Source organism: Dipteris shenzhenensis, chromosome 1, assembly GCF_047967505.1.
Source record: "Dipteris shenzhenensis isolate YYH24624 ecotype China chromosome 1, Dip_SZ_1.0, whole genome shotgun sequence".
Taxonomy (NCBI): Eukaryota; Viridiplantae; Streptophyta; class Polypodiopsida; order Gleicheniales; family Dipteridaceae; genus Dipteris; species Dipteris shenzhenensis.
Window position 1 is genome coordinate 25,534,826 of NC_141596.1, and position 72,089 is coordinate 25,606,914.

At 41.3% G+C, this 72,089-nt stretch overlaps 3 protein-coding genes across 3 annotated transcripts; all 3 read left to right on the forward strand.

The window, feature by feature from the left end:
* Nucleotides 1-13,306: 13,306 nt before the first annotated feature.
* Nucleotides 13,307-15,599, forward strand: LOC147905596 (uncharacterized). Its single transcript, XM_087373583.1, has one exon. The coding sequence runs from the start codon at nt 13,657-13,659 to the stop codon at nt 15,160-15,162; it is 1,506 nt and encodes a 501-aa protein (XP_087229709.1). The 5' UTR covers nt 13,307-13,656; the 3' UTR covers nt 15,163-15,599.
* A 10,967-nt stretch (nt 15,600-26,566) lies between these two features.
* Nucleotides 26,567-33,266, forward strand: LOC147905597 (uncharacterized). The gene is made up of 6 exons (XM_087401797.1): nt 26,567-26,668; nt 30,718-30,753; nt 31,534-31,980; nt 32,090-32,465; nt 32,631-32,730; nt 32,906-33,266. The coding sequence occupies exons 1-6, from the start codon at nt 26,567-26,569 to the stop codon at nt 33,264-33,266; spliced, it is 1,422 nt and encodes a 473-aa protein (XP_087257923.1).
* Nucleotides 33,267-55,609: 22,343 nt separating this feature from the next.
* Nucleotides 55,610-57,562, forward strand: LOC147905598 (12-oxophytodienoate reductase 3-like). Its single transcript, XM_087380819.1, has 5 exons — nt 55,610-55,792; nt 55,888-56,028; nt 56,117-56,247; nt 56,360-56,542; nt 56,641-57,562. Exons 1-5 carry the CDS (start codon nt 55,698-55,700, stop codon nt 57,345-57,347), a joined length of 1,257 nt encoding a protein of 418 aa, XP_087236945.1. The 5' UTR covers nt 55,610-55,697; the 3' UTR covers nt 57,348-57,562.
* Nucleotides 57,563-72,089: the final 14,527 nt, after the last annotated feature.

The following is a 72,089-nucleotide window of genomic DNA, read 5'->3' on the forward strand; positions in this document are numbered from 1 at the left end:
AGTCCGACGCATGTTGGATAAGTACAAGGCTCGGCTCATGGCAAAAGGATTCGGACAGGTACATGGTTTTGATTATCAAGATACTTTTGCTCCCACAGCTCGACTAACCATAATTTGCAGTGTTTTGGCTTTAGCTGCCGAGGGAAGTTGGCCCATGTTTCAGATGGATGTAAAATCCACCTTTTTAAATGGAGATCTCAAGGAGGAGGTATACGTGGAACAACCACCAGGTTTTGAGATCCCCGATTCAGAAGGTAAAGTCTACAAACTGAAGAAGGCACTTTACGGGCTGAAACAGGCCCCACGAGCATGGTACCAGTGAATTGATGCCTACTTTCTGCAAAACGGGTTCAGGAGGAGCCCATCTGATGCAAACTTATATATCTTCAGAGAAGGAGGCAAGTGTATGATCGTGGTCCTTTATGTGGACAACCTTGTCATAACAGGGAACCATGAAGAGAAGATCTCGCAGACAAAGAAGTTGCTAGGAAGAGAGTTTGAAATGACAGACCTCGGACTGATGCATTTTTGTTTGGGGATTGAAGTTTGGCAAGAGCCGAATCAGATCTTCATTTCATAGCTAAAGTATGCTGGAGAGATACTGAAGGCATTTGGCATGGCTGAGTGCAAGACAGTTGGTACCCCTATGGAGGTTGACGCGAAGCTCTCAAATGAGGATTCATCACTAGTGGCGGACGAAGCGAAGTACAGAAGGCTTGTGGGTAGCTTGATTTACTTGTGCAACACGCAGCCAGACATCAGTTTTGCGACTAGTGTACTAAGCAGGTTTTCCAATAAGCCTCGAGAGAACCATTGGTGGAGGGCAGGGATGTGGGTGCTGAAATACATCAAAGGCACACTTGATTATGGCATCACCTATACCAAGGGCAACATCTTGACTGGATTTTGTGACTCGTATTGGGCAAGAGATGTGGACAGCAGGAGATCAGTGACAGGTTACTGTTTCTCACTTGGATCTAGAGCTATGTCATGGGTCAACAAGAAGCAACCCATAGTTGCTCTTTCTTCTATCGAGGCTGAGTACAAATCAGCATGCTTTGCTTCTTGCGAGGTAGTGTGGTTGAGGAGGATTTTGGGGGACATGGGTGTAGTGCAGAACAAGCCTACGCAGTTATCATGTGATAATCAGAGTTGCATGGCGATTGCAAAGAACCTTGTGTTCCACGCTCGCACAAAACACATTGAGATTCAATATCACTTTGTACGCGAGCTCATCATGGATGGAGAGGTCGACTTAGTGTATTGTCTGACTACAGAGAATGCTGCGGACATCTTCATGAAGGCTCTTGGAAGAGACTTGGAGAGGCATCTTCATCGACTTGGCATTGGGCCAAAAAAGTAAGTTCACTTGCGGGTGGACATTGAGGGGGGGTGTTAGATATTGCATTGTGTTTGTATTTCAACAAGGAAGGTTGATAGATCCAAAATCCCTTTCTCCAAGAAGGCTTCTTTTCATCATAGCCACCGAGTTGTGGATAGTTAGTGAATTTCTTTATTTATGCAAAATATGGGCATGACATGAAATGTTTGTTCATCTAGGGATTATGAGCTAGGCCATATTTCAAAAATGAGGAAGAGATGAACTTGAGGCATAGAGAGGATGTAGAGAAGCCTACTTTCCATGATACTCTAGAAATACTCGTAAGCTCACCATGAAAAAGCTTGGTGTAAAGTAAACTCCAGCTTCAAACAAGGGAGTCAGGGACTTATGTTCTAATTGAATTTGGAGTGTCTACCTTTATGTGTCTCTGTATTATAATGGGTGGAAATATAGTATGATTTGGAAGAGGTAACACATAACGAACATTTGCAATGGGCTAATGCATGTTTGATCAACACATTTGCAAGCTCTACCCTATCATGTTTTTGGCCCATGGACTTTGATTGTTTGTCCTATGTTTAATTTTTTGAGATCAAAGAATACTTCGGATTGATGAGCAACTCTTGGTAAAAGGACTAATAGATGAGCCTTAAAGTTTTGCAAAACCTTTTTCTTTTTACGTTATACTTTCTGCTGCATTCGATGGTGCTTGGGTGGAGAGTATGGGCAATTAGATCTATGGAGGTAGAATAAAAACATCAAATTCCAAGAGTTACAATAGTCCCAGTTAAAGATCATATAATGAGACTCTAATGCAAATTTCATTTTCATCCAAAGTTAGAGCAAATTTTATGAGATACATGGTCATAAAAGAGTCCTATTTTTTTAAAAAAATATCTAAATCCAACCCTATTTACCATAACTCAAAGTCTCAAAACTATAATGTCGAAACTGATAAATGCATAAGCAAAGGTAGAAATGTCTAAAATATACTCCCTCGTGTTAACAATTATGTCAAGATAGAGGTTATATATCTCTTCTTATATCCTCAAGCATCTATAATGGTTTCAAGTATACAAACCCTTGAGAGCAAAGAGGAACCATTAAGGTAGATACTGACTTCATCATTTAAGGGCTAGTGCAATGTCATGCTTATGCAATGGAGGAATGGCACTATTGACATTCTCCACAATCTTACAATTGTGACATTAAGATGGGGGAAATTTTGAAGAATGGAAATAGTGCCATTTTTTGGAGGCGATGGATAGATACATCCAAACCTTAGATTTGGTATTCTAGTATTTTGATGCTATATGTTTCTGATCCAAGTTACAAGTTCTAGTGTCCTCGATTTAAGTTTTAGATTCCACATTCCAAGCTTCATATTCTACAAGCTCGGGGTTCAATTTTTGGGATCTGGATCCAATGTTTAGGTCTATGCTAGGTTTATGAGCTTTGGGTTTTAGTGTTCTAAATTGTGATCTCAAATATCAAATTTTGGGTTACGATCTGTCTTGAATACTACGATACTAGGTCCTAGGTTCAAGTTTTGAAGTTGCCAACTTTGGTATGGGTCTAAGGTTTCAAGATTTAGATCCTAGCTATATGCTTCCAGTAGGTCCAGGTTTAGCATCTTAGGCCCCAGGGGTTCTAGCTCAAGGTGACAATGCAATAGTATTTTGACAGCTTTCAATCTCAAGTTTTAGACCACCAATCGTCCTTGAGTCTTGGATTTTGAATTTAAAAAAATATCTCAAGCAACTAGATCCGTGGGTTTTGAATCTGGCCAAGGGTCTAGATGTTGTCCAAATCATTCTAGATTTTATGTGTCAAGATTTTAGGGTTTAGGGGATGATAGCATAAGTGAAGATCTTTATTGAGCCCCATGGTTTAGATTTGGAACTAAGTGGGGTAAAATTTTGGTTGTCGAAGACCTAGAAAAGATTCTTGGTTTCACATTTAGGGAGTAGAGTGTAGGTTTGGATGTCGGAGTCCCAAAATAGATTCTTGGTTTCATGTCTTAGGGGTTCCAAGGTTTGGGATTTTTGTACTAGGTTCAATTTTTGGGTCCTAGTTGTAATGTTTCTATCGTGAGTCCCACATTTTGGACTTTGGGCCCAATGCTACCACAAATGTGTAAATGCCACGGACAAGTCTATGATGCTAGATAATGTATCGCACAAATGGATCCCATAGATCATATTTTTGTCTCTTGATTCCAATAGAATCTCTCTCTCTCTCTCTCTCTCTCTCTCTCTCTCTTTCTCTCTCTATGCATGCACCATTTATTGCCCTCTCTCCTCTTCGTTCCACCTCATCTCTCTCTCTCTCTCTCTCTCTCTCTCTCTCTCTCCCTCTCCCTCTCCCTCTGCATGCACCATTTATTGCCCTCTCTCCTCTTTGTTCCCCCTCATCTTTCTTACTCTCTATCTTTACTCCCTCACCAATACCCCCACAGCCTCCACATTTACTCCTCTACCCCTAGATCCTCCCACGAATTGGTTTTCCCGTTCCACTCTAGCCTTCAATCTCCTCCATCTTCAGGCCCTGCTCGGTCATAGAGAATATAATATTTAAGATTTTTGCATATGATTCTAGGGTGATAAAAAAGGAAGAGCAAGCAACACACACACACACACACACACACACACACACACACACTCACTATCCCTTTCCCAATATACATTCAATTTACTTTTTATCCCTTCCCCCTATTTTATTTCCATGTTTAATCATCCCCCCCCCCCCCCCCCCCCCCGGCCTTTTTCCCTTCCTTCCCCCACCCCCTCTCTAATTTTCCCCTAGTTTTCTCCTTTATTTCCCCCTAATTCTGCTTAAATTTCCCTTAATTTTTTCTTATATATTTTTTCTAATTTTCCTAGACCCTCCCCTCTTTTTCCCCTCAATTTTCACCTAGTTTTTCTCTCGATTTCCCCCTATTTTAACCCCCCTAAAGTCCCCCTAAATTTTCCCAATTTCTTCCTTAACTAAACCTATAACCCCCTCTCCCCCTAACCTCCCCTCCCTAATTAAACCTCTACCCAACCACCTAGTTTACTCCCTCCAAAAGAAACCCCTTGTCTTCCCTGACCCTTCTTTTCCCCGCCTGATAGTCGCTTCCAACTACCGACTGGCCTCACAAGCTACTTAACCCCCTCCACTCTCAGTAAGTCTCCTATGCTCTAAATTCTGCAACCTACTTTAAGCCCCTTGCCTTTTGCTCCCACCATTGTCCTATCACCTCTTGTGCCTCTCGTATGTGGACCTCTCACCTTTAGCTGCTGCCCTTCCTTGTGGTTCCCTAGTAGTCTCTACCCTGTAGCTGTCTCTACGTCTCTTTACGACAGTCCCCAAATCTTGTGCCCCCTCTACACTACCTCTCGACTCCTTTCTAGTTGTGCATGGTCCTCTGATCACATGGCACTCCATCATTGTACCTTGTTGTACCTGCACCTATCATTACGACTTGGACATTAAGGTCCTCTCTTTTCAATCCCCCCCCCCCCAAATCCTTTACTTTTCCCCATCCTTTATTTCCCTTAAAACTCTATCTCTTAATTGATCATTTAGGGATCTAAGGCTTCATTTATTTAAGTTTTATGCTCTTAGTCTTTCTTAAGTCTTTCCAAGTGCTTATTTTTTTAGAAAAAACCATGTCTTTCTTTTAAAATTTTGCATTTTATGCTCTAAATATTAATTTATGCTCCTCTTTCTTATAAAATTTCCCCCTTCTTTGCTCTAAATCTTAGTTTGACATTTAATGCTCTATGTATTTATTTATTATCTCCTCATTCCCCCCTTTTTTTGTTCTCAACACAAATGCATTAACATTTTTCTTCATTGCATAACAATAAAATTGCCTTTCCTTCAGCACAACCCAACTAATTTTACACATATATCATTGTGTCAAAATTTAGCTTTATGAGTTTGTAGCATGAGCAACTATTTTTATTGTGATCCCAATAAAAAGGGAGGGGTGTTTATGACACTTGTCTTCCCAACTAAATTCAAATATGGTTCTTATCAATTTGTTTATTGGATGGTGGTAGGTATGCAGACTCCCCTCTTAAATAAAAGTGATGCTTGCTACGACTTATCAAAGCACAACCTTTCGAACAATTGTGCATTCTACCCCCAAAAAAAAAAAAAGCCCACCTCTCATTGAGCTTTTTGACAAAACATTAGCGTTTAATATTTTTCATTAATGACAATTACTCTCTCTTTTGAGCTACATTATTTTCATTTCACTATGGAAAGGGGTCTTGTCAAGTCTAAAACACACACATAATGTTTCCCCTGCAACTTTGGACGGTTACACATAGTACACATAAGTCATTAAGGCCTTCTTGCCTCTTCACTCACTTCTTTGTTCACTGAGCAATTCTCTCTTCCCCACTTACCCTTTTGATCTTGCTCTTCTAGCCCAAACAATTCCCATAGTAGCCCCAAAATAAATCTTCTATCCTAAATAATTCCTAGGTATTGCTTAACTTTCTACCTACCATAGACCTCTTCTTAAACAATTACCTTCGCTTGTCGAATTTCAAACTCACCATAATCTAATACATCCTTTCCACTCCTTAAACAACACTTCTATTCCTCTTTGGGTAGACACTAGGTCATCACACTAGGTGATGACCTACTGTCTCACCTAGTGTGTTGTATCCTAATGGGGTTAAGTTGGGTACACACACACACACACACACACACTTACTATCCCTTTCCCACTTTACATTCAATTTACTTTTTATCCCTTCCCCCTATTTTATTTCCATGTTTAATTCTCACTGTACCTTGTTGTACCTGCATTTATCATTACAACTTGGACATTAAGGTCCTCTCTTTTCAATCCCCCCCCCCCTAAATCCTTTACTTTTCCCCATCCTTTATTTCCCTTAAAACTCTCTCTCTTAATTGATCATTTAGGGCTATAAGGCTTCATTTATTTAAGTTTTATGCTCTTAGCCTTTCTTAAGTCTTTCCAAGCCCTTAAAAAAAAAAACCTGTCTTTCTTTTAAAATTTTACATTTTATGCTCTAAATATTAATTTATGCTCCTCTTTCTTATAAAATTTCCCCTTCTTTGCTCTAAATCTTAGTTCTACATTTAATGCTCTATGTATTTATTTATTATCTCCTCTTTCCCCCTTTTTTTTGTTCTCAGCATGAATGCATTACCATTTTTCTTCATTGCATAACAATAAAATTGCCTTTCCTTCAGCACAACGCAACTAATTTTACACGTATATCATTGTGTCAAAGTTTAGCTTCATGAGCTTGTAGCATGAGCAACTATTTTTATTGTGATCCCGATAACAAGGGAGGGGTGTTTATGACACCTGTCTTCCCAACTAAATTCAAATATGGTTGTTATCAATTTGTTTGTTGGATGGTGGTAGGTATGTAGACTCCCCTCTTCAATAAAAGTGATGCTTGCTAAGACTTATCAAAGCACAACCTTTTGAACAATTGTGCATTCTACAATTTTTTAAAATTGACCTTTTTGACAAAACACTAGTGTTCAATATTTTTCATTAATGACAATTGCTCTCTCTTTTGAGCTACATTGTTTTCATTTCACTATGGAAAGGGGTCTTGAGGGGGTCTTGTCTAGTCTATAAAACACACACACACACACACACACACACACACACACACACACACACACACACACACACACACACGCACGCACGCACGCACGCACGCACGCACGCACGCACGCATGCACGCACGCACGCACGCACACACACACACACACACACACACACATGCAAATTTTATCTCCAATCGAATGATCAAAGAAAGCTTGCTAAATGGGAGACCCGATGTCGGCAAAGGGCTTTTTTGGATAAAGGTTGCTCTTCCAAGAAATTCTTTAAAAGTTTTCATGATAAAAGATAGGCTGCTAATATTTGTGGCATCCGGATGCCTCATGGTTCTTGGTCCTCATCTCGCTCAAAGCTTGCTGCTTTTTGTATGTAGCACTTTTCATCTCATTTTGGGCATGTGGACATTCTTTCTCCTCAAGTTGTGTTTGCCCGCCAACTTCTTTTGTAGCATGTCCATCCCATTCTCTCTGATGCTTAGGCTTTGGAATTAGAAATTCCTTTCACTTAAAGAGAATTGTCAGATGCTGTTAAATCCTGTGGCAGATGGAAGTCTATAGGATGGGATGGTTTCACAATGGAATATTTTCTTGCCTTCTGGGATATCGTCAAGCCTACTTTTCTGCAAATGGTTAATTCAGCATGGGAAAATCAGCAAATGCCTATGTCATGGAAAAAAGGATTTGTTAAGCTCCTTCCAAAAAAGTAGCTATGTGATTCGCTCTGATTGGAGACTAATAATGCTCATGCCAGTCATTTACAAGATCATAGCCAAAATGGTTGTTGATCATATTAAAGCTTATTTGCATGATGGGCTGCATTCTTTGCAATATGGCTTTGTTCCCCGTAGGCATATCACAGATAATATTGCCAATGCTTATATTGGGATTGAATATGCCAAATACACACAATAGCATGTTCTGCTCTTACAGGTGGATATTTCAAAATCCTTTGATACAATTCAATGGGAATTCATCTCGCAAACAATGCGAGCTTTGGGGTTTGGAACAAAAATGCAACAGATTATTTATTAGCTATATAGGGATAGCAATGTAGCCTACATTCTTTCTGGTGATCTCTCTGATGAGTGGACTCTTCGTTGTTCAGCCCGTCAGGGATGTCCCCTTAGTACTTTATTGTATGCCATTGCTACCCATCCTATTCTGCAATATATTGATCATCTTGTGGCTACAGGCTCCCTTCATGGTTTGGAATTGGATGAAAATTGCAGCATGGTTGCTCAAGCCTATGCTGATGCTTCTTTCTTTACCCCAAATAATGCGCAGAATGATATTTTTGTTTTGATGCAGGCTCTCTCTGTTTTATGGTTTGGCAGCTGGTCTTCATGTAAAATTTCAAAGGTCTAAGCTACTCCCATTGCATTTTAAAGACTGGCATAGTCTTTTGTGGACCGAGGAAATCATTCCACCCACTCTGATTGTTCATCATCTTGGTTACCCTTTGGGGTGGGGTCTCACTCGTCGTCAACAGACTGATTGGGTGATGGTCAAGCTTTGAAAAAAGCTACAGTATTGGAAATTAGCAAACTGGCCTTTGCATGTTCAGCTTCAGATATTATAGTCCATCCTTGTGGCTTATATTCAATTTTATTTGCCATTGATCCTGTTCACCAAGGCAGATCTTGCTTCTTTCATGTCTGCCATTATGGAAATCTTTTGGTATTCCAAACATGGCAAAAAGAGTCTCAGGATGCTTTCAGTGCCTCAACTTTGTTCTCCTAAGATGTATGGTGGTTTGAACATCACGAATATCCAGGTGCACATCCTTGCTCACAAGGGAAAAATGTTGCTGCAATTTCTGCAAGGTGATCAGCCTTGGGCTCTTATGATTAGATCTCTAGTCACACATATCAATACTTTTAACTTTGCTTTCTAGCAAATCAATTACTGGGATTTCTTATTTGGTCGCATCAATGGATATCTTCGCTAGGTAATTCTTTGCGAGCTGAAAACATTCACTTGTCGATAGTTTTTCATTCTCCAGTGGCTTTACAGAAACCTCTCTATTCCTGCTTTGTTTCTTTTAAGGGCATCACTTCTGTTGCTGATGTTATTCATGATGGTAGCTCTATGCTACCTTTTTCTCTGGCAGCTACACGGTATGGCTTGGGCTCTCATTAATGAGGTTTGTGGCAACAAATTGCTTGTGTGCTTTCACATTTTGTTCCAATTCCTCCTTTGGAAATTCAAGACATATTGGAGGATTGGACTTTGACTTCCTTAGGGTCCTCTTATTGTCCTTTGAGGCTATCTCAGATTACGGTACTTGCATTGTATAAAATCCTTTTGCCTCAACCTTGGGTTTCAGAGAAAGGCAATTCTACTTGGCGAATGCATCGCCCAGCCAAGTGGTGGAGAAAGAGATTACGATAGCTTTGGGCCTACAAAACTCCTCTTAGGCAACATGTTTTCTTCTGGCGAGTGCTTCTGGGCATTTTTTCCATCTGGATAGATGTTGGCTTGTAGACACATTGCTCCTGCTCGTTGCTACAGACGCTTGAGTTCTCGGGAGACTGTGCCTCATTTATTCTAGTTCTGTCCATGTTCTCATGAGTTCATTGATTTTCTTCGGTAGCTTTCGAGCAAGATTCCTGGCAACACCATTTGGGAAGTCTTTCTGGCTCTTTGGTTTTCATCCACCCAGACTGGAGTTTCATCTTTTCTTTGTTTGGGTTCGCTATTGGGCACTGTAGACTTTATGGACAGACAGGAACTGTAAAGTCTTTAGTGATCCTATATTTTCCTTGTTTGGCTTTTTAAAGCGTTCTCTGCAACAATCCTTCTTTGATTGCTTGCAGACGCGCTGCATAGATCATGATGTATGTCTCACATACACTGAGATTTTCAGCTACCTGCTAATGTAAGCACGCACGTGCATGTCTGGGTGTGTACATGCACGCGTGTGCATGCATATGTGTGCATGTGTGTGTGTGGCTCATCATCATATTGTCATTGCCACTTGTTAATGATGTCAATCTTCAGGCTAGTCTATGCCCCATATCTTTTGGCATTGCCCTGAATCTTATGATTTCTTGTTGCTATTAACACAAAGGCTTCCAAATCATTTTCTTAGTGCTTGTTTGCGTCTTTGGATGTTTGGTTTTCATCTAGTCAAGTAGGGCTATGATCTTCTCTTTTACTAGGTTCACTATTGGGCACTATGGACTCTATGGAAAGATCGTAACCATCGAGTCTTTGGTCACCCCTCTTTGGCTTAGTATCACTTCTTCTGAGCATCGTTAAGGCAATGTCTTTATGACCTACATTCGCGGGATTTAGATTATAGTGACGAATGGATGTCACTCTTAAAAAAATGTGTGTGTGTGTGAGTGCACACACCTACACATGCACATGTGTATGCCCACCCACCCATTTATGTATGTGTTCTTTATAGCTATGGTGTAGTTGCATACGTGTGTGTGTGTAGAACATAGTGGATAGTGGAGAGCCCATAATTCTAGTACCCATTCTAAAATAGGATGGTCAAATCAAGAGGATTGGTCAATGCATAGGAATTGGATAAATGAGCCATCTAATCCTTACTAAAGAAGTGAAGGTGGTAAGTGTGTGCATTTTGTCCCATAAAAAGACGTGTCCTAACAATGTCAAGCATGACCGCTTGTCCCATTGATAGAACCAATCGGCACCATGAAAAAGGGCAATACTCATGAACTTAAAAAGAAGATAGTATCCATTGGCAACACTTATGAGATAAAGAGAAAATCAAGATTATAAAAAACAAATATTCCATTGTCGTGTTATATTATAGTTAGAACCTTGTGCATGGGTGTTATAGGGGTCAATGAACCTTCCATGTCTTATGATGTCAAGAGCTGTTCCAAGAAAAAGTAAGGTCTTGATATGAGAGGTTGTAGAAGCACACATGAAAATACCAACAAACTAAAGTACATAAGTGAAGCTCGAATTGTAATCGGAAAATTTATCCAAAACCTATGAGCTTGAAACCTAAATCCTAGAGAAGTGAATGTAACATGAATGAACCCGGAACTTAGAGTATGTAAACCCGAAAGTTGGAACGAGCAAATCTAGAACTTAGAACAAATCGATCCAAAACCCAAGTAGATCTAAAACCCAAGTAGAACAAGCAGATTCGAAACCCAAGTAGATCCAATATACAAAACAAGTAGACCCACAACAAGTGTTTTTGAAACCTAGAGCCAATAGACCTAGACTAGGTGGATCTGAATCATGTGAACTTAAAATCAGAATGACTAAACTCGAAACCTAGAGTAAATGCAACAACCTTGACATATTACATAGCCCTACTTTCATGAGCTCTAATATACATGGTCACTTTGGAAATTCCTTTAATCTATTGTGGAATATGCTTGAATGAACTTGTCTCCCCAAATTGGTCAACCCTCTTTTGATGGGAACAATTTTAATATGCCACTCCACCCTAATGAGAGGGACCTATTGGCTATCATCGAATCCGTCCATTCGTTTTCTCATCTATACTTCCCATCTACCTATTCTAAAGACACAAAAAAATTAAAAAAAAAATATATAAAACATACATAGCTTAATCTTAGAGGCTGTTCATGATGTTGACTTCATCGGCTATCACCCAATCCGTCCATTAATTTACTCATCCATGCTTCCCATCTACCTATTCTAAAGGCACAAATCATGCCATATATATATAACATATATAACTTAATCTTAGAATAATCCCTAAGTCCCTTCATAGTTTTGACTTCTCATCATTTGCTACACTATTTGGTTTGTAATATGTTCTCAATAATCTATATTTTCTTCTCTAGAGCAACGGTAGTAGGGGATTCACTCTAGTAGTATTCATTTGTAGTACATTGCTAGTTTGCCTACAAGTTCGAACCCCCCCTTAAGCCTTCAACAACATTTCTTGCCTGAAATTACTCCGACAACACATGAATAATGCTCCCCCTCATAAGAAAAGCATAGCTTCCTCCATGGCGACAAGAACAATCCATTGAGCTCATTTGGAACCCATTGCAATGGATTTCAAATAAATTCAAAGTATTATTCATTGCGTGAGTCCTCTTTTTAACTATTTTCAAATTGTTGTTCATATTCTTATTTCCCAAAAAAAAATCTTTGGTGGAAAAGATTATGGCATATCTAAGGCACGTGTGTGCATATTTACATAGATTTAATGTTTTCTTGAAAGCTATAAGACATAAAAAGACAAATATTGGCATAAAGTCATGCATTTTGAAACTATAACATTGTTTAGTCTCTATGAGATTGCTTGTGGAGTTGCACTTGAAGTTGTCATATACGAAAAAAAGGGGACCATCTTTTTGCCCTTTAACCAGGTAGTTTGTAACATGGTACAAAGATGACCACCAAAAGGTAGCTGAAAAGAAGTCCCACCCATTAAAGCACACAGTGAGGGGAGCTTCTTATCTCATTCACACATCAAGCTTTTTTTCTTTTCTAAGGAGGACAAAACATTCATTATTGAACTCAATGATCCAACCTTAAAGCTCTATTCAAGGCAGGCAGATGAGGTAGGACCAACAATAAGGTAAGTAGGACCTACAAAAGGCTTAACCATCCAACCCATTGAGCACCCCATTGCTACTAACCAAGTTAAGGAGATGTGATGTCTCCCACAAGGCAAGTGCTTACATGAGGCATGAGTTTGGTGAGATTCAACCATGTCAATATCAACCATGATGCATGAGCTCGGGTAACTAGTACTACTAAGATTAAGGGATAATGAGTGCCCAAATGCTACTAACCAATTTAACGAGATGATGCAATGCCTCCTACAATATGAATACTTACATGAGGCATGTGAATGGTGAGATTCAACAAGCCCCGAACCAAAGTTGAGTTATCTTAATACCAAACTTGACTAGTACAACCTTACCAAACATGAAATTACAAGCCCATTATGTACAGACCAGCTCACCACATGAGTTCATTTCACTACTCCTCTGAGGCCATGTTCTTGTCAAGGCTTTGATGCAGCAGGCTCTGTTGGTGTTGTGAGGTGGAGGAGCTCTTCAATTTTCTGTGCTAGGGCTGGGTTTAAATGGGGTGTCGAATCACTGTTGGGACCTGTGTGTGGGTTGGTGTCGGACAAGTTTCTCTATCGAATGAGCTTGCTACAAATCACTCTCAAGGTTCGAATGAGCTTGCTACAAATCACTCGGCGCGGCCGATTGATCCCAGTCCTAAAGCTCCCGAGTCCCACGAGACACCACGCCGAGTGAACCCGAGTCCCACGAGGCAGTGATTGATGCCACATGGCCCTTTCTTTGGATTGCTCAACCTCCACTTTCAAAAACCCAAACATCATTAGGCCCGGCCCTAAGGACTCGTAATAAGCCACCAACATACACACACACAAACACACAGCTACCCATTTTCCAGCCACTGCACTAGTGCGCTCGACCTTTGCAGAGGCTGACCGCATCATCATCATCCCCCTTTCCATCATCTTACAGATCGTATTTCTTCCTCGCCTCGCAATTCCGCTCTCCTCAATCCCCGCTTCAAAGCTCACAGAAGACTCATCAGTTCAACACATCGCCAGTGAAGCGGCCATCAGAGTTGTGGAAATCATTGGGGAGAAAAGGAAGAAGCAACAGAAAAACCTCAGCAAGGAGTAGGAGGAGGCGGCGGACGAGAGAAAAGACGGAAACAGAGAAGGGAACTGCCTTGCTTGCTTGCTGAACATGAAATCTTCGCTCCAATTTCGCGAGGAGCGATGCCCCTTGCTTCGGGCCAAGCTCCCCTTCACCTTGGGAGGCATCCCCCTCTCCTCCGGCATCGCCTTGGGCAACGGCCAAGACCTCGCCGTCCACGTTGGGACTTTCTTTCCTGCCGGGCCTTCCTTCAAGTTCGCATTCAAGCCCAATGATCCTGTTAGCCCTTTCTCTCTGATTTTGAAGACGGGGCTTGGCCTCTGGGGCTCTCCGAATGGCGCCGCTCTTGCCTTGACCGCGGAATTTCACTTTGCTCCTAAAGGTGGAGATCATCCCTTTTTCTCTCTGCGTGTAAAACCTCGGACCGGAGATTTCAGCGTTAGAAAGGATGTCAATCTGCTGCAGAGCTCACCTAAGAAAGCTCTTGTACCAGTCCAATCGAAAGAGAATGGCGCACAGAGCCATGTCAATGGTATACAGAGCCAAGTCCCTCTGCCCAATGGTACCACGCCTCAAAAATTCGACAACGGCACCCTGCCATCTCCTCTGTCGAACGGAGATACAAAAGGAACTCATAAGCGAAGCGCCGGGTCGGAGAAGGATAAACTTCGCAGCCCCTCTGCCGATTCGAATAACGTAGTGATAGGATCTAATTTCTCCTTGAAGATCGAAGGATTGGATAGAGACTGGAAAGGTCGAGGGGATCGGAAGCAGAAAATTGATTGTATCAAAGACCAGGACACTGATTCTGAGACAGGATTGGGTGGCAATTGCGTGATAGTGGACGTTCCGGATGAAATCCTGCAGGAACAAATGAAAATGGAGCTCCAGAAATCTGGCGAAGCGCGATCTATGAGTGTTGAAAACGTCTTTCGAGGCTGCAAAATTGTTGCTCATAGTTCGTTACCTGTAGGTAAGCAAGCCCTGCTCAACGTCAGGTGGGGGGTCAAACCTCCCCCCGAACTCTTCCAAGGGTGGGAAAGCAGCTGGCCACCCTTTTCTTTCTCCAAATTGCCTTTCCTCCTCCTGGATAAGATCACCTTGCAGAGTGTTGCTGCAGCTCCGGAGAAGCCTAAAGATGTCTCCCCAGTTGACAATTCAGGGTATTTAGAACGGGGATTGCTACCAGTCAGCTTTGTTGAAGAGAATCGAGAGTTAGCTCAGGTAGCGGCTGTATGTTACTCCATGAAGCGGCAGTTACACCTGCTGCATGCGGAGAATAAAGTCCTGAGGAGGGCTATGGAGGAGATGAGATCGCAGGTCGAGTATCGGGGGAGCATTGGGGCATGGAAGCCTAGTGGGGATATCCTAATAGAAGAGCAAACCGTTCAAAGGCCTCCACTATTGGATGCTCCCATGGGTGGGAAAGGGAGGGAGGATAATCGTCAAGATGTTGAAGTCGGGAAAGCTCAGAGAGATGCACCAAGAAAAGATGCACATGCGGAGTCCAAAGGGTCCAATTCTGATGTATCAGAAGAATTGAAGAAAGCTATCATGAGTGCCAAGAGTGGCTCTGCACGAGGGATCACTGATTAGACCACAAAATTCTGTACAGAGATCCAGTATGGCAGCTTTGGCATAAGCTGTCCACCTCAAGTATTGTACATGCCCTGGGTTCTAATGGTCTGTGGGTAGTTTTTGAGCGCTGCGGTGACTTTTGGCATATCATGCCTTGAGACAAGGGCGATGACCCTTAAATGCATTGCCGTCAGCGTTTCTCTCTTGGGACCTAAAGTAGCTTTGCAAGTCTTGTAGCTTGGTGAGTATATATGAAAGACCTGTACGTCATATGCGCAGGTGTAGTTGTATCCAAATCTTAGAATCTGTCCTCTGGTTCTAAGGTGACCTTGGGGAATTGTGTTAACCTATGGTTTCCAGATATTCGCGAAGAAATTAAGATTCGACTGATGAATATGTAAAGGTTTGTGATCTTGGCTAAGGCTGCCTTCAGAAATAATAGAGGTATTGCTTTACTTCTGTTAGTATGTCACAATGGATCGAATCTTATAGCAGCTTTAGAGATTGTAGATGCTCAAATAGAGCATGGATGACTCAATAATCCCTTTCATCTGTACGATGTGTTCCTACATAAAATGTAGAGACAGCTCTTTGTCTGACAAACTAAATAGGTTCTTTTGGAGTTAATCAAAGAGAGAGAGAGAGAGAGAGAGAGAGAGAGTCCTCGAAAATGGAAGAATTTGATGATATATTGTCTTCTGTTGGGGTGTTTTTGTCGATTTGGTTTTCCATAATTCATTTCAAGTTTATTTAGTATCTTTGTATAATGCAACCTGAATTTTATTATGAGGGCATTGTTATCTCGTCCCTAGTGTGCATGAGGGAGTAAAACTGTTTTGACTTTTGGGTGACTATCCGAGGCCAAAAGTCAACAGTTTGCTATTATGAGTATGTTAATCATCGGCCTGATGTTGCAGCCTTCTGGATGCTGTGATTATTTATACGTTTAGCAGTGCATTGCCCTATCAGCTACATTCTCTAGGATTTTGTGCTTATAACTAAAGTGAAAAACTAGTGGATGAAGAGAACGTGATCTCCTTGAGTGCGAATGTTCATCATGCCTAGTTGCGTGTCATCTCCAGAGCTGTGACCAGAAACAACCATATAGATGCATGGATAAATGTATGCTCATATGGGTGTCTCTTCACCCACTGTTGCCATTGGATGACGTGTGTAAACACCTATGGTCACCATATGATGTAGGCCATGTGTATGTGTTTTACTCCATGGTACCTCCTGCAGACATTGTGTGCATGTACATGCAGGGGAGATAACCATTGGAAGGTTTTATGTATCCCTTTTGTTTACTTCACACCCTTGGGAACCCCTTGCTAGCATGAGATCCTAGCCATAGATTTATCCTTGACCACCATGAGATGGCATGAGAAACTATGAGACTAGATGTATCCTTGACATAGCCTGAGGCATTCCCTTGAGGGGGGGTTTGATGGAATATCTCAAGGTATATGCCCCAGGCACACCTTGGGTTCTATGTGTGTGTGCTAGAGGCACAGTTAGGTGCCCATAAGTACTGTTAGGTGGTGGTAGATGCCACATAGGATGATTGAGAGATTCTAGGAGCTGATTGAGGAGATGATTGTCGAGCTTGGTGGCTCATGTAAGAGGTGCCTACATATGGACCTCACCTTTCTTCATTCCATAAGCAAGCAAGCAAGCATTCTCATTTCGTGTTCAGCTTCATGCTTTCCTTTCACTTCTTCAACAGTCCTTGCTATGCATCATTGAGCTGATGGTTTTGATTCTTGTGGGTGAGTTCTAGGATTAAGTACTCTTCTTTTTTGTTTTTCTTTACATGGCCAGTTTGGGCATGTTCTTGAATGCATCTCTCTCTCTCTCTCTCTCTCTCTCTCTCTCTCTCTCTCTCGATGTTTTTGATTCTTGTGGGTGAGTTACAGGGTTAAGTACTCTTCTGTTTTGCTTTTCTTTACATGGTCAATTTCTCTCTCTCTCTCTCTCTCTCTCTCTCTCTCTCTCTCTCTCTCTCACGTGAGAGCTGATCTTGTAATTCCCTGTGAGAGCAGACAAATGAAACTAGGTTGGAAGCAGAGTGTATTCTCCTGAAGAAGCTGAAATGGGACATTCTATTCAAGCACTGGAACTGCAGATTTAGTTTGTTTCAAGTTCATGTTGATGACTGTCATTCGGAGCAGGTCACGAGTGCCATGGTTTGATGGCAATGGTTGATGTCTTTGTGATATTGGGTATGATCAAAGTGATTATTATTATTTGCTTATTTGAGTGAGTTGTGAGCGTTATGGTTGTCTTGGAGAGTGTCATTGAATTATGCTAGAAAGATTGGAAGTTTGAGTTCCCTTCTTTTGAAATAAGCTCACATTGTTCACCAATCAGAGTGTTTCTAGTAAAAGGTTGTGCCAGATGAAGTATCAGCAAGCTTTCGCAGGCCTTGGCTGACAACATACTTCCCACCAGCACATGCCAAAGGAGAGGAGGGGTTTTCTGAATCGATCTGGCTCCCCATTCTCCGATATGCAAGATGGTAATCAATTTTCTTGGGAGTACTAGTATTGGTTCTTGTTCAGCATGTCTTACACGAAATCATGCTCGACACAGCTGTTTTGTTTAGCCTATTGCAGGAGGAACGACATGAAAGACATTTGTCTATCTTCCTTTTACCAACATCCTGACTTCAAATTTCTCATGAAGATCATCGACTTTGCAATGCCTGAAGGCTTGCACAAATACTTCATGGAACGTATGTTCCAAGAAAATAGTGATGACTGTAATTTTCAAGTAGAAGCCTTGGACAATGAGGTTTAATATGGATCCATTAGCGGTTCCATGGTATGCATTTAGTGGATCCTATGTGGTGCTTTTGGTGTCATTGCACAATTCCTATTACAAATTTGAAATGCATGAAGGCAGGCTTTGACTGCAAGATTGGAAACAGTCTAGTGATTGAAGAAAGTCGGTCACAGAGACTCTTGAGCAGGCCCGTAGAATGCCAGGTGATTCTGACTTGTAAAGAGGCTGCATACGCTTGATCAAGTTCTGGCACAGAACCTGACACATAATAGATCATCCGATTTTAGTGTGGTGTGCATTTCAAGCTCATTGTTGCAAAATTTAAGCATCATAATAATGTATTAATAAAGAACATTATTATTTCCTTAAACCTTAAGTCATCTGCTGTTTTCTGAAAAAGCAAGTCAGCAATAGGCACAGAAAGCTTCTCTTTTATATGCTCTCACCTCTATAGCTGAAAATTTGAGTGGAATGGTGCGGGCCCCGTGTTCTCGCCAGCTAGGTTCTACTCCAAATCCTCTCTTTAACTTTTGTGGTTGGGCCAGCGAGTGTGTCCTCGCCATATTTGTAGGGATCTTCTACCAAGGTTTCAAGTGGTGCAGTCTCAAGGTTGGTCAAGCAGCAATGCATGTAGTAATGATTTGAGCTGGTTTGACAAGTGCAACGCTGCATCGTTGTCTTGTTAGCAGTCAGTATAAGGTTGAAACCATTATAAATATGAGAAAGAAAGCAAGCTCAACAGTTGGTATGAGCCTTAAAGGTTGAAATCAACGTGATTGAATCATCCAATCCATTGTTATTGTTTTACGACCTTGTTTTCCCAGCTGTCTTTCTTTTGTGGCAATTGCACAATGCGTAGTTCTTTAGCTTATGTTCACAGTCTCTCAGTTTTTGGCTTCTTAATAGGCACTAGATCTATTTGTGTGGTTAAGTTTCTTTAGTGTGATGTGTGCATTTTAAAGTTAATTGACAGATGTTTGAGCAGATGCAATTTTAAGCATCATAACTGTTACATTACCAAAGGGCGTTATTATTTCCATCAAACTTAATTCAAACAGGCATGTGAGGCTTTGATTTGATGTGCTCTCACACCTATGGTCGAAGGTGTGAGTGGAATGGTATTGAGCCCTTTGTTCATGCTAGGGATGACAATTAGAAACTCATTGGTGGATAGATCGTTTGATTTTTGTGCTGGTTCTTCAGGTTTTTGCCATTGAGTAGGTCAGTGATAATCTCTTGTATTGGAAATCTAGCTACGTCCTACTCCAAGTCCTTTCCTTTTATAATGTTATAGGGGCACAGCCCGTTGTAGGACAGGGAGTGTACCCTTGCCATATTTTGTGTGGATTCTTTACGTATTCAAGAGTTTGAGCTGGTTTGACAAGTGAAACGTTGCTTCCGTATTTTGTTAGGATCTATGTCAGTTCATGTGATTCTTCACAATTTTAAGAAAGCAACAAAAGCGTGGTAGCTTGCTATGGATTGAATGATTCGATCCATTGTCTTTGTTACCTTGTTTTATTGATCTGTTTTTCCCACCAATGCAGTGTCCACAAGGTGTAGCACAAGGAACCCTTGGAGCAACAATCACCATACTGTGAAGATAAGAAATGCACGTGCAAAAGAAGAGAAGAGAAGAGACGAGAACAAGACTTCGAAGAAGCAAACAACCTTTATGTTCTTTACCTGGTACAATGAATTCAGCGGGCTGCTCCATGTAGATGCGCTCTCGTGTGTGGAGACCTCCATATGATGAAGGTGGAGACCAGGGCCTGTGCTGAGAGCAATAATCAATCAAAGGGATTTGATTTTGACTACTGCAGCATACATTGTTGTATTATTTGTGCCTTTGGTTTGCGTGAATCCATGAGCAACAAGCTGCATGTTGCTTGGAAAGTGTGTTCGACGTCCATTCAGCAATCACTTGGATTCAATGCTGCATCATTTGGGTGGAGGATTGATCGCCTCCCATGCATGGTTGGCTCCTTTGCTGCATGCTAGTGGGAGCTTCTGCAAATTGAGTGCGAAGTCAGATATGGATGTGGTGATCCATCATTGGATATGTTGTGGCTTGGATGCTTGGCATGTTCCCTTTCATATAAAATCTAAATTGTAATGGCTTTGAATGTCCTATCAATGCATGTTGCCCATCACATAAGAAGCCATCGAATGTAACTCTTTGAAATCAGGGACATGGGTTATTAGGAATGGTGCGGGCCTTGAAGATTGACGCATTTGAAAATGATGCGTTAGGTGTGGGAAAGTGAAAGTCATGCTTGTCTTGAGCTTCTTAGAGAGTTTGCTAAATATGGCATCAATGTCCTCATGTATGACCCACCATAAGAAATCCTAGTTGAATCATCTTGAAGGTCCCTAATGTCCCCAAGAGCGATAAAAATGCAAAGTTGCGCTTTTTATTCTCTAAGTTCCCACAATTGTCCAACTGTAGTTGTAAGTTTTCATGTAGTCATTTAAACTCCATTCGAACACCATCTTATCCACACACATGTTTTGATTGATCTTACCTTGGTGATGATCCAGTGCCTTTTGTGAATTTCTTGCACGTAGAAGTGCATTGCTGATCTTAGCATACCATCCTTTGCCAGATCACCCTTCTCATGTCTCTCCAACCTCTCTAAGTTTCGTACACACATGGACAATGATACAATAGTAAAGTTTGGATCATGAGGTCATAATCCCAATCCCAAGTGACCATATTACCCTTTCCCATGCCCATGTGGAATCACTCCTGTTAATGAAACTGACAATTGGGGGCATTTGTCCGTCTCTTTCGATCGCATCCTCAATCTTGGTATTGCTATCTTTTATTGATCCATCTTGTCATGTATGATACACAAGTTTTTTTATGGATTCAATTGCAATGTCAAACGCTAGGCATAATAGAGGTTTCTACAGCTTTGTTATTGTATCATGTGACATCGACGTCGCCTCAATAGTTTATCACGTTCTTGTATACATTTTGTTGCCCCCAACTGTTCTTTGATCTCCGAACAAATGCTGCACTTGGAGTTTTCACTGGTCTTTGCATGACTTACATGCTTGGACTTTGTGGTCCATATTCTATTGAACGTGGACATAGACATCTGCTTGTACCCTAGCTGGCCCAAGGTTGTATTAACTTTGCTCGATATGTCTACTTGCTTATACATGTCCGATATTGGTAATTGTATATTCCTTGACCCATCTTCACCTGTTCGGCTTTTGTGTAGCAATTTATCCACATTCTTCTCCACAAAGTCTCTCATAACTACTCTTTCAATCTGTGTGATTCCAAGCTTTCCTTAAAACCCCTTTGTTTCCATGGATGGCACTACACACACCTTGCTTATACTGTCCTCTATACCTATAAAATGAGGTCTTTGGGATGCCATATATCTTGTACCATGCCAGTGTACACACATCCTTCCCATTAACCACAAAATTATATCTTCATGTACCCACGCTGTCAACTCGATTTGACGAGTCAAAAATATCATACACAGTGTGCGTGCGTGCTTCCAAGTTGAAGCTCCAAAAGTATTTGCGAATCTCTTTTATTGCTTCCCTACTAGTGAGTTAACATTTTTTATCACAGCCACTTGTTAAATATCATCCACACATAACCTCAATGTAGATGCCTTTTGAGCGATAACCCTAGCCTTCTGATTCACCATACAATACAATCTCTTTTTTTTGTAGATTGAATTCTTGCTTGGGATGAAATCCTCGCTAGAACACTCTATTCCATCAACTCTGTCTATTCACACATGTTACCACCTATGTCTTCGTTCTCTAGCAATGGTCTTCCATCCTCAAATGTGAGTCTCTTGATAGGCCACCTTATTAAATTGACACAAACTGTGGGGGTTAAAGGCCATTGTACCTCAACCCCAATTATGTACAATACTCAAACACACATATATATGGATGACATAGAAGATTAGGGTGTTCTGCACCTACTAAAACTTGTGTGACTCTCTTTTCTGGCTCTCCCTCTCTCTCACCTTCTTCCATTCCGCTTCTGTTGTTGAGATCTCTTAACTTGTATCAGAGTGCGGGTGTTCTAGTTGAGCCCAGGTGTGAGCCTGGAGCTTGAAGTCTGCTGCTACAGCTCTGTGGAAGGAAGGATAAGCTCTGTTGGGTGTCTTTACCTGCATCCTGATGTGCAAAGACCTTGTAGAAACCTTTAAAAAGTTCTTTAAGTGGTTTTTGGCAAGCCAGCAGGTGGTTTTGGAGGCAAAAGACAGTCTATTTTAGATATGAGAGTCTTGTGATAAATATATCTTTCTCTAGAAGCTAAATCTCACCCTAAGATCGAAAGAAAAGTTGTAGAAGACTTTGAGTACATTTTTTGTTTTTGCATCTTTGTCATCCGAGTTTTAAGTGAAAAGTTACAACTCCTGTGAAAAGTGGCGAAATTCAATTTCGTGCGCAGATTTCGTGTGTTGGATCTCCATATCCAGGCCACCATTTGCAGTTCAGACACTCCCACTGGATTCAAAGTGGTCCAAAACTTCTACTTGTGAAGCTACTTCTGATTCCGTGAAGTTTTGAAGTTGTGGTGAAGCTCTATCTACTCCACCGTCTTCATTTCGTCATTTTCCTGTGTGAGTGGGATCTCAACATCCAGGGCTTTATTTGTAGAGCTGTCTATCCCGTTGGATTCAAGACTACGTGAAACATCTGTCTACAAAGCTGTTTGCCATTCCGTGAAGAATCGAGGGAGTTATGCTTCTCTGTGTTTTTTCTGTCGTCTCTGTGAAGGAAATTTCTCAAAGTTTCCAAGACCTTCTCATTGATTGCCATGTGGCATTTTGACTAAGGTTAAGTTTCCTAAGGTTCATTTTTGCAAGTAAATGCAAGGGTTGACTGGCTCTTATTCCATCCTTGGATGAGATTTTAGAGTTGTGGTGGCAGAAGAGAGATATTTATAGATTGTCTTGTTGAGTTCAATTATGCAGTGACGCCCATGTTTGAGACATCCCAGGTTTTATTTTCACTAGTGGTCATTGTCGTGGGGCTGTAATTTCTTGGATATACCTTAATATGGATGCATAGTATATTCACATGAGTCAGATGCATTTTGATGCTTTGAGCCTTTGAGGTTTGGTGATATTCTCTTCTATTTTGGCATACACATTTAGGTGTACTTGGTATTTGGTGTGATTTCTCTCTTGCAGGTACTAGCATTTGGGATTTTGTTTCATTTGCATCATGGGATCCTCTTCCATTTCTGAAAAGGAGTTTTTTAGCATTAAAAAGTTTGATGGGATAAACTTTTCTTTACGGAAAGAATAGATAAGGGATTTGCTTATTTAAAGAGGCACATTAAACCCTTGGCAGGGATTGGAGCTAAGCTTGTAGATATGTATGAGGATGATTGGAATGAGTTGGATGCATTAGCAAAGTTTACTATTAGACTTCATCTTGTAGAGTCAGTTTATTTTACAATAATAAATGAGTAGACTACATAAGATTTGTGGAAGAAATTATGTGCCACTTATGAGAAGGAAACTGCCTCTAATAAAGTTTACCTCATAAAGAGGTTGTTTGAGCTGCAGATGAAGGAAAGGATCTCCATTGCTTCTCACTTGAATGAATTCAATATTATTTTCAGCCAGCTTCAGGCTTAGAAGATGAATTTTGATGCGGAGACTAAGGCAATATTCCTCTTATGTTCATTATCATCCTCATGGGATACCTTCTGTATAGCTGTCAGTAACTCTACACTTGGTGGAGTACTGAAGTTTGATGATGTTATGGGTGGCTTGTTGGTCAAGGAGATTAGACGAAAGTCTCTGGATGGCAATAAACAAGATGCAGCCTTAAATGTACAAAGGGGCAAATCACAGTTCAGGAGGAAGTCCCAAGAAAGAGGGAAGTCTCATAGCAAATCCAGGGCACGGAACATTGAACATTACCACTGTGGCAAGAAGGGCCACATGAAAAAGTATTGCTACAAGCTGAAAAGAGAGCAAAAGGATAAGAAAAAGAATGTGAATTGGGATGTAAATAAGAAGGAAGAGAGTCCAAGGGAGGACAAAGAAAAAATCAAGATTAGGAGATTAATGCAGTCACTGATGATAGTGACAATGACATTCTCTTCATGTCTAGTCTACCTGCAGACTTGCTTAACAATTCAGATGATGCATATTCCCAGGATTAGATTTTGGATTCTGGTGCTTCATTCTATGTTACCCCATAGGGAATGGTCGCTGATGATAGTGACAATGACATTCTCTTCATGTCTAGTCTACCTGTAGACTTGCTTATTAACAATTCAGATGATGCATATTCCTAGGATTAGATTTTGGATTCTAGTGCTACATTCCATGTTACTCCCCATAGGGAATGGTTCTTCACTTATGACAGTGGAAAGATAGGTTGTATGCATCTTGGAAATAACTATGCATGTGACATAGTGGGAGCAGGTGACATAAAGTTTTCTTTTGCAAATGGGTCTACATTTGTTTTGAAAAATGTGAGACATGTGCCTAAGTTGACCAAGAGTCTCATTTTAGCAAGCTAGCTAGATGATGCTAGTTTTCATACCACTTTTGGCTTTCAATGTTTAAAAATTCAGAAGGGCTCTATGGTTTTGGCCAGGGGTGCCAAGTGTGGGACTTTGTATCCCTTACATGTATCAGGGGTATCTGATCATGTTGAAGTACTTCTTTGTGGCATTGTAGGTTGGGGCACATGAGCCAGAATGGAATGAAACTCTTATGCCATTTGGGTTATGTACCGCATTTGAGTTTTTCTGATTTTGAATTTTGTGAGCATTGTCTCTATGGCAAGCAGACTAAATCAGCCCATAAAATAAGGAGAAAGAAAGATCTTGAAAGGCTTGATTTGGTGCATTCAGACATATGTGGTCTCATGCCTACACGATCATTAGGCAGGGATGAATACTATGTGACTTTCATTGATGATGCAACTAGGAAAGTATGGGCTTATGCTATAGCTCGGAAGAGCGATGTGTTCTAGGTATTTCAAAAATGGTTGGCTTTGGCTGAAAATCAGTCAGGTAGAATGCTTAAATGCCTATAGACCGATAATGGTGGAGAGTATATCTCTGATGACTTTCAACATTTTTGTGATACACATGGGATCAAGAGGGAGTTCACGTCCCCTTGTACTCCAGAGCAGAATCCAATTGTAGAACAGATGAACTGCAGCATTTAGGAAAGGTTGTAATGTATGGTTTACAATGCAAGTCTTTTTGGTGGTTTTTGGGCTGAGGGAATGAAGACAACAATGCATGTGATCCATAGATCACCTAGTAAGAGTTTTGATGGTGGTATTCTTGAAGAGGCATGGAGTGGCAAGAAGCCCACCTACTCTCATTTGCGTATATTTGAGTGTGAGGCATATGCACATGTGTCAAAAGAGCTTCAGAAAAAGCTAGATCCTAAGTCTAGGAAATGCATCTTTTTGGGTTATGGTGAAAGTGGAGAGATGGGCTATCGTCTCTGGGATCCAAAAGAAGAAAAAATCATACGAAGCCATGATGTGGTCTTCAATGAGAAGAAGATGCATAAGACACCCATGAGGGATGTGGAAATGAGGAGAATCACTCTCGAGGATGTGAATCCACCTGCATATGTTGATAGACAGAACGCTATCCATGCACCGATTGTGCAAGAAATGGTGCCCCCATGTACTCCCATAGGTACATAATCGAGGACAGTTGATGAATCATCTATTGGTGGAAACGATGAGACAAATGTGGCTCATTTGCAAGTGGTACAGCAAGCTGAAATGCCCTTGAGAAGAACATCTAGAGTGTCTAGACCGCCTGAGAAATTTGTTCCACGGGTAGACTATGTGGTGCTTATACTGATTGCGGGGAGCATTCTTGCTATAGAGAGGCTATGATGCGTGAAGATCAGTGCAAGTGGGAGTATCCTATGTAATCAGAGATGAGTTCACTCATAAAGAATAAGACTTGGGACTTGGTTTCGTTGCCACATGGAAAGAAAGCATTGCCATGTAAATGGGTCTACAAGATGGTCACGGGTGACGATGTGCTTAAGTACAAGGCTCGTTTGGTTGCCAAAGGGTTCAAGCAAGAGAAGGGTGTGAACTTTGATGAGATCTTCTCTCCAGTTGTGAAGATGACCACACAGAGATGTGTATTTGGACTTGTGGCAGCACAGGATAAGAAGCTTATGCAGATGGATGTCAAGACAGCTTTCTTACATGGGGATTTGGATGAGAAAATTTACATGGTACAGTTGGAAGGCTTTGAAGAAAAGGGCAAAGAGCATTTGGTTTACAACCTGAAAAAGAGTCTCTATGGCCTTAAGCAAGCGCCTAGAGAATGGTATCACAAGTTTGATGCTTTCATTCAGTCCCAGGGTTTCAGAAGAAGTGAGATTGATCACTGCCTATACACTAAAAGGGCTAAGGATGATAGTCTGATACTCGCACTTTATGTGGATGATATGCTATTGGCTAGCAAGAACACTTATGAGCTTGATGCATTGAAGGCCAAGTTTCATGAGGCCTTTGACATGAAGGATTTGGGACACCTGTAGGTCATATTCTTGGTATGCGCATCACGCGTGACTGGAGAAGGAAACTCCTTTGGCTTTCATAGAAGGAGTATGTTACAAAAGTATTGTAGCATTTTAATATGGAGGGGTGGAAGGCAGCAAGTACTCCCTTGCCTCCATATGTGAAACTGAATCAGGCAGATAGTTCGAAATCAGATGAGGAGAGGGCCATGATGGCCAAGGTAAGTGGGATCCTGCACTCATCTTCAATGTTGTCGCTCTTAGCCATTCTCTCTTTGTCTCTCTCACCATTCTCTTCACAAACTGTCACAACGGCCTTGAATTCTATCTCTCTCACTCACTCTCATGCTTGCGCTCGCTCTCTCTATCCCTCTTTCTCCATAACTCTCTTTCTCCTAAGAATCTCTCTCTCCCTCCCTCTCTCTCTCTCTCTCTCTCTCTCTCTCTCTCTCTCTCTCTCTCTGTGTCTCTAAATCTCTAATATGGTCAAAATAGCAAGAAAAAAGTTTCACCAAAAGGCCAAAAATCTATTTTGACACTAACATAATCCTAACGAGTTAAAAAAAATTGTCGCATCCTATTTGTAAATGATGGGGATACAAATTTCAAACCTTGGGGCAAAAAACATTGTTAGATTTGCTTCCAAATAAACAAGAACCTAAAGAAGGTTATACCATAGGGCCAAATCTTATCATTTTGTCAAGTTTTCGATAAGGTCTAAATGTCCACAATGGCTACACAAGCAAGCTTCCTAAAGAAGGTTTCACCTAAAAAAAATCCTAATGAGTATATTTCCCTCAAAAGTTTTAGACACAAGGTTAGAAATTTGTCACATACCCTTACCACTCTTTGGAGAATAACATAGGAGAAAATTCCAAGAGATTGTGTTTAATGTTGGAGTAGCAAGATCCTATTTCCAAAGAATGGGGATACAAAGTTTCCACCTTATGGCCAAATCTTCTTGTTATGTCCATATGGCCAAAGCCTCTTGAGTCATCAAGATTTTTTCAAGGTCTAAATCTCTATAATGGCCAGCCAAAAAAGAAAACTGTAGAAATTTTCACGAGATGGCCAAAAACTTTTCATATTCTGATACAAGGTTTTGGCCACATTTTCTTGATTTGGCCCTATAGCCAAAACTCCTTGATTTGTCAAGATTTGGACATGGTCTAAATGTCCACAATGGCTAGACAAGCAAGCAAGATGAAGAAGGTTTGACCAGATGGCCAAAACTTTATTTTGATAGAAAAAAATCGTAATGAGTATACTGGCCTCTGGATGCAACACATGTTGTAGATGGGATGACATGGAATGATTTCAAGTTCAAGATGGTGTTGAAGTCACTACTTGAGATGACAAGTGATCCAAAGCAATTCATGTGCTTGTTGTTTGTGACTCACAGGCAAATCGTTGCATCTTGAGAACGTCTCTAGACAGTACAAGATGTTGAGAGGGACTATTGACTTTATAATGAGTTGTGACACTTTTGCTAGTGGTGCATATGATTCATATGTTGCATCGACAATTGTTAGCAAGGGTAAGAGTTTCAATCCCCTTGAGCATTACATGAACCATGCCAACAAGCCAAATATTTCTAATGTTAAGTTGAGGATGATGAGGATGATGAAGGTCAAGATGAGGAATCAAGGGTAGCAAAGACATTAATAGAGAAGAAAAGATATGCGATCATCAACATAGTGGATGCATACATGGAGGAGCATGAAGTTGTGTTTGACATATTTGCTAATGGAGAAGCTTCAGTTGTTTAAGTGGTGAATAATAGAAAAACTATATCAATTGTATGCAATGAAAGAGATACGAGGAGTGTCGAAGCTCATTATTGGATGGCACAAGCAAAACCCAAATTTGACACCGGTAGATGAAAAGGAGTGGAAGACAAATTTGATAAGATTATTATGTAGGAGAGGGACAAAGGTGTTTGAAGATCTCTATTGCTAGTCAACTTCCGATTATAATTTCAAATTTCTCAGTTGCCATTCAACAAAAACTAGTTGGTTGAGATTTTTTCCTTCATGAACACTGATTAGTGGGTGTGGGTGGGTTGCCTTGCAAGGTTAATGTGTGTGTGTGTGTGCGCGCGCGCGTGCATGCATCACCTTTATTGATTCTAAAAAACATTGTTGCTTTGTATTAGAATAGTCACATGTAACATTGTATCAAAGACAACCATATAATTCTTCATGCACAACCTCAAGGGGTTCACTTAAAATTATGTGATTATCATGTTAGTTCAACATAAGGTCTTATTAAATTCACTTTTTAGATGTAGGCTTACATAAATATAATTACCCAAAGGGATTTTAAAATGGATGCAAGTTTATAGAAATATAATTTACATAAGGACTTTTTTAAACGGGATTTTTAAAAGAGATGAAGTTCATATAGAAAACCATATTATTTACTCAAAATTCATAATAGGTAAGGGATTTCTAATATACCCCTTGAATGCACGTGATCGTCTAGTTTTCTATATAGTGAACCCTAGTGTGCACAACCCATGCATTTGTGTATGAAGATTTGTGAGCATAAGTTGTATGCATAGCTAGTGTAAAACATGCATGCAAATTGTAAGGAGAGAATCTATGTGCACCCACACAATATATGTGCTATAAAGATCATCCACCATATTAACTAGCTATTTTCATGCACTTCTTATTGATAGCTTTTTTGTTTGGCTTGTCATTCATCTAGTTTGGCTTATCATTCATCAAAGTGTACAAATTGCATTTTTATCATTTTTCATCTTTTCATTTTCATGCTTCATTAGCACTCAAAGCTAAATGCTTACTTTCTTGGAGTGGTAAGGTAGACGGTTTGAATTCATCGTGAACAATAGTATATTTGCATAGCACACATACTTCTCCTTTTCCTATCCTCCAATCTAGTAAAAATCACAAATGCAAGAATGTTATAAAAAATTTCTAGAGACTAACACAAGACAATATATTATTATATTAATATAATCCACTATAGAAGATCCATTATACATCACACTTGAATATATTACATTAATCATTTTTTTAAATAAAAGATTTGGAGTTGTCCTATATAGTGCTTTGCTACAGCACCATTAATGAATGGTTTATCATATCCCAATTGTTAAGCAATGTGCATGGCCACCATGTCTTTTAAACTAGACACACGACTAATTCCTCTCAACGTTGACACTTCTAATGAACTTAAGTAACTGGGTGGATTTTGAGAAATACCTACAAATTGTGTTTGTGTACTAGATAGGGCTTTGGAATTGTATGTCACGGCCTTTTCGTGCTCATCACCTCTGATGTTGGAGTTGGTTGAAGAAGCGTCTGGCTCTCCCTCACTATTGATTGTATTCCATTCAATAATTACATTCATGCAATGGGGATACAAAGGGTGTCCAAATTCCACAGGTGATTGACCATATCTGTCAAAGTTTATCACTTCATGTACATCCGCTCTACGACCTCCAGACAAAACAAGAAGGGTAGTAGCTCATCAATCAATACCAAATCTAATGATCACAATTGAATATTATTGGAAAAAAAATTCCCTACAGGCTATCATTTGTATGGACTATCATCTATGAGGACGGTTCTATCGTGTTTGGAAATATCAGCCCATTGGTTCTAAACAAGTGTCAAAGGCTTGAACATTACTTCTACTCCCATTTTATCTGGTCTGTATACTTTTTCCCCTGGATGTATGTAGCATTGTTCTTGACTCCACACCATAAAAAAAGGTAATTTCTTCTATACATGAAGTTGTAAACACTCAATGATTGCCATTACATTCTTGTGCATAGCTGTTCACCAAATGCCAACTTGAAAGTTCTCAAATAAAGCGTCAAGAAACTGCATGCAGCCTGGTGGCCCAACCATTATTAGCCCATGCATACACTTTCACAATTTGTTGACTTTAAGAAGCAACATTGTAAAAGAAGTCCATTGAGATTATAATTTTTCATAAACATAATTTGGATTAAAGAGAAAGAGAGAGAGAGAGAGAGAGAGAGAGAGAGAGAGAGAGAGAGGTTCAAATTTTCCACACCAAACATTGGAGAAAGTTTAGACCATGAGGTCAAATTATTTATGCAAGAACTTTATGCAGGAACACTCCAAATGTTAGAAGATATGCATTAGTCTTGTATTTTTTTACTATCGGCTCAAGATAGCTAAGAAAACCTGACAATTCTATAAAAGGTCAAACATAGCCCAATTTCATCTTCGTGGTCAACGCTTACTTCATTTTAGTAGGATGCTAATTATAGTTAGAGTGCAAAGTAAGTTTAGTTAGTTCACAGTTAGTGTCTATTAGTATGTTAGTAACCGCCTCCACTTGCATCCTCTTCATCTTCTCCAGGTTGTCTTGGCTTCATGCTCTTCACATTCTCTCTTGTTCCAGAGTCTAGTCGCCTGGTTGTACACGGTATGTGAAGGGCCAATAATGGTTCTTGCATTTGTGGCGGTGGTGGGGTTTTTTATGTGTCACGTTTCCATTCTGTCCATGATCTTAACAAAAAGCAAGACTTAGAGTGGATTCTCCACCTTGTTGGCCTTCTTGGATTGGATATAGGTCAGGGATTAGGAAACGCTAATCCGAGTTGATTAAGTAATATTAAGCTAAGAATTAAAAGAAATGGCTTAAGCTCACTCTGCAGATTTCTTCCGATGGAGGTAGCGTTCAAGCTTCTGGATGCACCAGGAATCAACGCCTTCATGCTCTTCATCACCATTTTTTGAGGTAAGGCAGCATCCTTGGCTTGGATAGATCGCCATAATCACTGTTTCTTGATCATCAATCGGATAGATCGCCATAATCACTGATTTCTGATCGTGCAGTCAATCGGATGGCATTCACGAAATCCTTCTTAGGAGTCGTCTCCACCTGCAGATTTGTATAAGTCATCATCTGTTTGTGGTGTTTTCGATAATAGCATCCTCGTTAAGTAGCTTGACATCTTGTGTGCAAATGTCATTTAAATTACCGAGAAATTTTTTATTTCTGTTCATCTTTCCATAGCATATTAATAGGTGCAATTGGTGTATGCTTCACAGCTTCAGGAGCCATGACACTGTGTTCTAAGAGCTCTGAATTCTGGCTTCTCTTCTCAATCTACATTCGGAAGCTCTCCACCAGCTCCGAGAATGCATTTCTCCTGGAAAATGAAGTTCTTCCCCTCCTCGATCGCCTCAATTTTCTGACAGAATGTGACGACCTTACCGCGCTGGATAGCATTCTTAGTAGTTTGCGAACCGCCGGTTTCCAATTGCCTTTAGAGACTAAAAAAATCCTTTCGAGTGAGCTCGTATTCAAAGCGTTCAAGTCCAAATCCACCTTCAAAGCGAGACAGTTGATCGATTATGCAAAGCGCATAGTAGGTTGCAGTTTCTACGGCCTCAGAGAAGCCATCCAAATTGCGCAAACAAAGATAAATGCGAAGGAAATGTCTAATCCGGAGCTCCAAATCATGTTATCTGTGGTAGAGGAAGAGGTGTGTTGGAACATCTGCGACGAGAGTCGTTTGCTGCAGGTGAAATTTACTCGCTTGCAGATGCGTCCAGTATGCTTTGAAGACTTCGCGATTTCTACTGGTAGACTAGGTGAAAAACAACTGACGTTACCAAAAATTTGTTTGCCAGTTTGTGATGGAAGACGAAGAAATTGGTAATGGCATCAGCGAGGGTACTCATGTAGGGGGAGCTGAAGGCAGCCGACTGGCAGGTTTCATCCGGCGTGGTCTACAATCTCAGCAAAAGGAGGCTCGGCTTCAGACACTTAGATTAGCTGTCGCCTGCAGTTTCCATTCCAACTACATATTCTCCAAATTTCTTCCAGTCTTCGAAGTATCGCTTTACGTCGAGGATTTCAACGTCCGTGAGTACGTTCTGGCTGGATTGATGGATTTGGTTTATATGCATCGCGGATCTCTGACACTCGGTGCCATTGCCCATCTCATCTTCCCATTCCTCAATGCGCCGACAGGGGGACTACAACTTGTTGCAGTAATTGGGTGCGGTAAGGTCTCTTGTGATTGTGAGTGGCTTCAGTAAGCGTCACAGTGGTTAGCAGGTTTACACAACAGAGGTTCTATTCAGCTTGAGTTGTAACCGAGATATACGAAGCCGAGATTTGCTTTCTTGCTATCAGCGTTCAGGCAATGTACTACTGTATGTAATACAGGACGGCTGCTTCTTTTCGATTGCTTCCCGGACGAGACGGAGTGTTTGTTGAGTGCGATGTTCGAGCGTTATGTTTATGATTCCCCCGCAGACAAGGCAAGGTAATCAGGATGAAGTCGTTTCGGCTTCATAAAAACTTCTAATTTCTCTGAAGCGCCTAATGTGAAATTTCAGATTGTTGGAGAAAGTCTTCTAGGCAATGATCTAGTCAAATCTAAAATCCGAGAGCAGGACGCTGTTGCTGAACTCCGTCTACATGTTCTTTTTGTGCAGCAGCAAGGAAAAGCTTGAGTCCGTTGTGAAGGCAATGCACTGCTTCTTCCAGGAATACTCTGGTGGAAAGAAGCTGCACCAGGACGAGATCGCCAACACACTTGTGTATTTGTGCCTGGAAAAGGTGGAGGAAGGGATTGTTCTGACTGGAGATCATCCGAATCCCATGCTGCAGGACAATCCGGAACGAAGAGATGAAGCAAAACGCTTACACTTAGCCCTGCGGTTTGGCTTGAGCCTGAGCGACAACATTGTGGATGCTGTAGTGGACAGTCTTATTCTCAACATCCAGGGAGGAGGGGTGGATGAAGTTCCTATGCTCTGCAAGAGTGCATGTCGAAATTGGCTGCTGTCTTCTTGCTAAAACCTTGGAATGATGCTGCTCCTCACTTTGAAAGTCAAGGCAACTTCTTCTCTCTAAAACCTTGGTATGATGCTCCTCCTCAGTTTGAAAAGCAAGGCACCTTCCGCTTTACTCCTTGACAATGCTATAAGCTACTACTTTTTATGAAACAGGAAGTCAACATGCTGTTATAATAGAGTTAAAATGCCACGTAAAAGTTTAGATGGTTAGAGCATGCACCTTGTTAAGATCCACGTTCCATACATGATCCTTATAGTGCCTATGGATCAAACACTTATGCCAAATATAGGTCCCCCAATTGAAAAGAATTCAAAATATATCAATTAATGGAAAAGCTAGGAGGGAGGGTTGGGAAACAAGGTGAATGATATTTAATCCAAGATCAAAAAAAGGAAACAAAAAGGAAATGGTGTAGAGGAGGACTACATGAGATATAGGGAGAGAGAGAGAGAGAGGGGGGCGGGGAGGGTTGGGGGGGGAGGGAGAAAAGGTGGAGATGGTATGTAAGAAGACTTGAGGAGATAAAGAAGGGGAGAGAGAGAGAGAGAGAGAGAGAGAGAGAGAGAGAGTCAACCACTTTAAAGTCTGCATTCAAGTCCAAAGAAGAAGAGAACATATTGTCCAATAGGAAAAAAGCAATTCTAAAAATGCCTAATTTTTGCTTTGCCAAATTTGAAGCGTTGCCAAGGCTACCGAGAGGGCAGGCCAAAAAAACGGGGAAGGGAGTAACTAAGAGAGTTATGTCTCACTCTAAGTACTCTTTCATAATATCTTCATGTAGCTTAGAGGAAAGACCCTATGAGTAGGTAAAGAATGTCTTAAGTACCCCCTTGCATGAAAATTAGAATCTCTTTCTTTAACCTTAGCCAACCTCCACCTTTCCACCTAAGAAATCAATTCACTTTCTCCATTTAAAAAATAAAGGCCCTTTCAATTTGTTTCTCCTTCGGTGGAGTTATACGTATCATATAATGTATTGAGATTAAGGGTCTTTAAAATATGTAGATGGCAAGTATAGATGAGCAAACTAATGGAGGAATTAAAGGTGAGAGCCATTAGGCTACATGAAGAAAAACAAGCCATTTAAAACAATTGAGGATCTTTCTAAGTGAGTCTAGAGTTCCAAGTCTCAACCACTAAGGCAATCCTTAGCAAGGGAGTGCTAAATAAGTTATAGTCGATGATCGAGATTTGGTATATGATATATGATAAGAAATTTCCAAGGTCTGTTTACACACCTCAAAGCCTTATTCATTCTTTCCTTTTAGAAAAAGGGAAAAAACATTATTGAATACATAATTGGCCTTTTTTAGTATAAGCTAACAACTGACACTAGTGTTGCCACCTCTTGACTTAAGAGATTGCAAATGTTTCATTTAGTTCAGTGTGTTAAATTTCATTCATAAGGTTACATACTATAGAACATTAGTGTTGCCATCACTTGACTCATGAGTCTATTGCAAACATTTCATATGTTACATTTCATTGATATGGCTACACACTATGGAATGCACTTAAGGCCATGGGTCCCAATTTTTTTGGGCCTCTTGTCATTACATTCAGCCTCAGTCTGAAGGTGCACCATCAGGAAAAAAAACATGAGGAGTACTAGACAACAAAGGTAAACTAGCAATAACTGTCCCAGTGATCTGTGGTTTAGGAGCATAGTTATTAAAGTATCATCAATCAGAGTTAGATACAACATGAGTACTAGACAAAAAAGGTAAACTCACAACAACTGTTCCAATGATCTGTGGTATAGGAGCATAGTTACTAAAGTATCATCACTTAGAGTTAGATACAAGCTGAATGGTATCCTTATACTAGCATTCCTTGTCGGTCTTCATGGGATAGTTTGCCTCATGTTCCTCAGTCTCCTTAAAGAGCTAATCATGGCCGTTTTTATAAATCTGGATGGATTGCACTAGTCTGTGATGTTCTTGATAGCTAGTCCTTTAGACTAGGAAGTGTTTACACTGCCCAGATGTCTCCTTTCCCAATTTTGTGACCCCTTTGCATTTGTCCAAATAGCCTTAAATGTAGATATAGCTAAAGGAGGGTTGACATTTTTTATGGGATTCTGTTATTCCAGATTCTACCAAATTTGGCCTTCAAGCCCAAAAGGCTATCCCCAAGGGGTCAATGTTTGCTTGGGTGTAGCCAATCGTGGAACTATTTTCGGGGCCATTTTGAGGCCACGATGCGATACGCTCTTGGTTGAGATTTTGAATAGCATTTGCTGTAGCTTTGCCACCTATCACCGAGCATCGTGCGACCTAAGTAATAAAAATTCAAGGTTGGCTAGGAGCGACCACCACGCTGGTTCTTGGAGTTACCTATTTTTACTTATTATAAAAGGAGATTTATGACAAGCACCACGCTGGCAAACTGAAGGACATCTATGACAACCATCGTGCTGGTTTTTGGTGTTATATATTAGTGCACCAAGGAAAATGTATTTTTTCGTGCAACCAAGGAAAATGCAACTGTTGATATGGCCCTTGAGGGGTCCCCTCTAAGGGCGAGGGCCATATCGACATGCCATATTTGTCGTGACAAATATGGCATGTCGATAAGGGCGAGGACAAATATGGCATGTCGATATGGCCCTCGCCCTTAGAGGGGACCCCTCAAGGGCCATATCGTCAATTACATTTTTTTAAAGTTTAATTGTATTTTTCTAGATTTATCTCCATGCAACCACCGCAGTCATTATTGGAGCTATTTTGACGCTATTTTGGTCCTAAACCAAGAAAAATATAGTCCTACTTTTATTTAGTCCTTGTTATAATAAATCCTAAATGAGGGCAAAATTATTTCGAGCCATCGCGGTGACTAGAGGCCCTGTGGTGCCATTTAGATAATCATTCAAGCCGAAATTTGAGACACCACGGTGACTAGAGGTTTGGTGGTGCCATCTAAATAATGAACTATAATTCATTGAGTAAAAATTGAGCAAAAGAGACCACATCTACATCCAATAACAATTTATATAAAAATTAACAACAATCTATATTGAGAGCTTGATGGAGCAAAAATTTAGCAAAGGATCTTACATTCATAAAACAGTTTATACTGAGAGCCTCAGGGAGAAAAAATTGAACAAAAGAGATTACATTTGCAAAAACTTAGCTCTTCCTGAGAGCCTTAAAGGCCAAAAGATTACATCCAACGACCCAAAAGATCGCTGAGAGCCTTAGAGGCCAAAAGATTACATCCAGCCATTGCTGAGTGGTTGTGAGTCTCATTGAGGAAGAGGATATTTGTACAACTTAGTATTTTCGATTGCTAATAGAAAGAGGATATCTGTATAGCTTAGTATTACCGATTGCAGATACTCATAGAGGCCATCCCAACTTGCTGCATTCGAATTTTTTGGGAAGCCAACGGAGGAGACGATGGAGAGGCTGAAGACCATGTACATTGCACAAATGTAGGACTCAGAATATGCCCCCCTAACAAGACAAGAGAACTTTCATGTGAAAATCCGTAGCCCTTTGTCAACGTCTCCAAGGAATTCATAGAGCATAGCCATATAGAGGCCAAAGGTATGCATGCCATTCAAGGTGGTGACATATAGATATCGGGAGAATCGATCGAGGGAATGAAAAGATTCCACAAGAGCAAGCATTTCAAGTCCTAACAAGTGCAAGACAACGACCTTATATGAAAAGGAAGACTAGATTGGGATCTCGTTGCATCAAGGGGTGATAGTAGTAATAGGTATGGTGAAAAGAGTAGGTGAGCAGTGGAGCGGATGAGCAAGGGAGCAGATGAGTGGATGAGAGTTAGAGGAGGGAGCATGGAGGAAAGTAGAGCAAGGGTGGAAAAGAGCTGGAGGAGCATGCATGGAGCAAAGGAGAAAAGCAAGGGCTTATGAGATCAAAGTAGCCAAATGCCAAATGCCATGGACCTTATATTAATCAAACTTTGAGCCACTGCGATGACTAGAGACCCGGAGGAAATGAGATGAGCATGCTACCTAGTGTACCATCCAAATAATCATGAGCCATTTTAAATCACCACCTTAATTAATCAAAATCCGAGGAGCTCGCTGTCCCATGGTGCCATCCAAATAATCATGAGCCATTTTAATTGTAGGCCATGGCAGTGGGTGGTAATTAATTGCAAGCCCAATGGAATCTTAGGCACCACCCCGTAGATGCCACCTTGCAGTGAGGAAGGAATCAAGAAGCAACTTCTTCATGTATAGAGTTAGACTGTGGTACTGACGTCCACAATATTAAAACGAATGCCTATCATGCTATGCAACAGGGTTCAAAATACTCTATTTGCAAGATCCACATCATAGATGACTGCATGCTCTGATTACCACCCTATGCATGTTTTTTGCTTTGGGATGTTTGTGGATGCAAGCTCAGCATGTAGAGTAGGTGCCACTAGCTAGGTCATGGAGAGATCAAATGTGCCTGCCTGCTACAGCTATCAGAAGCAATAAAGTAGATGCTAGAGCTCAATTTTCCATTTTGGGCAAAAATCGCAAAGGACAAGGAGCTTGAATTGAAGAAGCCCAAGCTCGAGCCTATAGCTGCAAAGAAAAGGAGGCTAAAGGGAGGAACCAAACCCCAGAAAAGGAGCAAGAAGGACCGAGCTTGCAACCAAGGAGCTCAAAGTAGGAAAGAGGAAGCAACATAAAGGGAGGGGCTGGGCCCCTAAGGGGAGGCACTAGCCCCCTTCAAGAAAGGAGCAAGGATGTCCGAGATTGCAATAAGGAAGCTCAAAAAGGTGACCTAGACAAAGCAATGTGTAACCAGACCCCTGAAGGAAAGGAGTCTTTGAGATGTAATCTATTGAATTATAAATGTTCTCCAAAGTTTACTTGGGCAATGCATCTATTTTAGGATAGCACTTTGTAGCAATGCGATTCGTTTTAATATAGCATTGGTTAGTTGCAGCTTGGAGGTTGGTTGCACATTAGGATTACAAGATGAATGACATACAATTCATTCATTTAGGATTTGTGTTCACTAGTCCAATGGCTAAAATCTGACAATAGATAAAGCGAACTAACCTAAAGGGGACTGTTTTAGTATAGCACTTTGCAACAATACAATTTGTTTTAGGATAGCATGATGGTAGTGTAGAATAATTGGTCTCGCTAGCATGTGGTTGGTTGCACAACACTAGGATATTAACCGCCACCAGCATGGTGATTTGCTTTTATTATTACAAGGTGAATGGCATACAATTCATTCATTTAGGATTTAGTTATGGGATTTACTAAAACAAGCACAGTGGTTGTTTGGGATATACTAAAAACAAGCGTGGGATTTATTGTTTGGGATTTACAAAAATAATTATAAAATAAGAACGGTGATTGTTTGGGATTTACTAAAGAAGCGTAGTCTCAAATACATTTTTCATTTTCCAAGATAAGTGGAATATTGTTTCCTTGCAATGAGACTACATTTTCTTATAGTACTATCTTAGTCTTTGTCGTCCACTACTTTGAGACACCCCATGATGTGCTCATGCATGTCTAAATCCAATTTAAAGACACTCTTGCCCTTCTTTCTATGTGGCACAGGTTGCATCTGGAACTTAATAGCTCTTACTAGATGAGTGTACACAAAAGTTTTAGGACTCTTATGTAACAAAACATAATTGTGGTCTCTCTTGGATGTTTTTTTGTACCAAAAAGCTCCAACTACTACATCCCACTCCTTGTAGGTTGTTCCTTAATGACCCTTGAATGCTTCCTCAACCTTGTACTTAGGTCTTGTGCACTGCAACACAAAGTATGGGTCGTCTTCCTCATTCTCCCCTGAGGCAATGACAACTACAAAGTTATCTCCCTCTTCCACGTAGTCAATGAGGTCATCAAAACTCTCCCCAAACTGTGATGAGTCATTGTTTGTCTCTCCATCATTTGTCACTCCATCTGAATGTAGAGGGAAAACTTGAACTCGCTCCCATGTCTTTGCACTTGCAATGTTCTCACAATTGTCATGATCCCCTATGATGCACGCACTGCAAAAGCAAGAAAGTTTTCTTTATTTTAATTTAGGTGGTTGTTTGAAAATCCCCATATGCTGTGCAAACTACGAACTCCTTTAATTTTCTCACAATTGTGTTGGCTTCTTCTTTACACTTCATTCACTTTCGGCATGGAACACTCTGCGCACTACACTATTCTTAAGGCTTTGTTTATTGGGAGAGGTTGGTTGTAAGCCATGTTACAACATCATGGGCATCGTTGATATTTTCTTGAGGGATTACTTGGTGTTTAATAGAGCTCGCTTAATAAAAACACCACATTCAGTTTGGTAGAACGCGGGTCTCCAAAACATGCTCTGGTTCTTATATGATGTCACTCATTTGCAAGTGATTTGTTGGGAATTTTCATCTACTCTTGTTCCAAATGCAACTGGAGGGATCTAGTTATCAACTCCCCTGAGAAGGATTTCAAGTCCCCTGAGAAGGATTTTCACCCTTGCCATGACTAGACCCAAAGAAATTCCACATCATGTTTAGACTAGTCAAGGATTTGAACCTTGAGACAAAGTAGAATCGATGAGCTGATTCAAATTGAGAAGTAGCACCATCTGACCACACCCAATGTTGTATTATGTTTTTTGCATGGGGATCTTTATTTTTCAGCCATTCCCAATGCAGTAGAAATACATGCTGCACAAATAAGGTGTCATGTTTCCTATCATTCGAAATGTAGAAATGGTATGTGGCATTGACCTCGACTTTGGTACTAGCCTGGACTCCTATAGTCAGCAAGTAGATTGGCATCACTCATAGAAGAATTAAGCAAATGATTGTACATGATATGCACAAGAATTGTTATCTCCTTGTTGTATCAAGGAGCACTTTGTATCTCATCTTGTTTTTGAAATGAATAATTTGTACCTCGCCAGAGATGGAGACATAATTTCCTCTCCCAATTCTCAATCCATTAACTATGCAAATGGAGGTCCCAAGACAATAGCAAATACAAGTGGAGGGACCAGGACATCAAACAATAGAGGAGAAGCTGAAGGTCATGCATCAAAAGACCCACGACAATATCAATAGGAGAATCAACAGTGAGGAGAAGCCACCTCCTAGAGGTAAAGTGGTTGCTTTTCTTGATGAAGATAGATTAGAGCAATCCATAGAATGGCTGGAATCTCATGCTCTAATAGGATATTTTCCCAGTCCTAGACCTCCAGCTGCCTTTCTTGAGGGGTGGCTTAGAAACAATTGGATAAGAAAAGGGTTGGTGGTCACCACTGTTAGATTCTTAAGAAAAGGGTTCTTCTTTTTCCTTTTTGGCCTAGAAGGATCTTCAACATGCTCTTTGGACCATAAAGCATCAAACTCTCTATTTAGAGTTTTGGTCTAAGGACTTTAAACCTGAAGTCTAGATCCACCTTTGTCCCTGTTTGGGTAGAGCTACCTAACCTTCCTTTCTCTTTAGTGAATCAAGCCCCTAGCCTTTGCAGAAGCCTAGGACAAGTTATAGATGTAAAGAAGGATTAATTCATCAATCCTAGAGGTCACCCCCAGGTATGTGTTAGGTTAAATATTGTTGAGGAGCTCCCAGAGACACTGGTGATAGTCAATAGAAATGGGAGTGTCTATATAGAGCAGCCTCTGGTTTACAAGAACCTTCCTAATTCATGCTTTTTGTGTGGATTGTCATCTCACATAGTTAAAAGTTGCCCTCTAAGGAGGAACAGACCCAAACAAATCCAAGAACTAGCTCAACAATAGGCCAGTCCCCCTCCCAAGCCCAAGTAGATTGTCAAAGGTAGACCAAAGAATCAGACTTTGGAGAAAAATACAGAAACAGAGGCAGATAAGGGTAAAGTCAAGGAGGCAGAAGAATAGAGGAAGCCTAATATTCAATAAGAGAAGGAGAGAGTTACTTTTCCACTGGCCACCAACAATGATTTTGATGCACTCATTGACTAGGAAACAAAGAAATGGATATAGGATGCCCAAATGGAAGAGGCTGAAATCAAACCTAGCTAGTCCATTGAGTTTGAGGAGGATGTTAATCAAGTAGATGCCAACATGAGTGAATTAGATGTGGGAGAATCAGAGGAAGAACTCCCTCTGGCACAAAAATAGGATAAGACTGCTGAAGCCCCTGTCAAACCTCAAGCCACTACCTTGAACAAGAGAAGGATCTCTCAAGTCAAAGGCTAGAGTGCCCCACCCAAAAGCCCATCCCCCAAGGCTAAAAAGGGGAAGAGTAAGAATGGTAAATAAACCATTCACTTTTCTCACACTCAATGTATATGGGTTAATTGACCCTTGGAGGAGTTAGGAACTAGCCAAGTGGCTGAGGGATAGCTCTTTGTCCCCAACCTTTCTTGTTTTACAAGAGGTTAAAGTAATAAATGACACTCTAGAAAATAGACTAAAAAATGTTGACAATAGAAGAATATGGTATTTTACAAATCATGAGGAAGGTAGAAAGGGCACTGCAATTGGGATACTTTCACACTACAAGGATTGTGTCATCAAGTGTATGCAGGAATTAAATCATAGATTGCTGGCTCTAGAATGCAAAATGAAAAGATTTTCTTTCACAGATGTGTAAGTATATGCCCCAACAGGATCCATGGAAAAGAGAGCCACATGGAACTCAATGTTGAGTTTGGGGAGTGACTGTGTCATTATGGGGGATTTCAATATGGTGGAGAATTCTAAAGACAGATGGATGCAAAAGGGATCAGTAATTAGGGGGGCTAAACAACAAATCTGGGAAGATCTCAAGGAAAGCTTGCAAGTTGTTGACATTGGCACACCTAGTATTTACACATGGAGCAACAAGCAGGTAGGCAATTTGAGGAGAGAAGCTAGATTGGACAGAGTGTATATTGCCTAAGATCAGGCTCTAGAAGTCAAGCAATCAACCTTTTCCTCTCTCACCTTGTCAGATCACAAGCGTGTGTTAGCTTGTATTGATTTGGGGAGTGGGAAGAAAGGAAATTCATGGTTTAAAGCTGACCCTTGTTCAAGTTGGAGACAGTAGTCCAAAAATAGATTATAGAAAAATGGAATTTTTCTTTTTCAGCAGCAAATTCATTTTCATAGGGTTGGAAAGATGCTGTAGAAAGTGTCCAGACAATTCTAAAGGAAGCAAAAAAAAACAAAGTTGCTATCAAAGCAAGGAGAATGGACAAACTGAAGAAAGAGATTGAAATACTGGAACAAAAAGCAAGGATGAATGATTTCAATGCCCAGCAACAATTACTGGATAAAAGAAAATAAATATGGATACAGGAGAAGATACCAAGAGGAAATTCCTTTGTTGCAAAAGGAAGATGGTGAAGTGGCTAAAATAGAAGCAGAAAATGTGGACACCATTGTTAGTCACTTCAAAAATCTTTTGAGTACAGTGGACATAGCAGATAACAAGGTCTTGGAGGCTAGAGATAGGTGTCAGTCAGTCAGAGGTGTCAATCAATCAAACAAATCAAAGTGTCTAGCCTAGACAAAAATCATATAGAAAATGATCTCTCTCTATAGGAACTTAAAGAGGCTGCCTTTTCAATGGTTGATGGAAAAATACGTGGAGAAGATGGACTTCTTGTAGAATTCTACAAGTTTTTCTGGGACACTATCGGACCTTCTTTATTGGCTATTTGGAGAGAGAGTGCTAATCAAGGCTTTCTTCCAAATCACTTAAATGGAGGGGTAATAAATCTTATCCCAAAAGAAGGGGACAGGTCAGTTCTAAAAAATTAGAGACCCCTCACCATGTTAAATTGTTCATACAAGATTTATGCCAAAGCCATTTCTCTGAGATTGAGATGTATAATGGACAATTGGATTCTGAAGGAATAGAAAGGATTCATAAAGAACAAACATCTTTTAGAGGCAATTATCAACCTATGGGAAGGCTGCACACATGCTGAAGAAAGCAAGCAAGAGATCTGTTTAATAAAAATAGACTTTGATAAGGCATATGACAGACTTAATTGAGATTTTCTACTGTAGTCCCTTAACAGTTTGGGACTGGGAACCAATTTCACCTCTTATGTAGCTCAAAAGTATTATGCACAATTCCAGACATCCATTCCTGTTCATGAGGCAGATTGAGATTAGGAGGATCTCCTCAAAGCAATGCAGATAGTGGTATGCAAGTATCACGAAAAGGAAAAGAGGAAGTAGATCAGCCCATGATTGATGTGAATGCAGGTCACTCTTATGTGGATGGTGAATCCAGTGGCTCAGAACAGAGCCTTGATGATGAGTTGGGTATTCCTTCTGTTGTTACACCTGGAGTAAGAAAGACAAGGGATATTTTGAGAGCACCTGGTAGTGAGCTTATTTTGCGCAGCTCTACGAGAGCTAGGTATCCTATGGATAGGCTAAAATATGATGGATTTATAGCCATTCACTATGCCTATATGGTCAAAATGATACATGAACCAGAACCCACTTCTTTTGAGCAAGCCATGGGAAAAGAAAAATGGGAGAAAGCCATGGATGAAGAAATGGATGCCTTGGAAGCAAATGCTACATGGGAATTGGTGCCTTTGCCTAAAGACAAGAATGCAATTGGCTACAAGTGGGTTTATAAGGTGAAGCACAATGCAGATGGTTCTGTGAATAGATACAAGGCAAGATTAGTTATCAAGGGATATGTATAGACATATGGCATTGATTATGAAGAAACATTTAGTCTGGTTGTAAGGATGGCAACCGTAAGAGCAGTCATTGCTATGGCTACATCAAAGGGATGTTCTTTACATCAGATGGATGTAAAGAATGCTTTCTTGAATGGTGATTTGCAAGAAGAGGTCTATATGGAGCAGCCACCAGGTTATGTTCATGCTGTTCATCCTAAGTTTGTTTGCAGGTTGAAGAAAGCCTCGTATGGCTTGAAGCAAGTAACCAGAGCATGGTCTGGCAAGATAGGATAGTATCTTGTCACTATGGGCTTTCAAATTTTCAAGGCAGATTTCTCACTTTATGTGAGAAAAACAGAGAAAAGCATTATGCTACTTGTCATTTATGTTGATGATTTGATCATCACAAGTGATAGTGATGAAGACTCGATGAAGATATCCTTCATGTGAAAATGCTATTGAAGCAAAAATTTGAGATGAAGGATTTGGTAGAGTTGTGTTACTTCTTGGGCATCGAGGTGATTAGATCCACAAGTGGGATATGGCTCTTGCAGAGGCAGTATGGATTGCTTATCCATTGTTGTCCGTGAAAAATTTCTTAATTTTGGGGAGTTGATTGCTCTTCTAATTTTTGAAGAGCAGAGAAATGGTGGTGCATCTTCTTCAAGAGGAACTTCAAAAGAAATTGTCTTCTACTCAAATGCTGGAAGAGGTAGAGCCAGAGGTAGAGCAGGCCGATGTATGTGAATGCAGTCACTCTTATGTGGATGGTGAATCTAGTGGCTCAGAATAGAGCCTTGATGATGATTTGGGTATTCCTTCTATTATTACACCTGGAGTAAGGAAAACAAGGGATGTTTTGAGAGCACCTCATAGTGAGCCTATTTTGCACAGGTCTACCAGAGTTAAGTATCCAGTGGATAGGCTGAAATATGATGGATTTACAACCATTCACTATGCCTATATGGTCAAAGTGATACATGAACCAGAACCCACTTCTTTTGAGCAAGCCATGGAAAAAGAAAAATGGGAGAAAGCCATGGATGAAGAAATGGATGCCTTGGAAGCAAATGCTTTATGGGAATTGGTGCCTTTGCCTAAAGACAAGCATGCAATTGGCTACAAGTGGGTTTATAAGGTGAAGCACAATACAAATGGTTCTGTGAACAGATACAAGGCAAGATTAGTTGTCAAGGGGTATGCACAAACATATGGCATTGATTATGAAGAAACATTCAGTTCGGTTGCAAGGATGGAAACCGTAAGAGCAATCATTGCTATGGCTACATCAAAGGGATGGTCTTTACATCAAATGGATGTAAAGAATGCTTTCTTGCATGGTGATTTGCAAGAAGAGGTCTATATGGAGCAGCCACCAGGTTATATGCATGTTGTTCATCCTAAGTTTGTTTGCAGGTTGAAGAAAGCCTTGTATGGCTTTAAGAAAGCACCCAGTGCATGGTCTGACAAGATAGGACAGTATCTTGTCACTATTGGCTTTTAGATTTCCAAGGCAGATTTCTCACTTTATGTGAGAAAAACAGAGAAAGGCATTATGCTGCTTGTCATTTATGTTAATGATTTGATCATCACAGGTGATAGTGATGAAGATATCCTTCATGTGAAAATGCTATTGAAGCAGAAGTTTGAGATGAAGGATTTGGGAGAGCTACGTTATTTCTTGGGCATTGAGGTGATTAGATCCACAAGTGGGATATGGCTCTTACAGAGGCAGTATGGATTGGACATGTTGTCCAAATATGGGATGACAAGGTGTAAGCCTATTTAAGTTCCTTTGGAGTAGAATGTGAAGTTGAGCGTAGATGCAAGTGAGCTTCTGGAAGACCCTACTATGTACAGACGCATGGTAGGAAGTTTGATTTATATGACTATTACCAGGCCAGATTTGAGCTATGCTATTGGGTTGGTAAGTCAGTTTGTGCAGGCTCCAAGGAAACCGCATTTGGATGTGGCTAGATGCATACTGAGGTATGTGAAGTCCACATTGCAGTATGGACTATTTTATGAGACTAGGGTTTAGATACAATTGCATGGATACACTGATGCTAATTGGGCTGGTAGTATTTCTGATAGACGATCTACCAGTGGATATGTGTTCTCTTTTGGGAGTGCTGCAGTCACTTAGAGCAGCAAAAAATAGCCTATAGTTGCCTTGTTGAGCACAGAGGTTAAGTACAGGGGTGCAGCAATGGTTGCATGTGAGGTACCTTGGTTGCATAAGCTACTTTATGATATGCATCAGTCTACAGATGGGCCAGTTATCATTTAATGTGACAAAATGAGCAATATATACTTGGCAAATAACCCAGTCTATCATGCTAGAACAAAGCACATTGAGATGCATTATCGCTATGTGCAGGAGAAGGTTCTAGTAGGTTTTATTGATCTAGTTTATGTCAGCACAGAGGATCAGGTAGTTGACATATTCACGAAGGCATTGGGCACAGAGAAGTTGTGCAAGTTCAGAGACCTGCTTGGTGTGCAGGAATTGGGATTGAGCTCGAGGGGGAGTGTTGAGATATCGAGCTTTGTTTGTGATATGCCAAGGTGACCGTTGTGCATTTATGTCACGAACTTGTTAGGTGCAGATGCAATTGGTACGACGCCCATGAATAATAGTTGGATGACAGCTATCTTTATGTACTCTAGTTAGTGGCTCAGTTAGTATGCCACCTAGGTTAGCTGAGCTTGGTTTGAGACCCACATATAGGGTTCACCTATTCCTTTTATACTAAGAGAGTTCTTTTGGCTTTCACAACTAAGAAGAGGAAAACTGTTTTCAGCCTCCACCTTTGTGTGTATTTCCCCATTGTGTATGTGAGAAAGCTGCAAGTGAGACTCCTTACTTCTCTCCCACTCTCTTCACATACTCTCTTCACATGGACATGCTATCCAAATATGGGATGACAGGTTGTAAGCCTATTTCAGTTCCTTTGGAGTATAATGTGAAGTTGAGCGCAGATGCAAGTGAGCTTTTGGAAGACCCTACTATGTACAGATGCATAGTAGGAAGTTTGATTTATTTGAATATTACCAGACCAGATTTGAGCTATGCTATTGGGTTGGTAAGTCAGTTTATGCAGGCTCTAAGAAAACTGCATTTGGATGCGACTAGACGCATATTGAGCTATGTGAAGTCCACATTGCAGTATGGACTATTTTATGAGACTGGGGTTCAGATACAGTTGCATGGATACACTGATGCTGATTGGGCTGGTAGTATTTCTGATAGACGATCTACCAGTGGATATGTGTTCTCTTTTGGGAGTGCTGCAGTCACTTGGAGCAGCAAGAAATAGCCTATAGTTGCCTTATCGAGCACAGAGGCTGAGTACAGGGGTACAGCAATGGCTGTATGTGAGGTAGCTTGGTTGCATGAGCTACTTTATGATATGCATCAGTCTACAGATGGGCCAGCTGTCATTTATTATGACAACATGAGCAGTATACACTTGGCAAATAACCCAGTCTATCATGCTAGAACAAAGCACATTGAGATGCATTATCACTATGTGCAGAAAAAGGTTCTAGTAGGTTTTATTGATCTAGTTTATGTCAGCATAGAGGATCAGGTAGCTGACATATTCACGAAGGCATTGGGCACAGAGAAGCTACGCAAGTTTAGAGACCTGCTTGGTGTGCAGGAATTGGGATTGAGCTCAAGGGGGGGTGTTGATATATCGAGCTCCACTCGTGATATGCCAGGGTGACCGTTGTGCATTTATGTCACCGACTTATTAGCTGCGGATGCGGTTGGTACACTATCCATGACTAATAGCTAGATGACACTTATCTTTATGTACTATAGTCAGTGGCTTAGTTAGTATGCCACCTAGGTTAGCTAAGTTTGGTTTGAGACCCACATATTGGGTTCACCTATTCTTTTTGTACTTAGAGAGTTCTTTTGGCTTTCACAACTAAGAAGAGGAAAACTGTTTTCAGCCTCCACCTTTGTGTGTATTCCCCCATTGTCTATGTGAGAAAGCTGTAAGTGAGACTCCTTACTTCTCTCCCACTCTCTTCATAGTGGGCATATCATTCGTAGTGTCTTTTGTGGTGCTCAACATGGAAGCCGCAACACCAGAGTATAGCATCCTTTGGGTAGGCCTTGGTTGCAGCAAGTGAAAGTCAAGCAAAATTGGGAGCAAAATGTCATTTTAGTGTGGAGGGAAAGAAGAAAGTGCGGGTCACAATGGGAGTCGTAGCAGCATTGGTGGATGCGGTCAGACGCATGTTGGCCAAGATGGTGAACATGATGGATGGATTGGAGGATGATGAGGAGGAAGCCTTTCTCAAGGCAAATCTGGAGTTGGTTCCTATCTTCACCATTGATGTGGAAGGCATTACAGATAGCTACATGCATCACAGTTGTCTGGCAGACACGGTCAGCCGTGTCTCGTCGGAGGAGTCCGAGCCATTCCCCATCTCTAATGAGGCGCAGATTTCCTAGGTTGAGGCTTGATGTACATGCTCTTGCACTTTTATTCTCTCAAAGGATCAAACATGTATGAAAATGAAAAAAATTTTGTCATTGGGAAAAACTATCTTTTAAGGTCAGTATAGGAAAAAACACTCTCTGTAAAACGTCGCTATAGGAAACTGTCTCAGTGTCGCTATATAACGAACATTCACAATCTGATAAGTGTTATATATAGCGACTTTAGACAAGCATCGCTATATAGTGACATTTGTCTGTTAACAATTAATCCCTCTTCCAATACCAACGATTAGCACACCGTGCACGCTAAATGTCGGTACTTAAGCATCGCAATAGGGTTCGTGTGTAGTAGTGACTCTCCTATATGGGGAGCAGTGTTCACAAAAAAACTGCAATGCCTGACAATGGAAAATGAAAATTTGATGTTTCACCTAATAGTTTCTTATTTGCAAGTTTATGGAAATTGTTATTGTATGTGTTTCCTAGGGATTTAAATTTGCAAGATTGAATTGGAAATTTTATGAATTTACATTGATAAGACATGCATGTTTTTTAGTGCACTACATTATAAAATCAAGTTTTTTAACGTTTGCATGGCTACATATATAAAGACCTTGAGTGTATGTTGTAGAGAGAAGAGAGCAATGGAAGATCATCATTTGAGGAGGAGGATCAAGAGAACCTCGTCTCCCTTGTAGCCTATAGGGCTTTGCCACATTAGCTAAGCCACCTCTAAACCCAAAACATTGTTTCATTAGTGCAACTGTGTAATCTTTGGGTGGTGTGTCAGGGCGAGATATTGGCAATCTCAATCGCCACTCTTGATCCATTGTTTGCATGTACCAGTTGCTTGCTACTTGCTTGTCATCGCACTTGCAGTTCTCTTGAGTGCATTCGCCTTCTAGTTCTCATCAGTGTTCACTGTTATCTTGTTTCTTCTCCTTCACCTCGCCATGGGGATGGCTCATGCTCAATTTCTCCCTCTTCTTCCATTGGTGTATATAGATTCTCAATTGATTGATGCTCATCTTCAGCGACTACGGATTTGTAGTTTTAGCAGTATCGATTGGCAGAGGGTGGCTAATCATCCCATCAGCATCGGTGCTTTGCCACAGCAGTTGGCAATGAGAACTATTGTGGAGTTTTTAAATGAGCATTGGGAGCTAATTCTGCAATTGATTCATCAACGTCTCTTTTTGCCTATGGATGGAGTGATGATTGTGCAACCAATGTGTACACCAGCGATGATGGAGGCGGAGTTTGGAGCTCCTACCAAGGGCAAATACAAGCTGAGTGAATGTTCAGATGCTCAGATGAGGGACCCGTATCGCTGGATTCTCGAGTCAATGTTCTGGCATGCCAAGACGTATAGCATCACGCCTTGGACTCAAGGGATGATAGATGTTGTTGAAGAGAGGACGGTGCCATGGGCATGGATCCTAAAGGAGCAGATTGATGCAAAGGCTTTACGGGTGGCAACTCATGTGGATAAGAAGCAGGGAGGCAATTCCAAGATTGGGAAGGTTCTGGAGATTTTGTTTCCCATTCATTTGGAGTCGACAGCACTTAGACGGTCGACTGCCTTGGTGCTCACTCTTGCACTTGAGGGGCCTGCCTAGGATGAAGTTGAGGGATCGTTTGGTGGAGTGGCTATGAAACAATGATGAAAGAAGCCTTGCCTTAAGTAGCGGGTGGTATCTCCCCTTGCATCTTCAACTCCTGTACATATTGGTGGTGTTGGAGGCATTTCCACTAGTGGAAAGGCGACGACATAGATTGCTGTGTCTACATCGATGGCGTTACCAATCATGGTAGAGTGGGTGACGGTGACTCCAATGTCTACTACAGTGGTGATCCTAGGCACGATACTCTGGTGGTGGGAGGTTCCCTGACGCAACGGTGGATGGAGCAGGTTCAGTAGAGTATAGCAACAACAATTGCGGTGACTACTACAACATCAGTGGGCTGTCGTTGATGCAGTGAGGGTGTTGGCAACAGAAGTGTTAACGATGATCTCGGAGTTTGTGGGTGTATCACCAGTGTCTTCTACCAGGTTCAATTTTTGGTCGCAATCTATGCATATCTAGCTGCAGTTTTGTTTGCATTTGCTCATGTAGATAGCTTCACAAATTGGTACGGGGGGAGAATCTACTAGAGTGACCAGTCTAGAGGCAGAAGTCACGCAGTTGCGCATGGAAAATGAGTCTCTGTGAGGTCAGCAAGAGCGAGTGCGGCAACTAGAGGACCGGATGTCAATCCTTGAAGCCAGAGTTTAAGTGGCGGAGGCACATTCGGAGGCCATGTAGCATCGAGTGTTGAGCAAGAGTTGCTACATCGACGTACTACTGATGCGCTAGCAGAGTATTTGTGGGATTTTTTGAGGAACATGAGTGTTAACATGGAGCAGATGGGCTCACTCCTAGAAGCTCTTTAGGGTGATGTGAGGGTGGAATGGGATAGGCAGGTGGCCAGATGGAGTGTGGCTATTGTTCCACAAACCTATCGAGAGCTGGTTCTGCATGAATGACAAACCAGGACAGATGGAGATGCAGGCACTGGTGCGGGTTCTAGTCAGCAACAAGGTCTGTAGCTATCGACTAGTTCTAGACCAAAAGAGTCTAGCACTTCTTCGGGTGGCGGTGGTACGGATAAGGGAAAAGGAGTGGTTGCGGAGACAGTGCAAATTGAAGAGGATTGGCAAGCCAAATATGAAGAGCTGGCATAAGGCATTGTGGAAGTCGTTCTCTATAATAGCAAAAGAATTGACGTGTTGAAGCAACAGAGGCGTTCACTTTGTTTGTGGTTGGAATTGTGCACTCATTCTTTCAGTCTGTCATTGCCTCCTCGTCCTCCTTGGTGGAAAGAGGCAGATAAGTTTCTGGGGAAGTATTTTAGTAAGCACACACCTTTTCCAAGGTTACCAGATCCCCCTTCCTATGAGCCAATGGTGATTCAAAGACGTGCGATGGCACAGGAACGATGGCAATAGCAATTACCACTGGGTGCATGGATAGATGAAGTATTACCCACAAAGCAGTGGCATGAACAACAGGTAGTGAATAGATCCAAGCCTCATCGATTGCAATGGCTGATGGATCTGGAGCAGGATCAAAGATTGAAGATGTTCATGTGGAAGCGACAGTTAGAGACGACTGCAGATGCTGCTTCGAGTGGAGTAGCGACAGTTGTCGACAGAGTTACCTAAGAGTAGTGATGCGGGACTGAGATGCGGGACTGAGCAAAAGGGGTGGCATTATTGCGCCTGTTCAGTACATATCTAGTTCAAATGAAGAGTAGAACTATGACGATGGCTGCAGAAGGGCCTTGCAAAATAAAGTGTCGTTGTGTAGCAAAGCACATACGTCACTATAGTGGTTGCTTTTGGACAGGCAACATCGAAGATGTCCGAAATGCAGGGATGCTTTTGGATAGGGAGGAGAAATAAAAAAGGACCTTCAGATAGGCATTGCGACTACAGAGAGTGGATGTTATTCTGATTGTTTTTCGGAATGAGATACTTGGTAATTCTTGTGTACTAAGTGAAGAGAGAGATTTAACTTACCACACCTAGTTCTCTGTCGAGGCTATGCCTAAAATGATTGTTGCACACACACTTTGCACTGTGTAAGGCATTTGACTTTAATCTGGGGATGTGCATGTGTGGTTCGCACAATACACCATGAGTGCCATGTGTTATTGCATAACCATGTGGGTTAGCAGTAATGACCTGGGGTGTGCGAGGGTAGGTTAGTTGTAAGGATTGAGGTTCAGATCTCCAAGCGGTTGTAGTCTTCAACGGCTATTTCTCTAACCGTCAGACAGTTCTGTATGCGTGTTATTACTAGCATTCCGAGATCATTGTGTACACAGATGTTGTGCAAGCTATTGCTCCGAAATACAGTATTCTTAAGTGTTCTATCTCTTGCATATTTGTATTCCGTTCTTGTGGATATTGCACATATCATTTGTTTATTGCTTTCCATAGCGTCTGCGTGCATTCATTGATGTCAATCTCAGGTAACTCTATTGGCAACTGTGTCACCGCTCCACTCGATGCCATGGGCATTATGAGCAGGTGCATACTAATGATTTAATTAATCCAATGCTTTTGTTTTTTAAGATCAATTGGTACATGTTTGTATCTACTTTTTTATCTAATCAAAAACTTCATCATTATGGAAAAGTATACTTGTGTAGTCTTGATACTTGTCCCTTACTATCTTAAAACTTATCATCACCTCTGACCTTTCTTGCTTTCCCCTTGGTACAATTGCAATCAAGAATTTGTAAACGTCAAAAAGATTCTCCGCTTTCGCTTTAGTAGTAGTTTATTTGAGAGTGGTCACAGGAGCATTAAAAGTTTTCCATATGGTCCTAAGCTTTGACTAACATCTCTAAACTTGAAAGCGATCTTTCGAAGTGCATGAATGTCATGATTAAGTATTTCTGACTTAATCAAATATTTTTTCTTGTTTTTAAAGATACAAATGCTTGCAGAATAGTAGTGGATATAATTGATGGCATTTGGCACCCATCTTCAATATAGGTGGTTTTTCATCTAGATCGTTCTCATCCAAGATGGTGGTATGTGATCTAAGTTACACCACAAAGTAAACAGAATTTTTAAGATAGAGATGTGGATATGGATATGCCACTACCAATGCCATATCCAATTGATCCAGATGGATCTAGCGAAGAAGATGAAGATCACAATATGAGCCAAGAAGAAGATGCACATAATGACATCGTACGGGAGGAAGATGGAGATCACGATATTGAGGAAGAAGATGACGATCAAGAATCACTCGACTTTATTGAAGAACGGGAATTACAAGATCAAGTCTTAGGTGAACATACAATGCCAAAGTACGATGATGATATAGGAGATCAACTGGTTATAGAGTTGGAGATAGACTTGTTTGGCGCATAGGACCTGGCTCAGGATGAAGCCATTGATGTAAATTCTCTTGATTGATTTTTTTCATCTCAAACTTGGACATGAATATATGAGCTTCAAACTTGATGTACATGCTCTTGTATTTTTATTCTTTCAAAGGATCAAACATATATGAAAAGAATTTTTTTTGTCATTGGGAAACACTCTCTATTAAAGGTTGGTATAGGAAAGCTTCACAGAGTCGGTACATACTGACCATTACACTTCTGTTATTAGTTGCTATATACCAACCTTATTAATCTCATCATACGTACCGACGATTAGCGCACTGCACATGCTAAACACCGACGCTTAATCATTGGAACAAGGCCCATGTGTAGTAGTGTCATTTAATTGTGATCATCAGGATTTAGTTTTGATTGAAGAGATACTACCCTTCTCTCTTCATCTAGATGTAGCTAAAAATGTGAATGGGGTGATAAACTTTAATGCATATGGTCAACAACCACTGGAATTTGGTATCCCCATTATATGAATGTAATTCTTGAACGGAATACAATCAAGATTCAAGGAGAGAAGGGCACTTCTTCAACCAAGTCTAACATCAGAGGTGATGAGCATCAAAAGGCTATGATTAGAGACTAAACACTTCTTCTACAATAGTATTTTTTCTTATGTTTAGTCTCTAGAATTTTGATTACATCTTGTATTTGTGATTTTTACTAGATTCAAGACAAGAAAAGGTGAACTGTGTGTGATTAGAAGACAAGAAAGGGAGAAGTATGTGTGCTATGCAAATATACTATTTATCACAATGACTTCAAACCCTGCACTTTGCCACTCTACGTTTGGGATTTTCTTTATGATCGATGATTCAATGATTAATGGAGTTGGCCTTGGCTTATTTGCACTAAAAACCATAGAAAAAAAAAACTATTATAACATACGAAGGACTAAAGTATAAATATTCGAACAGAAGGACTCCTAGCTCATTAAACCACTGAGCACTAAAGGACACTATTGTTGAGGATCCAAGAGTTGATCTTGAAAAGAATAAAGTATACATTGTTGGTGATGTACATGATGGTAATGTGGGGGGCTACATAAACAGTTCTAAGAAGTGCATGGAATAGGAGAATGTATGCTATGCATAATCACAACCCTAGAACCATGGTATTCTTATGAGTTTGATAATGATACTTCATATGGAAAGATAACTATACAAATAACTCGTGATATTAATGCAACCAAGGAACTACTTGCAAATTATGAGATCTAATTGATTTTTTCATGTTTTAATGAGAGGAATCATTTCTTAAACGCTTTTTTATTGGGCATAAATTGTAAGATTTTAATTGTTTCTAGATACTAGTTTTAATGATGCACTCCATCTATTTTTTAAGTGTTTTGAAATTAAGTAAATTCTTCATATTACTAACATGATCCTTATCATAGTGACACTTGTCTAGTACAGCGTGGTGCATGAAGTTTAACCATGTAAGATTTGATTTGGCCATGTGGTGTAATCAACTATATTTCCACAATATGTGCACAATTTCGAAGTACATTGGGTGACTCTATTGATTAATTTACTACTTTAATTTATGGTTTGTATAGTGCCATGGTAAAAAAATATCTTGGGAAATTCAGGAATTAAAAATAAGCATTGGGAGATTTTCAAATTTCCCAATAGAGTGTTTTGAAAGGATTGCATCAGTGATTATGTCATGGCAAGACCACAAAGTAAGATCCTCATCAATAAAAATATGTTACAAAGTTGTGTGGGGATTTGCATTATGTGGGACTTGCATGGGATATTTTGGGAAAAAAAAACTACAAATAAGATTGTTTACAAACTATGACCACGTGAACATGCCCATTGATCATGGACAAGCAAGATTACCCACTCATGCCTATTCGAGGGCCCAAATGCATCTAATGCAAGGGGGATAAACATGAAGACAAGTTACAACTTGAAGCTTTTGTGAAATTCCATATAACAAAGAACATCAAAGCCAAATGCATCCAATGCACCCAAATTCATCCAATGCACCCAAATTCATCCAATGCAAGGGGGATAAACATGAAGACAAGTTACAACTTGAGGCTTTTGTGAAATTCCATATAACAAAGAACATCCAACGTGGCCAAATGCATCCAATGAACGGGCTAAACATGAAGTCAACTTGAATTTCCATAAAACAAAGACCATCCAATGTGGTAGGCGCTTATTCATGGTTGGACCGCGTTCTACTTTAGGGGGCAAAATGGTTGATTTACGATGGTGAATTTGGTCTCCTCCTCTATTTAAGAAGAGCCTCTTCCTCTCAAATTTCAACGCTCTCACAAGTCGCCCTTCATCAACACTAGCCTCTTCAGTCTCACGTTCCTCACACGCTACAGCATTCCTTAGCTCCTCTCCAAACTAGCTCAGCCCTCCTCCTCACCCCTCCTTTTCCCGCCACCCTCACCTTAGAATGCCCAAAACAGCCATCGCCTACAACCTCGAGGATGATGTCTTCTCCACTCTTCTCTCTCCTCTGAAGCTCGAAAACTTTCAGCTCTCCCACAGGTTTCATTTGGTCCTCATTTTCCATCTTTCTCCTTGTTGCCTTGTGACGAAATCTCGTCTCTGACTTCTTCTTCTTCTTTTCTGCTCATGCTCAGGGTCGTTTTGGCTCCTGTCACTCGTTGCCGAGCCCTCAACTATGTCCCTCAGCGTGCCCATGTCGATTTCTATGCCCAGCGAGCAACCCCAGGTGGTTTGCTGATTTCTGAGGCAGTCGCGGTCACCCAAGGGGCCATCGGGTAGGCACCTATCTAGATCTCGTTTAATGCAAGCCCTCAGACGTAATCGCTTTTGTTGGAAGACTGATCTCTTTTCTTTGCGCTTCAGATTTCCGCACTCTCCAGGTATATGGACCGAGGAGCAGGTGGAAGCATGGAAGAAAGTCGTGCAAAGAGTACATGAAAAGGGCGGTATCATCTTCTGCCAGCTCTGGCATGTTGGTCGTGCATCCCACACATGTATGTGTTGTCTTCACGGCACTTTACGTTCGGTAGTAGTAATTTAGTACCTCTCTAGCGCTGCTTTGGCTCTTTGCTTAAGATTAAGCTTGATTATATTCGGCCGATGCAGACTACCAGCCCAACGGATCTGCCCCGGTTTCCTCCACAGCCAAAAGCGTCCCGGAAGAATGGTCCGTCAGGCTTCCCGATGGAGTCATGGCGGAGTACTCACAACCACGCGCCCTGAGAACTGATGAGATTCCAATGATTGTGGAGCTGTTCCGCCAAGCCGCTAAAAATGCTCGTCGAGCAGGTACTACAACGTACTTATGTCGTTTTGCGGATGCTCATGTGCAGCTGTGTCTGTGACTTCCCTTTCGTAAATCTGACTTCCTCTCCTTAACCTCGCAGGGTTCGATGGGATAGAAATTCACGCCGGGCACGGCTACCTATTGGACCAGTTCTTCAAGGATGGCATCAATGACCGCACCGATGAATATGGTGGTTCCATTGAGAACCGCTGCAGGCTTGCCTTGCAGGTGGTTTCTGCCGTTGCCCAAGAGGTGGGGCATGACCGCACTGCGATAAGAATTTCCCCAATCATCGACCACTTGGGCGCCACAGACACGGATCCGGAAGCTCTGGGTTTCTACCTCATAGGAGAGCTCAACAAACTCAAACTCGCCTACTTGCATCTCACAGAGCCTAGATTCACCAACCAAGGGGTGAAGGAGACGGCGGAGGATTGCTCTCTGTTCAGCAAGGCTTTTGATGGAGTGGTGATGAGCAGCGGTGGCTACACAAAGGAGTCCGGAATGGAAGCAATTAAGTCGGGGGCAGCGGATTTGATATCGTATGGGAGGTTGTTCATTTCCAATCCGGATCTCCCGCTGCGGTTTGCGGTAGGGGCGAAGCTGAACCGCTACGACAGGGCGACGTTCTACACGCACGATCAGGTGAAAGGGTATTTGGACTACGCGATGCTGAGTGCGAGGGAGGTGGAGGAGAAGGCGTTGAGGAGGCCGCTTCTACGCATACCGAGCTCATCCAAGTGTGGAAGGATATTGGACGTAGCGTCTCCGAGGACGCCAGTGGTGGCGGGTTCTCCCAGATTCTGAGGGCAATCTGTTCCGTCAAAGTCTGCGGGGGCCAATCTATGGACCTTTGCATACGATCCGTGCTCTTGCAGAAAACGTCCCCCGTGACATAATGGTGTAATCTCCATTTTTGGCCTCGCACTTTTAAAGTGGAAGCCTAAGGAACGATGCGTTACCTGTGAAAGCGAAAATGATTGTTTTGTTTATTTGATGGAAATTATAATCGCGCTTGTTGTCCGTTCTCTGTAGTCCATGTGCCACCCAAGTGTTGCTATGCCATTCTTGGATTTCAGCCAATGAAAATCGTTGCATGGCTTTCCCTCCTCGAGTCTCCATGGCTTTCCCTCGTTGCATAAGTCTTTCATCCCAAGGAACCTGCAATCGTTCCTTCATCCCCTGCATCGCCCTACTGGTTTTAGACGAACCTTGTTTCCTCTTTCAGTTGCAGTGCTAGGTGTCGTTGCACCCACAGCTTCACTGACATCCTCGATTGGATCAATGAAATGATTTAGTTGTCCACTGCCTCCCAAGGAAAGTCTCTTATCAAGTTCGGTTCCTCATTCGACGCTGTGTTTTCAAGCTTCCATTTGTCCACGTACAAATTGAAGTCGACTCCTTCCTCCCGAAACGTCAACAAACATCGTAGCTGGTGTTTCCACGGCATGCAACTGACTTGCCATTCAAAAGGAGGTGATGATTTTCTCTCAGGTAATGGAAGTTTCCTCTGTTTTGTCTTATTCTCGGCTTTTGCATCTGTAGACTCAAAGCACCCACATATATAGATCTCCTGATAGATTGACCTGGATGGTGCAATCACGAACCGGACAAATGAGGGAAGCCCGTGAAGCCCATCATCGTCACTGGTTATAGCAACCCTGATTCCTTAGCATCCAGTCTCCGTCCTCTACTGTTTCCAGCACGCCATCAAAGCTTCTCACACAGGAGCACATGGTTGGGAGGAAGCGCCCTCTATTGTATCAGTTTTACAGTAATCAAATCTTTGATTCTCCATACTATCTACTTTTCTCTCTTGCATATGAGATCCTATTATCTATTGAGCACAGACGTTGTATTGTTTTCTTGCATGGGTGTTTTCTTGCATGGTATTAGAGCTTGGGCTCTAGCAAGAAGATTTGGTAGTGTGTTTCTGTTTGCAAGCAGATTGTGAGAGATGGCCTAGCCTGCAAGACTGTGAATCCCACCATTCGGCGAAAGCGGAAAGTTGGACGGCACTAACTATCCACTTTGGAAGCTTAAGATGAAGACCATCCTAAGCGCATACGAGCTTTGGGATACTACTACTGGGGTGGAGGTGAAGTCGGTTGCGAGACCAAATCCAGCCAATGCAGGAGAATAGATAGTACCAACTGCGGATCATATTCTCGCATGGACAAGAAGAAATGCAGATGCGCTGTGTTCTACTGTCTGCAATGTAAGTGATTCTGTCATGGCGTTAACATGTCACCACAGTGAAGGAGGCATGGACGGTCTTGACAAATCAGTATGAGACCATGAATTAGATGCAAATTCAGAATCTGGAGACTCAACTGACGAAAGAGAAACTTTCTGAGTCTGAAACGATAGAGAAGTTCATCACCAGGGTGAAGAATCTGTGCGATCAGATGACTGCGATTGGCATCACCATCACCAGCGAGAATCTAGCACGAAGGTGCATACGGATTTTCCCACCAAAGTATGACGGTCTTTGTTATGACGCTGAATACGTAGAATAGAAATCCGGCCCTTAACTTTGAGGATTTCAGTGCGATGCTTCTGGAGGAGGAGATGCGTCAAAAGACGAGGACTGGAGGAGATGCATTAAAAGACGAGGACTGAAGAAGATTCAATTTTCTCAACTGGATCAAAGAAAGGTAAGGGTAAGGAATCTGGTAACCCATCTTCTTCTAACGATAGAAAGAGAAAGAAGAAGATCAAGTGCTTCTATTGCAACAAGGTAGGGCACAAGCAGAATGAGTGCCGGAAGAAGATTGCAGATGCAAAGAACAAAGTAAAGAAAGAGTCCAACAATAGTGCACAGGCAGTACCAGTAGAGCTGTTTATAGCAATTGAGGAGATTTGCATAGAGGCAGTTCATGTACCTGCGGATGAACCTTGGATTATTGACAGTGGTGCATCGCGCCACATGACCAGTCAGAAGGATTGGTATATCTCTCTACATCCGGTAGGGAATGACATCCTGGTAGGAGTTGTCAACGATGCAAAATGTCCAGCAAAAGAAAAAGGTACGATTGCTCTCAAGTCAGATGGAGTTGTAAAACAGTTGTTCGATGTTCTTTATGTGCCAGATATTAAGAGGAACTTGTTGTATGTTTTTGCGATCATGGATCGGGACCTCAAAGTTCACTTCGATAAGAATGGCGCACAAATTTTGGATCTTCAAGGGAAGGTCATTGGTAAAGGTACACGGTGCAATAACATCTACAAACTCTCAGCTTTCAGTGCTCAAGCTGATGTGAGAAACACTAAGCTATGGCATGAGAGGTTTGGTCATCTAAACCTTAGTTCTTTAAAGGAGATGCATAAAAGTGGAATGATTGCAGACCTACCAGAAATTACAAATATGCCCGATGTATGTGAAGCTTGCATGATGGGCAAGCAACATCGGCAGCCCTTTCCTAAAGAGGCCAGCAGGGCAAAGGCTCCTCTAGAGCTCGTTCACACGGACCTCTGAGGAAAGATGGAGACGGAAGCTTTGGGTGGTTCCTACTACTTCATGATGCTAATCGACGACTACAGTAGAAGGATATGGATATACTTCCTGAAGACTAAAGATGAGGCTTTTGGTAAGTTCAAAGAATGGCATGTAATGGTCGATAAAGAAACGGGGAGGAAGGTGAAGAAGTTGAGATCAGACAGAGGTGGTGAGTTCACATCAAGTGAATTCAAAAGTTACTGCAAAAGTCATGGGATCAAGAGGCAAAAACCATGCCACATACATCACAGCAAAATAGAGTAGTAGAGTGCAAGATGCACGTCATCTGCGAAATGGGCAGGAGTATGATGAAAAGGAAAGATTTGCCAAAGACTTTCTGGGCTGAAGCATGTAACACAACAGTTTACATTCTGAATCATAGCTACACGAAGGCTATGAACGGGATGACTCCACTGCAAGCCTTTTGTGGTAAGAAACCTATAAGAAAATAATACAACGTCTATGCTCAACAGATAACAGGATCTTGTACGCAAGAGAGAAAACAAGATAGTATGGAGAATCAAAAATTTGATTACTGTAGAACTGATACAATAGATGGCTCCCAATCGTGCGCTCCTGTGAAAGAAGCTTCGATGGCATGCTGGAAATAGCAGAAGATGAAGGCTGGATGCTAAGGAATCAGGGTTGCTGTAGCCAATGATGAAATGGGCTTCATGAGCTTGCCCTTATATAGCCACTAGTCATAGTCGATTAGGCTCAATTGGGTGGCCGACCCAGTCCACCCAAAATGGTCAACTGGGGGTCGGTCCCGAAATAGGCCACCAACCATACGATAGAACCGGTGCGCAAAACAGAGCAACTAACCTACGGTAACCATTCGGCCCAGAGCCATCTAGGATCATTTGAGGCTCCAAACGGGCCCCGCAACCTGAGAGTGGGCTACCTCAGGAAATGCTTCATCTACCCTCAGTGCAGTCAGTCAAGGGATACCTTCCCACACTTGCATGTAGCCTAGTTGGCGGTGTGCCAACTCTATCTGAAGCCGTCCAGCCATGGCCCCCATCTGGTGTCCAAACTAGGACCTACCAGATAGCCAAGCTACTCAAATTCCTTCTCCTCATATGGGGGGCTTACAAGTAGAGTTAGCTGGTTCCCGCGTAGTTACACGAGAGTGGAATCTAACACCCCCCTCAATGTCCACCCGCAAGTGAACTTACTTTTTCGGCCCAATGCCAAGTCGATGAAGATGCCTCTCCAGCAAGTCTCTTCCAAGAGCCTTTGTGAAGATGTTCGCAACATTCTCTGTAGTCGAACAGTACTCCAAGTCGACCTCTCCATCCATGATGAGCTCACGTACAAAGTGATATTGAATCTCAATGTGTTTTGTGCGAGTGTGGAACATCGGGTTCTTTGCAATCGCCATGCAACTCTGATTGTCACATGATAACTGTGTAGGCATGTTCTGCACTGCACCCATGTCCCCCAAAATCCTCCTCAACCACACTGCCTCGCAAGAAGCAAAGCATGCAGATTTGTACTCGGCCTCAGTAGAAGAAAGAGTAAGTGTGGGTTGCTTCTTGTTGACCCATGACATAACTCCAGATCCAAGTGAGAAACAATACCCTGTCACTGATCTCCTACTGTCCACGTCTCCTGCCCAATCCGAGTCATAGAATCCGGTCAAGATGTTGCCCTTGGTATAGGTGATGCCATAATCAAGTGTGCCTTTGATGTATTTCAGCACCCGCATCCCTGCCCTCTAATGGTTCTCCCAGGGCTTATTGGAAAACCTGCTTAGTACACCAGTCGCAAAACTGATGTCGGGTCATTTGTTGCAAAGGTAGATCAAGCTACCCACAAGCCTTCTGTACTTTGCTTCATCCACCAGTGGTGATGAATCCTCGTTTGAGAGCTTCGTGTCAACCTCCATAGGGGTACCAACTGTCTTGCACTCAGCCATGCCAAATGCCTTTAGTATCTCTCCAGCATACTTCAGCTGTGAAATGAAGATCTATTTCGGCTCCTACCAAACTTCAATCCCCAAACAGAAATGCATCAATCCGAGGTCTATCATTTCAAACTCTCTTCCTAGCAAATGCTTTGTCTGCGAGATCTTCTCTTCCCGATTCCCTGTTATGACAAGGTCGTCCACATAAAGGACCACGATCATACACCTGCCTCCTCTAAAGATATACAAGTTTGCATCTGATGGGCTCCTCCTAAACCCATTTTGCAGAAAGTAGGCATCAATTTGCTGGTACCACGCTCGTGGGGCTTGTTTTAGCTCGTAAAGTGCCTTCTTCAGTTTGCAGACTTTACCTTCTAAACCGGGGATCTCAAAACCTGGTGGTTGTTCCACGTATACCTCCTCCTTAAGATCTCCATTCAGAAAGGCAGATTTCACATCCATCTGAAACACGGGCCAACTTCCCTGGGTAGCTAAAGCCAAAACACTGTGAATTGTGGTCAGTTGAGCTGTGGGAGCAAAAGTATCTTGATAATCAAAACCATATGCCTGTGCAAATCATTTTGCCACGAGCCAAGCCTTGTACTTATCCAACGTGCTGTTGAACTTGTACTTGGTCTTGTACACCCACTTGGTTCCAATTACCTTGCGTTTTGGTGGTCGATCCACAAGGTCCCAAGTGTTGTTCTTCATTATGGAGCCATACTCCGACTGCATAGCCTCCATCCACCTATCATCGCCCTGTGCCTCTTCATCAAGACACTTGGGTTCATCAGCACGAATCACTTCTGTCATTAAAGCATAGTTGACCAAGTGTTCCTGCACCCTTCTTTACTCCTCTAATCTCTTGGACCGGCAGTGTTCGGATGGTTCCTCCTCAATGGCTGGAGGTTCTCTGCCGTCTAAAAGCTACTTTACCCACTTCAGGAATAGCCGTTGCTATTGTGGTTCTGTAGGCACTTCTTCATCTTCTTTGTCTTGAATCCTCCCAAGCACCGTTGGGGGAGTTCGGTCTGCTGTTGGTGGTGGTATTGGATGGATATCCTACTGGTCTTGGTTGTCTTGGAAGGAAGCATCCTCCTCCAATTGATGCGGCTGTTCTGAGAAGACCACATCACGACTTACAATTACCTTCTTGGTAATAGGGTTATAGAGACAGTAACCCTTCGCCTCTTCACTATAGCCCAAGAAAATATAGTTCCGGCTCTTCGGTTCCCATTTGGTCTTGGTAGCATCAGGGACATGTACAAAACAGTTACGTCCAAAAACTTTGAAATGTGCAACTGAAAGTTTCTACCAAAAAAGGCCTGCAGTGGAGTCGTCCCATTCATAGCCTTCATGTAGCTATGATTGAGAATGTAAACTACAGTGTTACATGCTTCAGCCCAAAAAGTCTTTGGCAAATCTTTCCCTTTCATCATACTCTGGCCCATTTCGCAGATGACATGCATCTTGCATTCTGCTACTCCATTTTGCTGTGATGTATGTGGCAAGGGTTTCTGCCTCTTGATTTCGTGACTTTTGCAGTAACTTTCGAATTCAGTTGATGTGAACTCTCCACCTCTGTCTGATCTTAACTTCTTCACCTTCCTCCCTGTTTCTTTCTCGACCATTACATGCCATTCCTTGAACCTACTAAAAGCCTCATCTTTAGTCTTCAGGAAGTATATCCATATCCTTCTACTGTAGTCGTCGATCAGCGTCATGAAGTAGTAGGAACCACCCAAAGCTTCCATCTCCATCTTTTTGCAAAGGTCCGTGTGAACGAGCTCTAGAGGAGCCTTTGCCCTGCTGGCCTCTTTAGGAAAGGGCTGCCGATGCTGCTTGCCCATCATGCAAGCTTCACATATATCAGGCAGATCTGAAATTTCTGGTAGGTTCGCAATCATTCCACTTTTATGCATCTCCTTCAAAGAACTAAGGTTTAGATGACCAAACCTCTCATGCCATAGCTTAGTGTTCTTCACATCTGCACGAGCACTAAAAGATGAGAGTTCATAAATGTTGTTGCACCGTGTACCTTTACCAATGACCTTCCCTTGAAGATCCAAGATCTATGCACCATTCTTATCGAATTGAACTTTGAGGTCCCGATCCGTGATCGCAGAAATAGAGAACAAGTTCCTCTTGATATCTGGCACATAAGGAACATCAGACAACTATTTTACAACTCTATCTGACTTGAGAGCAATTTTACCTTTTTCTTTTGTTGGACATTTTGCATCATTGTCGACTGCTACCATGATGTCATTCCCTACCGGCTGTAGAGAGGTATACTAATCCTTCCGACTGGTCATGTGGCACGATGCACCATTGTCAATGATCCAAGGTTCATCCACAGGTACATGAACTACCTCCGTGCAAATCTCCTCAATTGCTACAAACAGCTCTATTGGTGCTGCCTATGCGTTGTTGCTGGACTCTTTCTTTACTCCGTTCTTCTCATCTACAATCTTCTTTCGGCACTCATTCTGCTTGTGCCCTGCCTTGTTACAATAGAAGCACTTGATCTTATTCTTTCTCTTTTTATCATCAGAAGAAGATGGGTTACCAGAGTCCTTATCCTTACCTTTCTTTGATCCGGTCCAGAAAGCTGAATCTTCTCTAGTCCTCGTCTTTTGATGCATCTCCTCCTCCAGAAGCATCGCGCTAAAATCCTCAAAGTTGAGGGGTGGATTTTTGTTATGCGTATTCAACGCTGTAACAAGACCGTCGTACTTTGGTGGGAGAATCTGTATGCACCTTCGTGCTAGATTCTCATTGGTGATGGTGATCTGATCACGTAGATTCTTCACCCTGGTGATGAACTTCTCTATCGCTTCAAACTCAGACAACTTCTCGTTCGCGAGTTGAGTCTCCAGATTCTGAATTTGCGTATGATTAGTGGTCTCGTACTAATTTTTCAAGACCGTCCATGCCTCCTCCGCTGTGGTGACATGTTGAATTAACGCCATGATGGAATCACTAACACTGCAGATAATAGAACACAGCACATCTGCATTTCTTCTTGTCCATGCAAGAATCTCATCTGCAGTTGGTACTATCTGTTGTCCTGCATTGGCTGGATCTGGTCTCACAATCGGATCCACCCCAGTGTAGCAGTGTCCCAAAGCTCCTATGCGCTTAGGATGGTCTTCATCTTGAACTTCCAAAGTGGATAGTTATAGCCGTCCAACTTTTCGCTTTCACCAAACGGTGGGATTCGCAGTCTTGTGGGCTGGGCCATCTCTCACAATCTGCTTGCAAACAGAAACACACTACCAAATCTTCTTGCTAGAGTCCAAGCTCTGATACCATGTAAGATAACAAGATCTTGTACGCAAGAGAGAAAACAAGATAGTATGGAGAATCAAAAATTTGATTACTGTAGAACTGATACAATAGATGGCGCTACCTCCCAACCGTGCGCTCCTGTGAAAGAAGCTTCGATGGCGTGCTGGAAACAGTAGAAGATGGAGGCTGGATGCTAAGGAATTAGGAGTGCTGTAGCTAGTGATGAAATGGGCTTCACGAGCTTGCTCTTATATAGCCACCATTCGTAGTTGGTTAGGCTCGATTGGGTGGTCGACCCAATTCACCCAAAATTGTTAACTGGGAGTCGGTCCCGAAATAGGCCACTGACCATACGATAGAACCGATGCGCAAAATAGAGCAACTAACCTATGGTCACCGTTCAGCCCAGAGCCATCCGAGATCATCTGAGGCTCCAAACGGGCCCCGTAACCCGAGAGTGGGCTGCCCCGGAAAATACTCCATCTACCCTCAGTGCAGTCAGTCAAGGGATGCCTTCCAGCACTTGCATGTAGCCTAGTTAGTGGTGTGCCAACTCTATCTGAAGCCGTCCAGCCATCAGGTCACACATGGCCCCCATCTGGTGTCCAAACTAGGACCTACCGGATAACCGAGCTACTCAAATGCCTTCTCCTCATATGGGGGGCTTACAAATAGAGTTAGCTGGTTCCCGCATAGTTACATGAGAGTGGAGCATTGATATCTAACAAAACCTTCAGCTACACATTTCAGAGTTTTTGGATGTGACTTTTGTGCATGTCCCTGATGCTAACAAGACCAAATGGGAACCGAAGTGCTGGAAGTGTATTTTCTTGGGCTACAGTGAAGACGCGAAGGGTTACCGTCTATATAATCCTATTACCTAGAAGGTAATAGTAAGTCGCAATGTGGTCTTCTTAGAACAACTGCATCAATTGGAGGAGGATGCTTCCTTCCCAGACAACCAGGACCAGGATATCCATCTAGTATAACCACCAACAGTAGACCGAACTCCCCTAATGGTGCTTGGGAGGATTCAAGATAAAGAAGAGGAAGAAGAGCCTACAAAACCACAATGGCAACGACCATTCCCGAAGTGGGTAAAGCAGCTTTTGGACGGTAGAGAACCTCTAGCCATTGAGGAGGAACCATCCGAACACCACCAGTCCAAGAGATTAGAGGAGCAAAGAAGGGTGCAGGAACACTTTGGTCAACTACACTTTGATGATAGAGGTGATCCGTGCTAAAGAACCCAAGTGTCTTGAAGAAGCACAAGGTGATGATAGGTGGATGGAGGCTATGCTATCAAAGTATGGCTCCATAATGAAGAACAACACTTGGGATCTCTCTCTCTCTCTCTCTCTCTCTCTCTCTCTCTCTGTCTTGCAATTAAATTTTAAACTCTATAAATATGTCATATGTCCTACAACCTTATCTAGAATCATTATAGAAGCTCTTTATGCCTCATTTTACTCTACTGAAATCTACCTTAGACTACTTTTAATGAGATGTGCAATCCCAAAAAAAAATCTTATGATCGTGCAGTAGAATGAACAGATCTTTACATCTATATCCTTGCTCATGGAACTTACATAATATTTTTCAAAGAAAAAACTTCCATACTATATGATCTAATGGAATTCATTTATAAAACACAAGGAACACTATCGTTAATTAACACTTAACCTAGTAAACAGACCTAATCCAATGGCCATATTCTAATCGTTTATGCATCCAATGGTCATAATCATTTTTAGTTGCTAATATAATGCATTTGAGAAAAGCTATGACCAATTAATTGTTGCCCTATTGAAAGAGTTGCTTGGTTACCTAAGGAATATAAATTAAATTAAACAGGGCATAAAAATAATACAAATTAAATTCAAAGGGGATTCAAAGTAGACCATTTGCACCCCATTGTAATACTTAAAACCTAAACCCATGGATCAATTGGAATCTAAAACACTATATGCAATACCTCTTAATCTGTCACATTAGATCCTAAATATTAGGGTTGCATAAAACCTAAACATTAAAAATAAAAAGTAAATGCTAAATATCGGAATGAAAAGTGTTGGCATTGTGAAGGACCTACTTCCTCATCACCATTGCATATGCCTCGCACAAACCCATAAAGGTCCAATGGAGCATCAGTGTCTTCCATTGCTATTAGCACCATCATCAAGCTAAACTGTACTACACGAGAAGACAACACCATGCTGCACCCATCGGCAGCATGGTCCTATTTGGTCTTCGTGCATGTGTGTTGTGCTTGAGATGGTACTCAAGAGCAAGAAGAAGATGATGGTGCTCCAAAATTTGCTAATCACAATGCAAAATTCTCATCCCACCCTAAACCTGCAACCATAAATCAAAAAACAACAAGGCATTTAGAATACAATGAGACATTCAAAACCTTCTATCATCATCATTGCCATCTTCAATATCATCTATCCTAAAGCCACAATTCATGAGTCACTATCTCATCTTCATACCCATGTGGAAGGAAAATATTATTTCCTTCTTCTTCATCCAATTCATCCTCCTAATCACTATCCTTCTCAGATATTGTACCATTAGTCCCCTCCTCATCCCCTTTTTGAGGTTCTGGAATTTGCAATGATGGGACTACTTCAGGTTGGATAACATCAGGTGGGATATCATAGGTCCATTTTGGAAATTTCTCCTCACATTCCATAGCTCCACATGTTTCCAGCATTTTATGATTGGTTGGAAACATTTTATGATTGGCATAGATGTACACTAGTATCTCAACCTGATCCTCTAGAAGGCTATTTTGTAAAGTATGATGATTGTACTTATAATGACTCTAGTTTCTTTCTGAGCCCAATTTTGAGTGTGTTTGAGAAAGAACCCTCATTACAATTGGGCGTAGAAGCTCACTCATTCACCATTTCTAAGCAGATGTAGTTTCTCGCCAATGCTTGAACATCTCTTAATGGAAACAATCCCTCCTTTCATCTATCCTTGGCTAACTCATTACAAGACTTTGCAAACTCGTGGTTTTGGGGATAATATTGTTGCACCACCTTATGGAAGTCATGCATAACGATTGGGATTTCTTCGGACTTACCACTTGGGGTTTAAAAGGTACCCAATACTATGCAAGGGATTGTGACCTTCTCCCATTGAGGTCTAAACAATTGCCAAATTTCCTTGCATTTTGTAGCATTAAATGGTATTCTCTCATTCACTTGGCCTAGGTGAGGAGGGGGATTCCTCACAATAAGATCTTGGTCAATACTCCAAAAGTGCATCCATGCTTTTTCAATTGTTGGAGCCTTTGAGTCCCTAAGCACATATAATGTAGGTTTCATAACATTAGTAGCATCCTCAAACTGCCTCCATAATGTAGGGGATTCCAATGTTACTTTCAGGTCAAACATCTTCTCCTTTGTTGCCCTATTAGTCAGCTCTGACATCCATCATTCAAATGCATCACACTAAAATGCCTTTCTAAGAAAACTCCTATTCTTCACCAAGGATTGCAAAGTGTAGAAATACGTGGCAAATTTTGTGGTTGCTGGCAATTGCAACATGTTAGAACCATCACGAGACATAAAGATTGCTTCAAGATGTTGCTTTGATCATATTAAATTTGCAATGTCTTGAGTAGCACAAGCAATCTCTTTGAACCATGGCACTTGTTTGTACCAATCTTTCAATGCAGGATTTAAAGTATGCATACAACATGCAGATGCATATAGATTGTCATACTCCCTTTGCAATATTCTATCCGCCTTTTTACAACTCTTGGCAGTGTGCATTAATTGACTTGTGGAAGGCCTCTCCATGTGGTTATATAACCATCACATTCAATAGAGCATGGCATTTTATGCTTCTCCACCCATATGAGACAATTATATATCTAGTGTTATGCAGTTGTTCAAAAATGTTGCGATTTATGTGATCTTTCTCTTCGGAATATGCCTTATTTAACAATGTTGTACACAATGTGTGGTATGAAGGGGGCTTGAAGCCTGGTGTATAGTTAGCAATGGAATTCCATGCAGCTCTCATATCATCATTATCAACCATATCAGTGGATATCTTGACCACAAAATTGATCTGCCAAGAATATATTGTGCATTCTCCAAATCTTGAACCCAAATGCTCTCAACTATCATGGGTTGCCTGACATTAGGAGTCACAGTTGCCGATCTAGCTTCACAAGCCATAATTGGATATTTATCTTGCATGTTAGTGTCCACACAAGGTATTATGGCATGAGAGCCTATACACTTGTACTTCTATCACCGTGTATGCTAGCAGACTCTACTCCATTTACACCTTAACCTTTCCAAATTGATCTTTTTTGAAATTTTCCAAAAGATTGAATCTTTTGTGTCAAGGTGTGAACTACTACAGCAGCTTCTGGGGCTACATAATGCTAAATACTCTCTCTTAAGTCACCAAACAAGTGACCCCTTATGTGAGGCACTCCCCCTGATTTTTGTATTCCACAACACTTGCATTTCCACTCAACATAGTCATGAACATTAATGACCATCTGACTTGTGTTTCTCCCCCTATGCACGTGGAATACCTCTTTGAGAGGATTGCACCACCCGCATAAATCCTCTCCCTGTATCTTGGTTAACAATCACGAGGTGGATCAAGCATTGGGGCATGGAGATCCTCTTTTATGAATCCTTGTTCAATCCCAAGATCATTATTAGGCATATGAATATTAGCTTGGGCATGACTCGATGCATCAACATTTGTCTAGCCACAACTTGTCTTGAAGGTTGTGCATAAATGTTTCTAATTACAAGCATTTTTTGTTGTGCATTCATAGTCGCAACTTGGAATCTATTTCTTCTCACATCATTGCTATCTCGCCTCCTCCTTCTCTCCATGCTTTACTAATAAATTAGATTAAAATCAAAATCCACCATAAATCCTTAATTGAAGACTCACTAACAATCACATTCAGAGGCACTCGTGATCGTGGTCCACAAGTTTCCCAAAATGCAAGGACTTGGAGTATAGATCACCCCCAAGAGCACACAACAAACACTCGCATTCACTAGCACTCATGTTTGTGGTATGCTATTTCTCCAAAGCGTAGGGAGTCGGAGTAGCGAACCACACCCACAAGTATAATAAATGTTGACTCACCCTCCCCCACTCAACCTTACTACTATGATCCAAATCGTGGTTCAGCTTTCTATCCCAACTTACCAAATGGTTTATTGGGATAAGCACCACAATCAGATCAAATGAAGAGCTTGTATTGTCCTTTCTACCAATATATAGCACCGAGTTGTGTAGGAAACTATGAATCCGTAGCTAATAACACCGATAGTAATATAGCTATTGCCGGTGGTACTACGATGACAATCAGTGGTGGTAAGATTGTATTACCGCCAATTATAATATCGACGATAAATAATAATCGCTGATAATTTTTAAATTACTGCCGATAACGTAAATACTACTGCTGGGTATGTTAATGACACATGTAGTAGTCTTACCTGGTTTCCTCATGATTTTTCCTGGTAATCAACATGATCACGTTGATTTTATGCTACTTCAGATTATAATTAATGAACAGTAATCACCCATTAACGCAAACATGAAAACCCCAACCTTTGAGAATCTTCAAAGACAAGCATTGTGAAGAATTAGTCTTTTTAATACATGCCTTGGGTTCCAAATCCATCTTGGCTCCATTTCAAATCCTAAAGGATGTTGTTATGATAATAATGGCATGGACCAATAGTATGTATGCTTACACGGGTGCATGTGTACACACACACACATACTATCCGCTTTTTCCTTTTGACCATTCTGATTACTTTTTTCCCTTGAAAACCCTTTCCCAACTTATCCCCTCTCTCCAGCTCATTATATTCCCCCTAATTATTTCTTAATTTCTAGAGTTTTCCTCTAATTCTCCTTTTTTTCCTTTTCACTGCCTAGCTCAGTTACACTCCCTCTAATTTGGGCCTAATTATTTCTCCCTATTTTTTGCCTAATTTTTCTTAATTAATTTTAAATTTTCTCCTAAATTTTTTTGCTAACATTTTTTCCCTATTTTCCTTTTTCTAATTCTCCTAATCTTCCCTAATCTTTTCCTATTTCTTAACGTTTTTTCCTTAATTTGTTCTTATATTTTTTACATTTTCAATTGTTTATTTTCCTTATTTTTCTCCTATCTAGTTTTTTCCTTAAACTACCTCTCCCATCTCCCTCTCTCAAAATTTCCTTCTTTTTTCCTTCTTTCCTTTACTTTTATTCCAATTTTCCTTCTCATTCCCATAAGTTATCATATTTTACCCCCTTCCCCCCTCTTTTTCAAAATTTTCATATTTTAGCCTTCTCTTTTTTTTTTCCTTTATTAAAATTTTTTCCTTGTTTATTTTTTCATTTCTCCTTATTTTTCCATGAATTTTTTGCTCTCTTTTTGCTTATTTATTACCTTCTAATGTCTTATTTTCCTTATTTTTATTGGCTCTACTTAATTAAGTCTTTTCATGTTATTTTCCTTTTAATTTCTTACCCCTTGCTTATAATTTTTCTTAATAAACCGCTTTTTTTTAATTACCACTTCTATCTCTATTGTTTACTAAACCTTTATTAATCTATTTACCCCCTTATTTTCTAAATTAACTTTACCCCACTTAATGTCAACCGTTCCCTAACCCAACCCAAACTAACCCCCTGACTAATCTCTTCCCCTCCCTAACTCTAACGACTCGATTACTCCTCCCTCGTCTTGTACACACCCCACACACGGCCCCAACATCTAACCTCCCTAGCTATCGTTGGCCCGACCCCCCAAACTGACCACACTCCTTAGCTATCTATTGGCCCTACCCCTCGACTG

Coding starts and splice junctions, on each gene's coding strand:
- LOC147905597 (XM_087401797.1), top strand. CDS start 26,567: ATGGAGGGGTGGAAGGCAGCAAGTACTCCCTTGCCTCCATATGTGAAA. Junction 30,754..31,533: donor GTTTAGTTAGTTCACAGTTA/GTGTCTATTAGT, acceptor CTGTGTTCTAAG/AGCTCTGAATTCTGGCTTCT. Junction 32,466..32,630: donor TGTTGCAGTAATTGGGTGCG/GTAAGGTCTCTT, acceptor TATGTAATACAG/GACGGCTGCTTCTTTTCGAT.
- LOC147905596 (XM_087373583.1), top strand. CDS start 13,657: ATGAAATCTTCGCTCCAATTTCGCGAGGAGCGATGCCCCTTGCTTCGG.
- LOC147905598 (XM_087380819.1), top strand. CDS start 55,698: ATGCCCAAAACAGCCATCGCCTACAACCTCGAGGATGATGTCTTCTCC. Junction 55,793..55,887: donor AACTTTCAGCTCTCCCACAG/GTTTCATTTGGT, acceptor GCTCATGCTCAG/GGTCGTTTTGGCTCCTGTCA. Junction 56,543..56,640: donor TAAAAATGCTCGTCGAGCAG/GTACTACAACGT, acceptor TTAACCTCGCAG/GGTTCGATGGGATAGAAATT.